This window comes from Helianthus annuus, chromosome 4 (assembly GCF_002127325.2).
Source record: "Helianthus annuus cultivar XRQ/B chromosome 4, HanXRQr2.0-SUNRISE, whole genome shotgun sequence".
In the NCBI taxonomy this organism is placed as follows: Eukaryota; Viridiplantae; Streptophyta; class Magnoliopsida; order Asterales; family Asteraceae; genus Helianthus; species Helianthus annuus.
Genome location: NC_035436.2, coordinates 174437138 through 174509226, shown reverse-complemented (window position 1 = coordinate 174509226; position 72089 = coordinate 174437138). Strand labels below are relative to the sequence as shown.

Here is a 72089-nt window from a genome sequence, read left to right as displayed (position 1 = left end):
AATACCAATAGGGTCATGCTATTCACACACGGAGAAATTATTTTCACACCCCAAAGCGCCCCGCTATGGCCAAAATGGGGCGCTTTGGTGTAAAGTCAACAGACAAGGACTGAACCGGTCAGACCTTGTCTGTTGCTTTACATCAAAGCGCCCCGCTATGGCCAAAGCTCGGCGCTTTGTTTTTTTTTTGTTTTTTTTTTTTTACATTTTGGGGCAAAGCGCCCCTCTTAGGTCAAAGCGCAACGCTTAGGGCCTTTTATAAATTTTTTAAAATTGTTTTTAATTCACAAATGTGTCGATAATAGTCTAAATTTTACGTTTTTTCCATTATACATCATTTTTTTAATATATATGGACTATACTGCAAGTTCCGGATCAAATCGGTTACGTGTGATGTCGTATTCCATTATATCGTATCATTTTGGTTTGAAAGCACAAGTACTCCTATGAGTACTTTTATGTGTATCAACCGCCTACCGTACATAGGGGTGTTCAAAAGTATCCGTATCCGAAAATCCGATCCGAAATATCCGATATCCGAATCCGAAATATCCGAAAAATCGGATATCCGAAATTTCGGATATCCGAATTTTTCGGATTCGGATTCGGATAGCGATTTTCAAAATTTTCGGATATTTCGGATATCCGAAATATCCGAAAAATTTATTTTTCATTTTTTTCGGATATCCGAATATCTGAAGTATCCGAAAATATCCGAAAATATCCGAAATATATCCGAAATATCCGAAAAATATCCGAAGTATCCGAAAAATATCCGAAATATCCGAAAAATATCCGAAAATTTATATTCGGATATCCGAAACTATCCAGAATATCCGTTTCCGAATATGAAAAAATAATAAAAAAATAAAAATTAAATAAAAAGTTGAGTTTTCGGATATCCGATTCACTATCCGAATCCGTATCCGAAATTTCGGATATCCGAATTCGGATAGTGAAATCTAGTATCCGAAAATTTCGGATATCCGAAATACGGATATCCGAATTTTCGGATATCCGGTTTTGAACACCCCTAACCGTACATGTACATGACGTATTTTTCATTAATTGTAGTATTATGATGTATATTGTCATTTTGGGTCGTACAAGTGCGTATTGAATCTGATTGGGTCGTGTCGGTGACATTCGGTTTTTAACGTGATGTAACGCATATATTGAACAAACACAAACGTACTCTTGGATTGTAAAAGAATTAACGTGATTATTATTAAACACATTTAACATACACCTTGAACATATGGGGTTACATTAAAAGTAATAAAATCAATACTGTCATTTTATCACATGGGTTGATGTATTGAGTTTGAAATTAATACTTTTGTAATTTTTTTTTTATTTTTTTATTTTTTTTATTTTTTATATTTGAACTATTTTTTTCAAGAATCTCATACAACAAGCCTTGTAAATTCATATAAAATCAAGATTCAAGAAAAGATTTCAAATGGGTGTGATAAAGAAGATTAATTAGAACAAAACATGTTAATTGTTAGTGCACGGTAGAACACGACACAGGATAAAATCATGAAAAAGAACAGTGAGTTTTGTTCCGTCGGTAGTGGGGTCCATGCCATCTTTAACCAATCACACCTTTTTTTTTTAAAGTTTACCACTTCACCAAGTGTCTAACCATTGCCAATGCTTTTCAACATAGTTTAAACACTTATGACTGAATGACGTGGCACACTCTCATTGGTTAATTTTGAAGTTTACCACTTTCAAGTGTCTAACCACTCTCTACACCCTAATGTATACTATATTTCATTGTGGCAAGTGGCATTGTGGAGCCCACAAGAACTGCTAAATGTATACTATAGCACGGATGGGACTAGTCAAAGAGTTGGAAAGGGTTGTACGCGACAGTGAGATGCCTCAAGAAATTAAATATTGAGATGGGACTTCACCTTTAGATATATGTGCACAAACAAATTAAATATTGTAAAATTTGGACCAAAAATGTAAAATTTGAACTTAAACGTAGACCAGTCACCAGTCAAAAATACGCCCAAAATGTAAAAAAAAAAAACCAAAGCGCCGAGCTTAGGCCAAAGCGGGGCGCTTTGGAAAAAAAAAAAAACCAAAGCGCCAAGCTTAGGCCAAAGCGGGGCGCTTTGATGTAAAGTCAACAGACAAGGACTGAACCTGTCAGACCTTGTCTATTGACTTTACACCAAAGCGCCCCACCTTGGCCATAGCGGGGCGCTTTGAGTGTTTAAATAGACTAAGGACGTGTGCGAATAGACCAGGCCATACTAATATTGGAGGTTTGTATAATGCTGACGGGTGTGGAGGTGGTCCATAACTTTGTGATGGAATGCCACGTAAGCGGTAACGTCACTGAGGGACCATCATCTCACCTAAGTGATGGGCCTAGGGTGTTGGTGATAAGCCTTCATTTTCTTAATTTTTTTGTTAAATATTATTCAATATATATAAAAGTAAAATTAAATTAAATACTGAAATTAATAATGCAACTTACATTACAATAAAAAATTATCTAAACTTATAAACATAAACACCAGTCGTCATTGGGGTCGTTGTGTGCGAAGTTCCAAATGTATTTTACCAAGTCCGCTTGAAGGTTTTGATGTATGTACTCGTTATATAACGAGAACACGTTTAAATCTTTTTGTTCTTCGCTTACCGGAACATAATTCTTGTTAATTGCATTTTCTTCGTACTCACAAATCATTCTACCTTCGTCTTCGAGGATCATGTTATGCAACAAGATACAAGCATACATACAGTATCACAACTTTTTAGGTTCAAATGCACGTGCTGGGTTTCCAATGATGTGCTATATTGTTGTAGAACCCCAAAACACTGTTCAATGTCCTTGTGCTGGGTTTTCAATGATGTGTTATCTTGTTGTAGAACCCCAAAACATTGTTCAATGTCCTTTCTCGCCAACTCTTGTTACTTGAAAATTTTCTTTCTTTTTTTGTCTGACAGGTGCGAAATAGTTTTAACAATTGTACAGTAAGATGGATATATTTGATCAGCAAGATAATACCGCGCATGTATTCCACCCATAAAACCGTAAACCTAGTATCTGGACCGGTTCCTTTTATGACAACGTTGAAGACCTCTTGTCACACCCCGACCGCGTAAAACAACAAACCGCGGCGGAAACGTCGGGGAGTGGAGTGGCAGAATTATTGTTTCACAACCATAGTATTTAAAGTTTTGTTTTATTTATTAACAAAGTGGTTACATTGTCTTAAAACAAAGAAAAACAAAGAGTACATAACATAATTAAACTATTCTTGCTTTATTTTATGTCACTAAGACCCAAGTCCGCCTAAGTGTATCTTGACCAATCCTATGCATCAGCTCCTGAAAACACATGTGAAAATAGGTACGTCAGCATAAAAATGCATGTGAGATACATAGGTTTATTGATTTAGGATTCATGACTTGTAGTTGAAAGAAACGTTTAACAAAAAGTTAGTCATGAATCTTATTAAAAGTGTTTTCTTTTATAAATCATATGAAATTTGATAAGGAAATCAGATGTTATAAAAGAAAGGTGTGAGGTTAAATGAATAACCAAGTAAAAAGGATTTGCATAAATTATGTCATTTATGTGAGACGTATCATGTTTTTTGTATAACTTGAAGTGGTTTAAATAACGATACGATATGTAATATCATAAAAACACTTATATATAGGAAGTACCAGCGGTGTATCCACCATGCTTTTATCATATTATACATCGCCTCGTTATTTAAGTCACTTACCAAAATAGGGGATGGATCATGAAAAAACTAGTTTAAATGAGAAAACCAAAAAACTAACTAAAAAAACCTAAAAAAATACCATTTTTTTTTACAATTTTTTAAAGAAAAATCGCTACTTTTTATGTATGGAAAAAAATTTTCAAAAAAAAAAAAAAAAAACTGTTGTACTGCACATGTGCACTAATACGGAAAGTCTAAACCACTTAACCCACCCCCCACCGACACCCCCCAAAAACCTGAACCCCCCCCCCCCCACCCCCACCCCCCAAAAACCTAAACCCCCACCCCCAAAAAACCTAAAACTAAACCATAAACATAAACCCGAAAAAAACCTAGACCCCCCACCCCACCCCCCCCCCACAAAAAAAAAAACCTAAACCCCCCCCCCCCCACCCAAAAACATAATCCTAATCCTAAACCTCCAAAAAAACTAACCCTAAAAGCTAAACTAGACTCAAAAAGCTAATTTTAAGCATGTAATGCAATTGTATTACATGTTATATTGCACATGTGCACTACTATTAATAGTGTTGAAAACAAGACGACACCATAAATCGTTTTTTATGTCATAAAAAATATGCTCGAATATACTTGAATGAAAGATAAGAAAATTTGTGATCTTATGGTGCCATTTTTGTTTTAAAATGATAACGTATGGAGAAATGGGAAATGTTTGAAAAGTTATATATATTTTTTTCCAATTTTACCCCTCCTTCATTAAAAGTCCCCCTCCTTCATTAAAAGTCTCCCTCCCCCTTCTTTTTAGTGGATTTTAGTTAGTTTTTTAGTTTTCTCATTTATATCTAGTTTTCTCATGATCCTCTCCCTACCAAAATAAACCACCAAAATGTATTGTTTAAACCAATGTAAAAATGTTCATGTATAATCAAATGTTATGTATGGCAAATAAAAAGTATCTACTCAAACCATATGTAAAGTGTACAAAACAATGTATTTATATAAATCATAGTTTAAATCAAAAGTTATGTTTTGTAAAATCAATGTTTTATTGATACAAACATCTATGCGGTAATGTTAAAACGCATACATTCAAGCCTTGCGACTGTGGAGACAAACCCTTAAACAAATTAAAGGTTTATCAAAATTATGTATATCGGATTCAGTCATTCCTTACGTCCAAACAAACCTATGATTTCAGGAATGGGAGTTGTCAATTCCTATGGTATCACTACTTACTACCGAGCGACGTGATCAATGTTAGTGAACATATTTTTGAGCCGTTAAACAAACCAAATGTCAAACCAAATGTAAGCATGTTATGTGAAAAACAATGTACTAAGTATGCTAAATGAACATACATAGCAAAAATGTGATGTAAATCAATGTGTACATATGCTAAAATAAACATATGAAACAAATGTGTTTATGAAATCAATGTACTAGCATGTTAATTAAACATACATAGCATAAACATAGATGAAATCATGTACTATACGTGTACTATATGAACATAGCAAGTATATGTTATAAAAGCATGAAAAGCACGAAAGTAAACAAGTAGGCAATGTGTTTCACTCCAAAATGTTTGAAAACAGTAAAAGAGTGGACTATGTACTCACTTGAGAATGCTTAGAAGTCTTGTAATAACAAGCAAACAATGCTAGAGAGATCACGGAAACAATCGGCACCTAATACAGGTAACTATGTTAATAAACCGGACCTAAATCGGAGGATCAGATAGAATGAGGTTTCGTAAACCAAATGAGTATGGGAACTCATGTAATATGGTTTAACAAAGCCTACATTCTAAATCGGAACCTATCCTAAGTGCTTATGACCCGTTACGACCCGTTTAGGTAGCTTACGCTACTTTAACGCGTCGTTCGCGTAAAACGCGTTCGGACCGCCTAACTAGTCATATGATAAGTATTATATGCCTTAACATGTCTAATATTATTGCCTAATCAGTTTAGATGCTACAATTTAGGTTACATATGCTTAAAATGAAATTATACGTAAAAAGGGCATTTTGGTCATTTTCCTAAGGCATATAAACTACCTATCATACAACTAACTAAACGAAGTGACCATAAGGTATAACCTCGGAAGGTTATTCCCTATACAACTATGGTCACAAAATGTATTTGGTCGGATCCTAATGATCGACCAAACGGGTCGGGTTCGAAAATCTAAGCGGTGGTTTAGACCGCTTATCTTACGACCCTATATAAGCACTACACTAAAAGTGACGAGTTAAACATGATAAAACATGTTTAACTAAGTTAGAAAACAAGTTTGATATCAAAACAAAGTGTTTTGATACCCAAAGATAGTTTCGTGGCAAAATACGCATAAACACGTATTTTGACCGAAACTATGACTCGTCACTATGCCTAATCAACGTGGTAATCAGTAGGTATAGTCACAAGGGACTATAACCATCGTGATTACGCTCACGTTGCAAAGTTCAAACGAACTTTGTGCTGACCAAAGACTGGTCAAAGCAGAAAGTCAAACACTGTTTGACTTTCATGCTTAAAAACGCATAAAAGCATGAAAGAAGCTTACAAGAGGTCCAAGCCTTGAAGATAGAAGAAGAAAACTTGAAGATTAGGACCTTCAACCAGAAGGGATAGTCCTAATTGTCCAGAAAATGAGAGAAGACATATTTGAGCAAGTTGTTGGAATGAAAATCATGGGGTATTTATAGATTTCGGACAACCGTTAGGATCGTTTCTTAGATTTCGAGCTTCGATCTGGACCTTACAAGTATTACCCACTGTTTTAGCATTCTATGGGTGCCCAAAACCAGCTCATTGATTGATTATACCATGTACAAAACCCAGAAACCAGCTGCTAATTGCAGAAAGCTGATTTTTGCTGATCTGGGGAGCTCTCGTGCCCCGCGTACGAGCCAGGTCCAGCCTACGCGGCCCGCGACCTATGGCAGTTCAGCAATAAGTTTTGAAATTTGCAGTTTCAGTCCCTGCAAGTGTATAATGCCATTTTTGACACGTTTAAGGCCTGTTAAGCCATTTTCAAGGCTCTGCAATGATGCCTAAGTGTAGAGGACATGAAATATGCTTGAAAATGTGTCGGATGTCGGTTTGTTTGGTTGTACGATCACGTTATTCGGTTAATTACGACGAAACACGAACGGACGCGAAAAACGATCCAAATTACACGACGAATGGAATTTTATCATGCCAATCACTAAAATAAAATATTTTAATGATTACAAAAATTTTTGGATGTCCGGATATGTTCAGAACGTAAGATATGCGCGTAAATGCAAACTTATGCACTTCTTGACGCTTTTAGTCCCTGGTTGACCAAAATGTTTATTTTTGCACACCGAACCCCTCAAAGCATATTTCTAAGCTATGCAAAGGATATTTATGGTATGTTTAACTTATGGTCATGTTCCGGAATGTTCGTTACGGTACGAATCGGCATACTTTTGCAGTTTGTCGAAAATAGTCCATGCGATTGAATAAACTTGTTTTTGCCATACCAAACCCGTCAAAACTTATTTCTAAGTTATGTAAAGGTTATTTAAGGTATGTTAAGCATATGTTGATGTTCCGAAGTGTTTGTCGCATTAAACTGATTACGTTTACGCATCAGTTTGCGTATAACTTTCCAGAAAACGATGCAGAGTTTGAAATTGAACAAAAATCAAAACGTGCAAAATGTCAAACATAAATAAACAAACATTGGGGTCAAATAACATTGTTTTATTGATAATTGAACTGATTAGAGTTTATACAATGATTACAAGCACAGATGTCACACCTCTGATTGATTGATGGCGTTGATGTCGTTATTCGAACTAGGGACACCAAAGAAAGCATTCCAAATCCACATATCTTGTGACACAACAACCTCTAGCATTATTGTCGGATGTCCATGATCACCTGGCGTAAATTGACCTCGCCATGCGTTAGGGCAATTCCACCACGGCCAATGCATGCAATCAATGCTTTTGAGTATTCCCCTTGGCGGTTCAAAGATCAACTGACATACCCCTTGGCAGAGACGGTGGTGTAACAGTCGTTCTTGGATGGCGTTAGTGTCGAATCTAGGGTTCCGACCAGGAACCAACTTTCCGGGGCTAGAGTGGGGTGGCAGTGGTGGTGGTCGATTGTCGTGTGGAGTGGGTGGGGGTGGTGATGTCGGCTAGTGGTAAGGTGGTGGTTGTTGAGAAGAGAGAGGATATATAGAGAGAAGGGAGAGGGTACAAAGAGGGAAGAGAAAGTCAGAGAATGGTTTATGTGTTTTTGCTATATGTAATATAATCTTTACTTGTAATTTTACCAAACTACCTTTGTTTCATACTTAAGTTATCAAAATGCCCTTACAGTTAATAGACATTTTAACTGTGTTAGAGTCGTGAAGCAAACTGGTGACAAAATCAAAACATCACAGAGAAAAATAACCGTTTTAAAAGAATTAGGGTAAAATCGTTAAAACGATACGATCAAACTGGAGCTTGCATAAAACCCTTGAAATTCATCACTTAAACCCATATCACGCCCTAGTGAGTAGTGGCCACACTGCACGCCGTCGACGATCCCATCTTTCCGGTATCCAAACAGGTACTCAATCCTCCTTATTTCCGTCGTTCAATCTCTGTTTCCGTCGGAATTCACTTCCGTTCCGATCTATCTTAACTCCGCACATTCGTATCCACCCATTTGCATTAGGGTTTTATTATCCTTAACCCTAACACTACGTTCCTCCTTTCAGATCATACTTTTCGCTCTCTGCGGTTTCACTCTATTCTTCCATCCAACATGAGGTGAGTTAATTCATTATATTACGCACATAATTTCGTTTTAGCAAACCCTAGTTTTCAAATCTTTTTTTTTTTGGATAAATGACTACTATATTTTCTTTTTGTTTTTGCAGTCGACCAATGGAGGAAGATGCACCAGTAAGTACTTTTCGTTTGAATTCATAGCTTTATTTTAGTTAGAATTCATTTTTTTTTTAAATTGTGCTTCTGATTTTGAATGGTTGAATTGTATGGTAATAATTGGTGCAGACCAAGAATGAGGAGGAGGAGTTCAACACTGGGCCTCTCTCTGTATTGATGATGAGTGTCAAAAATAATACACAGGTAACACATACTTTCGTATAACTTGATGTTCGGTTTGAAGGTTTCGTAGTTAGCATACATGTTCTAGGTAGTTAAACTTAAACCCTCAAGGCACATAGGGTGACCCTTTTTTGTCCGGTTCAGTGCGCCTTACTGCAGTCAAGGTGGTTTGGCTAAGCCCTCACCTCGCATAGGCACATGCGCCTTTGGCACTTATAACTACATAGGATGTGTTAATTATTTTAGTACGGGATTAACAGTCGTAATCAATTTGTAAAGTTGCCGTTATTATTTCGTACGTAAAATGGGTTTGAAGAGGCTGCTGCTGTTGACATTGTTTCTTTGATTATAAATAACGTTTTTGCTGTCGTTTTGTTGCACATCCAGGTTCTTATTAACTGCAGGAATAATAAGAAGCTTCTAGGCCGTGTTAGGGCGTTTGACCGACACTGCAATATGGTGCTGGAAAATGTTAGAGAGATGTGGACTGAGGTTGGTTTTGTTATGAAAATAACTTATGTGTCGGTTCTTCGGTTACATTTCTTGACAAATTGTGCACTTATTTATCTTCGGATTTTTGTTTGTCAGGTGCCCAAGACAGGAAAAGGCAAGAAAAAGGCTCTTCCGGTTAACAAAGATAGATTTATCAGCAAGATGTTTCTTCGAGGCGATTCAGTCATCATTGTGCTTAGAAACCCCAAGTGAAAGGTATTAGTTTTCACTTTTTTGTTCTTTTTTTTTGGAACTGTTTGGGCTTTTCGTTTTCGTGCCATTGTACGTTCTTTTTTAAAAAGCATATCGCCATGTCATGTGAATTTACTATTTAGTAGTAGTTGTGTTCCGGCTAATTAACTGATACAAACATCTGCTTATTATTGGTCCCGTTTTCTTATGCCTGTTTAGTAAGCCCAACTCCTCTGTTATTCACTCAGTAATATTAGAAAATATAAAATGATTGTGTGGTAAAAAAACAGACCATCAAAAACCCAAATGAGCATAACAAGACTGTTTGGGATTTGCTTATAAACAGAAGCAAATAATCGGCTTGCAAAAATCCCAAACACCCCAAAGATGATTTGTGGAATTTTCATCTGGTATATAATTTGCAGATTGGTAGGGCATTGCTTGTAGTATTTCGGACCAATGATACTTTTAGAGTCTACACAACCTGACACCTTTTTACAATTTTTTATGGTTTTTAACAAACGCGTGAGATGTTGTAGTGAATAGAGCATATAGTTGAGACCCCACAATCATAAACATGGCATATGATATTCATTTTACATCTCTGTTATGATTTTCATTTGTGATATCCACGTGCTTAACCAACTGCTCGTCTTAATTTTCGTCTTTTCTGTTGCAGGATTTGGTCCGTCTTTTATCGGCTTGTCTTGCAAGAAAAATGTCATTGGTAGTACTTATAATGGTAGCCATTGTATGTTAGTTGGAAAAAAACCTGGTTTGTATGCCTTCTGTAGTATGAGGACCCGTAACTTCTCTTTGCTTTCGTTCTGAGTTTGGTTAAGAAAAAGTTATCTATCAACTGAAACATCCCTTTTTAATCGAGCATTTCAAATGTCGTTTGTTTATATTGTTTAGAGTTAATTGCCATTTTAGTCCCTGTGGTTTGGGCCATTTTGCCACTTTAGTCCAAAGGTTTGATTTTTAATCTGTGGGTCCAAAAAGGTTTTACCATTGCCGTTTTGGTCTAACTGACTTAACCTCATCCATTCACCTCTGTTAAATCAAGGGTATTTTTGTCATTTCTCTTATTATTTTAATGAAACATTTTTATTTAAAGATACCTTGCATTCTTGGTTTGTTTAGCATGATGATGCCACCTAGACTACACTAAGGCGATCAAATGTCTGGTAAATATTTATTAGATTCATTTAAATAGATACAATCAATCTTTTCATAATCAGATTGGCCGCTCAACCGGGAACTGGATACATATCGAGTCTAAATGGACCAATTGGTTGAACTAGCAAACTAGACCGGGTGGGTGGTCGGACCACCAAGCTCCACCGATAACCACCATCTCCGGAACCCTGTAGGCCACCAAACTCCACCGATAACCACCATCTCCAGATGGTTCCTCAGATCTGTCGGCCACCAAACTCCACCAATAACCACCATTGCCGGACATATCTGAATCATAACAGATCTGAATCATCTCCCTCTCTAACCCCGCCCCCCTCACCATCATAGATCTGAGTCACCTTTGTCTCCCTGTCTCTAAACTTCGTGGGTAGCCGAAAGCCCTAACGAAATTTGGAGAGGTAAATTAAGCCACTTGAGTTTTGCCGGAGCTCACAGGATGACGGTGGGTCACCGGATCTAACCACCATCGTCGCAGGTATGGTCACGAGCCACCACAGTCCCTGACAGGCGTTTGTCGTCGTGGTAACTAGAATGGTGGTGGTTGTGGTGTGGTGGTGGTGAATGGTTGTGGCTGGAGGTGAGAGAGAGAGGAAGAGAAAGAGAAATGAGGTTGTATGTTTATCTTTTTTTTTTTTTATGAAAATAACATAATATATAACTGATTAAATGGGTTTAGTAAATGATCTATTATAAAATTAGGAAAGACCAAATTGTCCCTGACTTAACAGAGGTGAATGGATGGGGTTAAGTCAATTGGACTAAAACGACAATGGTGAAACCTTTTTGGACCCACAGGTTAAAAATCAAACCTTTGGACTAAAGTGGCAAAATGATCCAAACCACAGGGACTAAAATGGCAAATCAACTCTATTGTTTAAAATTATGTGATCCAAGTAACAAGCGAGTAAATACGCATCAAACAGTTAATAAAGTTCTGGGATTTTAAATATTAAATTCACAAAAATATGTTCCATTACATTCCACTACAGACAATTCACTTTAGCTGTAGTGTTGACTACATGGCGGAGTGGTGGAGCATCCGCCGTCCCTTCCACCCACAAAGATAGCTGCCATGAGTTTTACTCCGTCGTGGTTTGCGCTCACTCATCTTCACTACAGGAGAAACCACCTCTATGCCACCAACATTGTCGGAAAATTGCTTTTCAGGAATATAATCATCTTCTGATCGCTTGTCGAGCCACGAAATGATGTCACCAAAGACGATATCAATGTTGTGATCAGGCTCGCCTGATGTTAACCCATGCCACATTCCCGGATATAGTTTCATGGTTTTGTCTTCGCTACTGGCTTGTTCATATAAAGCCCGGCTCACTTCTGGATCAGTCACCGTATCTGCCTCTCCATGTAGCACAAAAAATGGCAAGGTCACCTGCGCACAAAATTACTATATGAATTATGTAAAGCCGAAACTTTGTTTTAACAATCACAAGTCAAAACCTGACTCCGTTTTTGAAGAGATTCAGGCTAGGGTAATAATGTAAAATGACCTTGCTTAAGCTGTCTTCAAGACCCATGCTGGCCCGAAGCATTTCTAGAGCGGTTTTCAGCCTTGGCTTTTCTTGATATATCAACGTGTTTGCACGTATCTGCACAAGTCAAGTATTCAAATCGTCTTGAATTTACATCTTACTTATTCTTGTCGATAACAAATTCCGAAAAAACCCCTCACCTCTTCTCTCTTAACAGGATCCTTAAAAGCCGCATCAATAACATCTTTTGTAGGCACAATCTTCCATCGTGGTATCACATCTTCCACTCTTGTCAGCATGCTTATCACCAATGGGTGTGGCTTCACCTTCTCAGATATCTATCAACACATCAAAAACGCTTCAAAATCACCAGTGAACATGCTTCAAGAACTTGTACCGTACAACACTCATAAGCTATTTTCTAGCAAGCTTCGAGTGAAAATGGTTAGATTCACCTATAAACTGTTACCTTACACATGGGCGCGACAAGAATGGCCCCATGCCAAAAAGTAGGGTCCTTTCTGTGTATAAGAAGGGAGACCGCACCACCCATGGACTCACCATACAAGAACCGTCTCTTGTTCCTGTAGCCCACTTGTCCTATGTGGTTCGAGCCAGAAAAAAAGTTGGTGGTTAGATGTAGCACGTTTTGGTGCATTAAATATGGCGATTGAAAGATGTGTGTACCAGAAATGTACTTAAAGTAATTTGAGCAGTCATTGACAATATGGTCAAATTTTTTAATGTAACAACGAGCACCCATGGACCGCCCATGTCCTTCGTAGTCTATTCCAAAGACCGCATACCCGTAACTAGCAAGCTTGGTTCCACATCCTATAAAGCATAAAAAAACAAAAAAAAAATCTTCAAATAAATCCTCCAAGTTTTAAGAAAAAGTAAATTTACATAAAAACATGTGACGATTATATATCGTAACATCATCTAAACAGATTGTGATATACACATAAAATTTTCGAACGAGTCAAAACAGATAAAAAAAACTAACTAAATATTTATATATGAATATGATCAACGGTAAAAATTGCATATACTTAGGACACTCTTGTTGACTTTTACAATGTTAAACTTGTTTATTTTAGGACACTCTTGTTGACTTTTACAATGTTAAACTTGTTTATTTACATATGAGAAAAATGCCCGGATAGTCTCTGTGGTTTGTCCAATTTTCATTTTTAGTCCTTATCTTTCTAAAATTACAGCTATAGTCCCCAACTTTTGCAATTTTGTTCCCGGATAGTCCCTGAAGCGGAGGAAAGTTAGTTTTGGTGTTAAGTGTGTGTAAAATGACAAATTCCCTTATCATTAACAAAATACAATTGTTAATGATAAGGGCATTTTAGCCATTTCACACCCACTTAACACCAAAAACTAACCTCCATCCGCTTCAGGGACTATCCGGGAACGAAATTGCAAAAGTTGATGACTATAGCTGTAATTTTAGAAAGATAGGGACTAAAGGTGAAAAATGGACAAATCACATGAACTATTGGGCATTTTTCTCTTTACATATTTTAACTTTTAAGTTAATCGATTGCTCAATGAAGATAAAATTAAAATATAACTCAAAAGTCATAACCAACATTTATTTTTATTCACAAACAACAATATTTATTAGTCAAACAGAAAATATAATAGCTAATTTAAAAGAAAAATCCGATAACAAGGTGGTGGGTGAAAAGTGAACCATAATTTACATAGTATTTGGTAACCAAACTTGAAGGTGTAATAATATAGTAGGTCCCATGTCACTTATTTTCTACCTCTAGCAATTACTCTCATATCACTTGTTTGATCACCTACTTCAACTACCAATATTGACCCCATTCACTCCCCTTTCATAAGCATACACTTAAATGACAATAATCAAATGTGGGCAGGTTAGGTTTCATACGCATACTTTGAAAATCACGAAAATAAAATGCATATATAAAATTGTTTTTGTATCGTAGTGGCAGATCCAGAAACTTTTACTAGGTCAGATAAAAAAAACAACAAATGATGATAAAAGAGTCCATCTTTTTATACGAAACAAATTACAAAACACGTTGAAATAAAAATAAAAGCAAAAGTCTTAATAGTTGTAACTTATGAGGTTCTAAACTCTTGATGTCATGGTTCAAGTTTGAAGAACTCCAAATAAATTGAAGAGGAAAGAGTCGAACTTTTTTTGTCGGTGTTTACTGCAAGTGGGTCCAAAAATCACACCATCGTGTCCCCACTTAGGCTCTAAAATCCCCAAAAAATAGTAGATCAGGGTCCGCACTTGGGCTAGACTTTATGGAAGCATAACTAAAGAGTCTAAACATACGGGGTGTCTAGCCCTGGTTCCATTGGTGGGACGGGTATTGTACATTTAAAGATAATTATGATGATTCTTAAAGGCCGGTCTTTTTTTTTTGTTTTTTACTTTTAGGATAGAAAAACGTAAACACCAAATATTAAAATTTAATGATGTCTTACTTATTTAGAATTAATTAGGTATGCATTGAATATAATAAAATGGACGAGGTAAAGAATATTGTAAATTTTTAAGAGTATTCATATCCCATTCCTTATCTTTATCTTTGTAATTTAACTAAAAATCACCGCTTCTTAAAATTATCTCATTTTCTAAAAACTTTCCACATTTCATTCCTCATCCCTAAAAATGGGTTTCATTTTAGTTTTCCCCATATATGGGATTCACTTTAGCTTTCTCTAAAAATATGAGTATGGGGGTATGGGGATGGGGAATGGGTTTGGAATACTTCGACGCGCTACAGTAGTCAAGAGATAAAGATTAGGAATCGTGGTGGACGACTGTTGTTGTATCTCCGGCGGGTGTTCCACCATATCCTACCCCTACAACAAACTAAACAGAAAGAACGCCGCACTATGACCATATACAAGGGCGTAGGATAGTGGGAGCGGGAGGGGGTGGCCGACCCCCCGAACTTTTCGCTCAGTAGTGGAGAGTATGTAGTTTTCATATAGAAAATTTTGGTATATACGTTTTCGACCCCCCATTTTATAGAAATTTTTGGGTGTGTACGTTTTCGACCCCCGGTTCGGAAATCTCAAGCTTCGCTACTGACCATATACACATAACACATCGAAACGTCTAGAGAAGATAGTAGTGTTTTTAAGAAGAAATCAAGATAGTGTCATGAGATGTCATAAACAATGATAATAGAAGAGTAAGGGTGTGTTTGGTTTGGGGAATTCAGTAGAATGAGAATCTGAAGTACATTCGACATTCGACATTCGACATTCGACATTCGTAACGTGTTGTGTTTGTAGAATATGTTTAGATTGGAATCTGAATTTCAAGAATAATAAGTTTTTATTTGAGAATAGAATTGAAAAGAATTCATACAAATTCCTTCACATAATGGAAGTAAGCATTCATTCCCACAAAGAATAACATGTTTTTCCGGTGAAGGGGGGCCATCTAGCAAAATTCGTTATTTGTGTGATGTGTGTGTATTGTCAGGGTCGTCTTCAAGATTTCAGATGCCATGTGCGACTAGTAAAAATGGATCCTTAAAATAGAAACTTATAACCTAAAAGCCGAAATTAATATAGATATATGTATACAAAAAGTTCGGTAGCTCGGGCTCGGCTCGAAGTCTAACCGAGTCAAACCTCAAACCGACCAGATTACTTAAAACCTAAAAGCCAAAATTAATATCTATAGGTATACAAAAAGTAAAAAAAAGGGGCCCTGCAAAGAGGGAGGAGAAGTGAGCAAAAAAATGATGGAGCTGCCATGTCTTAAACTCGCAACCTAACCTATAGCACGGAGAGAGATTTACCGGCTCTTCCTTTGCTACATTTGTTTTTAAATCTTGATATAATAACCAATTGATAATTTAAAAAGTTATATATACATAAAACAAGCAAAAATAATATTACTTTGGCCCCTAAAAATTTCGGGCCCTAAGTTGTCGCCCACCACCCCACACAGTCCCTATAGGTCGGCCTTGTATATTGTGTTAGTCTTATTACTTTACTAGTTTATGGCCTCTTGATGATGATGGTTGTGGCTCTAGTGAGGCGACAAAGGTGGATGTGACGCCGATAAGATGTTAGGTAACAAATGGCATTACTAGTTCATCTACATCCGTATAAAAAATAACAACATATTAAATATCGCCACAACGCCATTTAAAAAGGTTTTATATGTTATATGGTAATGTTTTAAAAAAAGTTAACACTAGCAAAAGAATAGTCACAGCTAACGTGCATATCTAAATGTGTTTGCGTGTGTGATTGCCTAAAGAAAGTCAAAATAGAAAAAAAGAAAGAAAGTCAAACAAGATGTTTGGACACATGGAGAGGGGCAGGTGAGGTGAGGTGAGGTGACGGTGATGTGTTTAGAATTGTGATTTCTTGGAGATTCTAGAAAGTAGAAAGCAATTCTATGTAAAATTAATCCGCATGTTCACGTGTTATGTTCAACATGAAATTTAATTAAAACAACAACAACCAACCTGCAGAAACTACTGTCTTCAAGTTTATGAAAATATTTAGTACCTTTCATGAAGTCGCTGCATTCCATTCCATAACCTACAAAAAAAATTAAAATAATTAATATCACTGTAATCTGATTATATAAGATTATATATATTATATATATATATAGAGAGAGAGAGAGAGGACCATGGCAAAGGAAAACAAGGGCCTTTGGTGAAGAGAGAGGAAGCCATCTGCATGTAAAGAGCTGCACTCCTCTTGAATTCCTTATGTATTCCTGAAATTCCACTCATTAAAGAGGATTATTCAATCTTTGTTGAAATTTGTAAAACCCATTTATTTATTTATTTGTTTTATTGAAACTTGAAACACCCCTCAGTTTTTTTGGCCAAATTCATTGAACCCATGATCAAATTCTAATAACTCACAAATCCACGACCTGATTTTTATTTATTTATTTATTTTTCTTGTGAGGAACCTTTTCACTATCTGAGTTTTCTGCGATAACCCACAAGGCCCTTCATCAAGCTTAGATACCCATTACAAATTAACATTTATTTTTTTATTGGAAAATTTTGAAAACAAAATGAGAAACCAAGAGGGATGTGTCTGTATATATATATATATATATATATATATATATATAGAGAGAGAGAGAGAGAGAGAGAGTAGTGAGAGAGAGCACCTCTTGGTATTCGACCTCCATTGATGGTTCTTGAGTCAGGAATGTAGGAATTTAGAAAGAAGAAGATAGTAAGTAGCTTTGAGAAAGTATGGAGGAGAAATAAAAAGGTATTTTGAGGGGGACATGATTCGGTGGTTCTTTTATAGATCGAATTATAATAAACTTTAATGATCAAATCCCACGTAGAGAGAGAAATATACACACGCATTGAATTTTATCATATTATTATTATTATTATATATTTAAATAGAGTAAAGAGGGTGGATGTATCGTGTACGAGAGACCCATGTCCTGCGAAAGAAAAATTATGATTCGAGTAAGTTTAGTCCTTGAGGTGAATATTAAGTGACGCTTTCACTTTTTTACCTTCTACTAAAACGCATTGAAGATAAAAGTAACTAAAATAGTAAAATACTAGGTTATAGCCCCGTGTGTTACACGGGTTGATTAATGAAAACGATATAATTTATTATTTGTAAATACTTATTATTTTTAATCTACTCTTAATAATTTTGATTGAACTTACATAATAAATTCTTAATTAGTTGTCATTAATAATATTGAATTTCATGGGACAAACCTCCAATAACAATGAATTTTATGGGATAAACATCCTAAAATTATAAAATAAAAAACAAAGTAATCAAAATTCACACCAACAAAACTTGGGAAAAGTTGAATTAAAGAAAAGAATATTTGATTTAATAATCACCACTATTCGTCGTTGGCCGCCAAAAGTCCCAACTTAAAAAATAACCACCGACAGTCACAACTATTAACATATTGGCCTCCAATGGACCCTTACTAACAGAACACTAACGTCGTTAGTCTCCAGTCGCTGGAAAAGCGTTTTTGGTCGACAAACTTTTTTTTGGCCGGAAAACTCAGTTTTTTTGTCCCAAACCTCTTTGTGACATTATTATAATAAAAAAGCTATATCTTTAAGAAACACGTGTATTGTACGGGTTGAATAAATGAAATTTTATATATCAAAAAATAAAAAAGTTACACTGTCTTGCACGGTTTGAATAAATGTAATTCCATATACTAAATAATAATAAAATTATATTTAAAAAAACCTCGTGTATTGCACGGGTTAAATAAATTTAATTTTATATACCAAATAATAAAATGGATAAATATAAATGAAAAACAAAACAGTAAAAGATAAAAAGATAAAATTATTACTTATATTTTCATTTATATTTTTACATTAAAAATCTAAAACATTATTATAATTCAATTTTATTAATCCTTGTTATAAAGTAAAGAAAAGATAAATATAAATGGAAAAAATAGTAAAAAATAAAATTCATAGATTAAAATAGTATACTCTTTATTTGAATCTTATAACAAATATTATCTATATCTATTTGTTTAGGATATATTATTTATTTGAATCTTATTAACAAATATTATCTATAAAGTAAATTACAAGTTTTGTCCTTTATGTTTGTATCAAATTGCAGGTGTTGTCATTTGCCTTTAAATTTGACGAGTTTTGTCCTTAACGTTTCAAAATCTTGTACGTTATGTCCTTTAGCCTTAACTCAGTTAGATTTTTTGGTTAAATCTGGTCATATGTATTGCATATGAGGGCATTCTTGTCATTTTACCTTCCCAGAGGCTATTTTGTAAAAAAACTTTTATTAAGGGTCTATTTGTAAATAAATTGAAATAAAAAAACAATTATAATCTCTTTTGCACACACTCTCTCTCTAATCTAAAACAAAACTGAAAATAAACTTGTTGTGGGTTAAATCTAAAAAATAGTAGTTTGACTAAAATCAATTTTGCAAATACAAATCTACCATCATTCCTCTCGGTTCCATCAAACTTTGTGAAAAAAAAAATTTGGAAGCCAAAAGTTAAAAAGTAAATTCCAAAAACTTTAGACCCATTATCAATCCATGACCCAGTTTATTAAAAACTTTGATTTTCTAAATCATCATAGTCAATAGGTGTTGTCAGAAAAATCCAAATCTAGCGAGAAACATAACAAATCCAGCCAACCTATTTTGCATCCCTGTCATGGTTGTATGTCCAGATCCATAAGAGATCTGGTTTTTGTTGAAGTTCTGGTCATGTGCCTTGCTACTTTGTAAATTTGGTCGAATCTCTGAAGTTTGACACCCAAGAAAAACACTTAATATAATCCGAAGACTCGTCTAGTACAGTTTCAGTTTGCCGGAATTCAAGACCTCGCCGGAGAACATCATACATCATTGATATAACACGAAATGTAAGCTCTAATCTATGTCTTTCTCTTCGTCTTTCTCATAGAATCAAAACTCCTATCTTTATTTCTGTGAACGACCTTTATGAGGAATGAATTGGAAGGTTAAAGGGGGTTAGGGTTCGTATTGTATTGTTTGAAGAAGAGGTATGACAGTGGAGGTGGTCGGCATTAGGTGGGAGTGGGAAGGGACTAAATACCTTATACCAAAAGGTAGCAAGCATTCATATATGTTAACAGATAAACTGAATGAACAGTGTTAAACACTGCTCATTGGAGGATCTAGGCGGTGACGAGTCATCACCACATAAACACCTGCCCTAATTTACCACCATCGAGTCATCCATGAAACCCAAGTCATACATATCTTGATTGGTTCACAAGGGCGGTGCCTTCACCCCTCCAGTCCATATTTAAGGTGGTGAGAAAGAGGTGTCGATTGATGATGGTGGAACGGTTAACGGAGGAGCACCGCCGCCCCTTCTGTCCATCTTGTCTGATCGACGCCTATCCTGTCTTCAATCTCCTCGGCTGAGCGCCTGTTTAGTGAATACCTGTCGTTGCCGGCGGCCATTTGAGTCTGATTCTGGCAGCAACGGCTATTCCGATGGAGACCTATTGTTGCCGGCGGCCATTTGAGTCTGTTTCTAGCGGCGACGGCCTTCAGATTTCTCCATGGTAACCTCTTTTTATCTCCATTCTTGAGTTTTATACTTTTAAAGCTTTTGGTATAATGCATGACTTCTCTAATTTCAGAACTCTTTGGATCTGTAAAGCCTAAAGAATTTCTGGTGTAAAACCCTAAGTCTACTATGAATTTCTAGGGGTGGAGTTTAATTGTTGATATCCAGTAATCTTGATTATTGGGTTCTGAAATATGAAATCCGGTGATCATGAAGTTGTAAAGGTGGAATCTTTGCATGTTAGGAGGTCTTTGTTCCTGAATGGGGTCTTTGATTTGTGTTGTTGTAGTCTTTGTATCTAAATGGGGAATTTGATTGTACCACCGTTTCGAGACCGTAAGTTAGTCTTTGTTTTTGCAACCTCCGTTGCAGCCATTATCAACCAGTTGAACTTCACCCGACCTGTTGGAATTAAGGGTATATGGAACTGAAAGTTATATTTGGTCGTTGCGTACCGAGTTCGTTTGCTGGCTATGATGACTTTGGTAAAAAAAAAGTTGAGGTTTGATGTTGCATAGCAAGGATGGCGAGTGCAGTTTTTGCTATTAGCAACCTGTTATGCAGCTATGACAACCTCAATACCTATCCTGAGCCGTCTATTACAAGTCATTAAAAAACCAAAAGGAGTTCCAATTCCATAAACGACCTCATTAAAATGAGTGAATCATTTCCGTTTGAATGGATCAGTAAAAATGGAAAGAAGGGTTTCATGTAACTTCAATGACTACAGCTAGCAGTCGTTGGGGTGTTGTGATGTCAACAAACGCAAGATTTTTTTACCAGGTATTGTTATGTGCTTTTATCGAGCATATAAAAGTTATAGCAGAATGTTAAATTTGCAAATTTGAATGCATATTGTTAATATTTTGGTAAGTAACAACAGTGCATTTGAGTGCAAAGTAAATTATGACGAAGAAGATTATTAAGGAAGGTGATGGGTATGAAGCACCTGTTAATGGTAATCAAGTTGAAGGTAATTCTATATTTTTTAACTCGGACTCTTCATGAGTTGAGCTCGAGTCAGGTGAGCTCAAGCGTGGTTCGAATTTTCAACCAAGCTGGCTTGATTCAGCCTGGCTTGAATTTTAAACTGAATTAACTATTTGAACTGGCCTCGGCTACTTGCAGACCGGTCACGTGGTCGTGCGGTGACAGGTGACAGAATCAACCATCATTATCACTGTTCTTATACTTCTTTGGTATGGATCTTTATTGTTGTACATGGATTATAATGTGGAGAATGAAATACGACAAGGAGTGGAGAAGTATTTCATTGTGAATTACATCACACTTGACATCTTGCGTGCTTTTTTTCACTATGTTTTTTAATTAAAAATGGATAATGAATTGTGATCCCTATGGGTCGAGTGGAAAATATGAGAACATAGTCTTGCGTTGACAACAATTTCATTGTTCTTGTAAACCACCAGGGACACGTCTTGCATCGCCTAAAAAAATTTACTACTAGACACGAGTAGTTGTTGACCCGTGATTTTTCTGCCGCAACGCGCGACGGTATAACACTAATCTAATCTAAATCTATCAAATCTATTAATAGAGGATTTGAATGAATAGTGATACTGAAAATCACAACCGTCCGTTTTGATCCCACGGTTTAGATAAGTGAAGGTTCCACGCGTCTCCTCCAAAGCCTTTCAGATTTCATTAGTGAATTAAATCTGAAAACAAAATGTTCAATTAAAAAACATGAGTAGTTAATTAGTGCGTAAAAAGAAGTGATAACGGATTTGATTTTTACAGGTCCTGGTTGTTCGTCAGTTGTAGAAAGGGCATAGCTGGAAAACGGGTTGGATCCGCAATTTAGTTTTGGGATTACTTCGAGAAGATATGCAAGTTTGTGTTTATTCATTAATTTAATTGTTAAGTGTAGCATAATTGTTATTTCATGAAACTTTGCAATTTCAAGAGAATGACACTGCTTGGACGCGCTTTTAGTGTTACCTGAGGCATGTGACTTTCATTTCTATAGCTATTGACACAGGTCACAACTTATGCTGGTATTGCATGGCTTTTTTTTTTAATCAATGACAGCCTGTAATTGTCAGGAAATCGTTTTAGTGTGATTCACGTGTATGACCCGTTGGCCGTTACCATCCCGTCCATCAGTATGTCATATAAGATTACCAAAAATGTTTATCTTTTCATTTATAAACAAACGATTCTGGAGATCTTATGCCTTCAAAATGGACTTTTGGGCGAATTTCAACCTATTTTATTCATAACTAACTATTGCCATAATTTACCAGTAATCTAAGGTGAATAATTTAATTTAATTGTCTATTATATATAATTTACATGTTTATTCCTTCTGAGTACGACTCCCATACAATTCTTCGGAGAGCTGGAGTAGCGTATAAAAAGGGGTGATGGAAAGCAAACCTAAACGATGCTTAATATGTCTGCAAAAAATATGCTTTCACAATCGAACATAATAGAAAAAATGTTGAGGCAACCTGCTGTTTAAAACCATCATAGAAATGAATGATGGAATCAAGAGAATTGGAGGACATTAAAGGCGAAGCGTACAGGTGCTAGAGGAGATTAAAAGCGAAGCGTACTGGTGCTATAGGAGATTAAAGGCGAAGCGTACGAGTGCTAGAAGAGAAGATGAAAGGTGAAGAGTACGGATGGGCAAATAGTAGAAGTCAAGTTTGGGGACTGAATCAAGAGAACTGAAGCAATTTCACTCACAGGCCTGGACTTTGGCTAATGCACCTGGGTTTCTTTTTATTCTGCTATATGGTATATTTTTTTTGTTTGGTTTCATCCTTTAAACCTTTCACCTTTTTGCAGCACTTCGAAAGAAAATAAAAAGACTTGATAAGGATTGTTTTGCTCATTTTTGAACTTATTTCGTTTTTTCATTGGGGAACTTCATAAGTTAGAGAATTTGATTAAAATGATGGTTAGTTTACTATGTGTTCTAAGCGTTTTGCACTTCCAGATGAGGTTGTTGGGTCGAAGATCGCACGTAATGGTTAGAAGATATAATGTGAGTTTGTTTGTTATAATTTATAATCTTTATACTTCTAGACTGAAGATTGCACGTTTGATTCGAAGATACACACACGATGAGTTTGTTTTTATATAGTATAAGTTTTATATTGATATAGCTACAAAATGGGTTGACATTTGATCATTTGATGTGTTTATAGATGTGGCGGCAGCGGTCAGGTTATGAGATCTAAGAGGCAAAGATCAAGTTATAAGATCCTAGATCTGTCTCTCTATTCACAGTTTTGAAGTTATTGGAGTTAAAAGTAAACATATATCAACTATAACATGAATTACCCTCTTACAACAACCTATGTCATGCTAACAAGGCAAAAAAACATATTGCAATCGCGCAACGTGTGACAATGGATAACACTAGTTAACATTCATTCACAAGATCCATTTTTGCATAAAGATACAACGATTTGAGAAAGTACACATTAAAAATTCAAGATTTTGGATTGATAAATGATAAAGATTTCAAGAAACTAAAGAAACCCTTTTGAGGATCTTTAGATTTTGAAGGAAATTTAACTAATATCAAACGGCATGGATGAAATAAGTGCGGAAATTGAATCTTTTTCACTACCCAACTTTTAATTTGCTTGAAATTTTTAAAGAAAACAAAAAAGATTTAAACTTTATGCATGTTGAGACAACAAAATATAGACCGAAGATAGTAGCAAGGGTGGTTAGGCAGAAGGGTTAAAGGGTTTAACCTTGCCTAACGCAGGTCGTGGGTCCCCCCACATTTGCAAGACGTGGAAGGAGGTTTACTAGTTTATGTTTCTTGTTTGAAGATCCAATTCTAAAGCGTTGTTCAGAGAAGGATTGAGGAACAGAAAGAATAAGTGTAATGTGAATGTGAGTGAGGGACACTTGAGTGAAGTAAGTGTATGATGTGAAGGACCAGAGTTTGAGAGAACAAATCTGATCTGAGATGTCTTTGTTTAATGAATGAAGTGTCATTATATAGGAGAAGACATCTCCCAAAGAAGTATTCATTTGACTAGTGAACCAGCTTGCAGTGAGGAGCTTGCCCTTTCGGGGGTTGAAGCCTTTTGACCCCTGGATAATAGCATGTACTCTGTGGACCTGCATTGCTTTTACGGCTGTGGTTGGTGAGACTGTTTGGGGATGTGACTTGTTCACTGTTCCCGTGTTACTTTACTCCATCTCCTCAGCTTTTTCAACCATTGAACCTTTTAACCTTTTTGAGTGTTTACATACTTGGTCATTTTATTTGGTCTCGGGCTACCCCCGTCATCAGCCCCCCAAGTCAGAGGTTTTTGGGAGTAGCTCAAAGACTTCTGACTTTTTAAGCATCTATTTTGTTCCCTGAAGGTTTCAATGGTTCAACGCTTGAAGGCTTGGAAGGTTGTCGGCAGTTAATTTTTGAATTTGAATTTCTGACAACTGATTTGATTGATGTGCAGCAGTTCGTAGGGTGGCGGTTTTGCAGGGTGCACTGTTTTACATTATTGCCCCTATATTAACTTATTACCTTATGTTTTCTCATTTTCCTTTTCATTATTCCCTCAAGTTTTCTCTGCAACTCTTCCCCTTTTCTTCAAGGTTAGTACCGGTTTCCTTTGTTTTAATTTTTCATAGTTTTTTTTTGCAAAAAATGGGTGCCCTTAAGGATTTAGCAAAATCCTTTTCCCGATTAACCCAAGAGGAAGTAGAGTTGTTTTGTAAGGAATACGGTATTGGGACTGAGTTTAAACCTACTGCCCCTGCGTGTGATGCTTCGATTGACAAATGTCCGACTGGTTTTGTCGCTCTTTATTGTCGTCATTTCGAGTTTTCAAACCTTCGTTATCCATTTTCTCTGTTTGTTTTGAACTTGTTGGAATATTACCGGGTTTCTTTCGGTCAGATTCATCCGAAGGGCATGGCTAGGGTTTTACATTTTGAGGTTTTGTGCCGTGCCCTTGGATATGATCCTTCATGATTGCTTTTTCGCCGTTTTTCCGTTTGGCCAAAAATGGCGATTGGTTTACTTTTGAAGCATCCAAGGTTGATTCCGGCCTTATTTCATCTATGGTTACCACACTTGGGACTTGGAAGAATCGTTTTTTCTGGGTTTCCGATACTAATGTTCCATTTAAAATGGTGTGGCGACTCCCGGATGCTGTTCTCAATGAACCGGAACCCCTTGCATCTGACTTGAATGATGCTTTTCTGAAAGCCATTCGTGAATGCCCTTCAAGGGTTCGTCCCTTTCCTGAGCATTTGCTAGTTTTATTAGGGGCTAGTAAGTTATGGGAAAAAGCTAATCGGGATCCGGTTCTGATGAGAGATGGCACGGGTATGCATTTTCTTTTCCACCTTTCTTGTATTTTTCTTAATTTGTGTCTCATGTTCTGTCTGCTTGTTGTTTGCAGTTATGTCTGCCTTGGATTTCATTAAGAGTGATGATACTTCGGATGTGGTTTTTGGGGATGTTTCTGTTATCCCTGATGAGAATGTTGTGGTTAAAGGTGCTGAGCAAAGGTTTGAAGGTGCTGGGTATGTTAGTGTTTCGAGTGTTAAGGGTTTTTCTAAACCTCTTGTCCCCAAGGCTTCAACCCGGCGATCTGCTCGTCGTTTGAAAGCTGCTCCTCAATCCACTTCTACTGAACCGGTGGAGTTGAGTGATGATGTCGAAGAGTCTGGGGATCAGGGTGTTGAAGCGGGTTCTGAGAGGGAGAAGAAGTTAGTTGTTCATGGCAAAAAGGGTTCGGCCAAGAAGGTTGCTGCTACACCTGTTCAGGGTTCTTCGAGTATGGACGTTGAAGGGTTGGATCCGGATGCGGTTTATGTGCCCTGTTGGTCGGTGAAAGTTGATGATAGTTTTAAAGATGCTGCTGTTTGTGAAGAGGCCTTGAGTCATATTGCTCCCCCTTTGGTTCACAAGACTATCTCCGAAATGGATGATGATGTGATGTTGTCTCATATGATTCTCAGTACTTGCAACCTTGCTGCTATGCTTCCTCAGGGCGTTGCCCGTTTTCGTCAGAGGATGCAAGAGTATGAAGAGTTTTCCAAGAAGAAAGATAAGATGAAGTCCTCGATGGCAGCAATGAAGAAGGAGATAAGCAGCTTTGCTGAGAAGGAGGAAGCTTGGTCGAAGAAGGTTGAAGGCTTGTCAAGGCAGCATGAGATTGAGATGATCGACTTTAAGAAGAGTTTTGAGGCTGATCGGTTGAGGCTAAAGGCAGACAGGGAGGCTTTATCTGTTGCTCAGAAAGCCTTTGATGAAGAGAAAGAGAGCCTCAAGGCTTCGGTTTCTCGTGCAACTAGTGATAACCAGTGGTTGATTGAGCAGGGCTTTCAACAGGTTGTCACCTACCTGCTTCATTCTGCCGAGTTTAACTCCGCTCTTGGTGATGTTTATACAAAGTTGCTTAATTTGGGAAAACACCAAGGTCTCGTTGCTGGTTACAAGTTGCATGAAGCTGGGCATTCTTTGGAAAAGTCCCCCTTATTTCGTCCCGACGCTTCTGATGTTTTCAAGGGCTCAGTTGAACAGATGGAGAGGCTACCTATCCTTATGTTCACCAGGTTTCCTCTTGCTTTGGTAAGCCTTTGTCTGTTTTACAGGATTTGAAACCGGAGGGTCTAAATGAGAAAGTTTGCACTGAGGTCTTGGGCTCACTTTCGAAGAAAAGATCTTATTCTGGAGATAGTGATGATACCCTCTCGAGTATGCCGGATACTTCGACGGATGTTGGTTTGGAGACCTCAGCGGTTGGTGGTGATGGTGGTGCAAAGGTTAAGAAGCCCAAGAAAGCTAAGAAGGCCAAAGCTGATGGTTCTGGTGTCTCCAAGCCTTCTGCCATCTAATGATTATTCGTAGCTTTCTTAGCAAAACAATTTATGGTTTGTAATGTTATTTTGAACAATATTAGGCTTCCAGGAACCCTTAAGGTTCCTGTTGGTGGTGTGTTGGGCCTGTATGGCCATTTGAACAATAGTTTAACTTGCAAGTTACTAGAACTTGCTGTAACTTTTATTTGAAAGTCTTTTTATGACTTTCTTTACTATGGTATGACGGTTAGTTATATTATTTGTGTTGTGTTTTTATGCCTGTTTTGTTGAGTTTGTTTGGTAGGCTTTAACCCTTCAAGCATTTGGCTAATCGTAGGTGGGTTGGAGCCTTCAATTTTTCAAGCTTGTCACGTGGTTAGCTTGGAGCCTTGATAGCTTTTGATTTGGTTTGTATATTTTGCCGACGGATTTTTGCTTGTATTTTTCCTTGGATAATTTTCTCTCTTTTAACATTGTCTTTGTTGAATTTGCGTTGTCTTTATGTTTTTTATACCTTAAAGGGGTCAGTGCTGCAGACACTTAGCCTTGGTATTTTTTAACAAAAAGACATAGCACCTATCCTTTTTATCATTTCTTTGTGATTCATTCGACTTCGTAGGCCTGTTTGTTGATTGTATTTCTAAGGCCTAAGGAACGATTGGTGTAGGTTGTTCAAACCTGTCTATGAGACAATTTTGCGTTGGCTTAATATGTCTCATGGAGTTGTATTGATTTAGGAACTCACCCCTTATATAGGTTCATTCAACCCTTGAACCTATTGAGCGATGTGGCCTGGGAGCTCATCCCCTTACATGGCCCTTGCCATGGAGTTTTTTGCTAGGTTCTCAACCTGATATTAGGATAGAAAGACAAGTTTGATAAAACAACTTCATTCATTCAAGCAGTACTTGCTTTTTTACAAAAGGTTTTCATGGTGTTGTTCGAGGTACATTTTGATACAAACCAAACTTTTCTGTCTAAACATGGAATCTTCTCAGGGTTTTGCTGTTCCAATGCCTTGGAAGCCTTTTGCCTTCTAAATCTGCTAGCTTGTAGGATCCACCCTTGTGTGCTTCGAGGATAGTGTATGGACCTTCCCATTTTGGGCCCAGCTTTCCTTGATTTTCCTTTTTGCCAGCTTCATTGTTTCTGAGGACTAGGTCCCCTGGCTTGAATCGTTCATTCTTAACCTTCTTGTTGTAGTAGGCTTCCATTTTCTGCTTATATTTGGCTTCTTGGATTGCGGCTTGATCTCGGACTTCCTCTAGGAGTTGTAAATTCAACATGGTCTCTTGTTGGTTTGTTTCGGGATCCATGTTGACGATTCGTTGGGTTACAACTCCTATTTCAGCAGGGATTACAGCCTCGGATCCAAATACCAAGCTATAAGGTGTTTTCTTGTGGCTTGTTTTTTCGGTTGTTCTAATTGCCCATAGAACACTAGGCAATTCTTCGAGCCAGTTGCTTTCATATCTTCCTAATCTTGTCTTGATACCTTCCACTATGCTTCGGTTTGCCCTTTTAACCTGGCCATTTGATTGTGGGTAAGCCACTGAGCTGAAGATCTGGTTGATCTTGTACTCTTTACACCAAAGGCTGAAAGGCTTTTCAGCAAATTGCTTTCCATTGTCGGTGACAATTACTCCCGGCAACCCATAGCGGCAGATGATGTTTTCCCAAACGAAGTCGATGACCTGTTTCCCTGTGATCTTTGCGAGGGGTTTAACCTCGGGCCATTTGGTAAAATAGTCTATTGCTACTAGCAAGAATTTTACTCCTTCTTTGCTTGGAGGGAATGGTCCAACAATGTCCATTCCCCACTTATGGAATGGCCATGCCGAGGTTATTGGGACAAGATCATGTTTAGGGCTTTTTGGGATTGGAGCATGAATCTGACAAGCATCACATTTCTTCAGTTGCTCGGTGGTGTCACGATGCATCGAGGGCCAGAAATATCCAAGGTTCATGAGTTTTGCAACCACCGACCTAGCTCCAAAATGGGCTCCACATACACCTTCGTGAATTTCTTTGATCAGATACTTACTTTGCTCGGGACCAACACATCTTAGCAAGGGGGCAAGGTAACCCTTTTTGTAGAGGGTTTCTCCTTGCAACACATATCGCCTTGCTTTGATTTTAACCCTTTTGGCTTCTACTTGATCATCGGGTAGTTCACTATTTCGAAGGAATTTTTTGATGGGAGTCATCCAGTTTGGATCTTCCTCGGTGACCACATCTTGGACTTCTACTTCATCGATCGATGGAGCCTTCAACACTTCAACCAACACCTTCTTGGTGAGGTGGGCAAAGGTGAGGGATGCTAGCTTACTTAAGGCATCAACCTTTTTGTTTTGGGACCTTGGAATTTGTTTGATACTGCATGCTCGGAAGGTGTTCATCAATTCCTTGGATTTTTCTTTATATCTTCTCATATTGGGTTCTTTAGCAACGTAGCTATCGTTGACTTGGCTTGAGACTAGTAACGAATCTGTGAACACTTCAAGCTTTTAGACTTTCATTTCTTTGGCCAGCCTTAAGCCGGCGATCAGTGCCTCGTATTCAGCTTCATTATTAGTGGTCTGAAAATCAAAACGAAGAGCATATGTGAATTCTAACCCTTCAGGGTTGATTAGAACTAACCCAGCCCCTGACCCTTCAACGCTTGAAGCTCCATCGATATATAGCTTCCAGGCCTCAAGGTTGGAGGGTTCAGTGGTTGTAGTGTTTACTTCGTCAATTGTTTGGTTTGGGACTTCCACAAGGAAGTCGGCCAGAACTTGGGCTTTAATGGCTTTTCTTGGGACATAGGTGATGTTGTGCTCACCTAGTTCCACTGCCCATTTTGCTAACCTTCCTGAGTTCTCAGGCTTTTCGAGCACATTTTTAACAGGTTGGTCAGTGACCACTTGTATAGGATGTGCTTGGAAATACCTCCTAAGCCTTCTAGCTGTTTGAACTAGGGCTAGGGCGAGTTTTTCAAGGGGAGGATATTTGGTCTCAGCTAATTTTAAAGTTTTGCTGAAGAAGTAAACGGGTACCTGAGCCGCGTTTCGTTCGATTGTGAGGACTGCACTTATGGCCTCTTCAGCAACTGATAGATAGACTGAGATCAATTCTCCTGTTTCTGGGGCTGCAATGTCTGGCAAGGAGGCCAGGTGTTGTTTCATCTGGTTGAATGCTTCCTCGGCCTCATCGGTCCATTTGAAATTCTTTTTATCAGAACAATTTTTAAGTGTTTTGTAGAAGGGTAGGGACCTTTCAGCCAGTTGGAAGTGAAACGCTTCAGGGCAGCAAGTTTCCCGTTTAAGCTTTCAACCTCTTTTTTGGTTTTTGGTGGCTTGGCTTCGAGGACAGCTTTTACTTTATTTGGGTTGGCCTTGATGCTTTGTTTTCCGACAATGTGGCCTAGGAATTTTCCTTCTTCGAATCCAAACGAGCACTTCTCAGGGTTAAGTTTCATGTTAACCTTTCTGAGATTTTTAAAAGTTTCTTGGATGTCGTCAAGCATTTGATGCTCCGTCTTGCTTTTGATTACCAAGTCATCGACATAGGCTTCCATGTTTTTGCCAATTTGGCTTGCAAAAGCTTTATCCACTAGACGTTGGTAGGTTGCTCCGGCATTCTTTAGCCCAAAAGGCATCTTCTTGTAACAGAAGATTCCTTTATCAGTGTGGAACGCCGTCTTTTCTTCATCTTCCTCTTTCATGAGTATTTGGTGATACCATTTGTAAGCATCAAGAAAGCATTTGAAAGGGTAACCGGTGAGCGAGTCAACCTTAAGGTCAATTTCCGGTAGTGGATAGCAGTCCTTAGGACAAGCTTTGTTGAGGTCTTTGAAGTCTATGCACATTCTCCAGGAGTTATCTGGTTTCTTGACCATAACCGGGTTTGCAACCCATGATTGGTACTTGACTTCCCGGAGAATACCAGCAGATACGAGCTTCTCAACCTCCTGACAAGCAGCCATGCTTCTTTCTGGTGCTAAGCTTCTTTTCTTTTGGACCACGGGTTTGACATCAGGAGGTATCCTCAACTCATGTTCAGCAATGCTTCGGGGGATTCCTGTCATATCTTCCGGACACCAAGCGAAGACATCGCTGTAATGTGTCAACAACTTTTCCAAATAAGAGAGAGTTTCTTGTGAAAGGTTTGGGTTGACCCTTATTCTTTGTTCAGGGTACTTAGGATTTATGATAAGCCATTGCTTGTCTTCTTCACTTCTGGGACTTTCACCTTCGACCATGTAGGCCTCTTGGGAGGGTTGAAGGGTTGCTACCCCCCTTTCGGTTGGGAATTTTGCCGTGCCATGCCCAACGGACACTACCATAAAGAAGGCACGTTGCCCCGGCCTTCCTATGATTACATCATAGTTTGAAGGTATGTTGAGAACCACGAAGGTAAGTGGCTGAATTCTTTTCTTCTGACCTTCACTGAAGCAAACATCTAGTGTCAGTTGCCCTAAAGGCTTGAGGGGTATATCAGCAATGCCTTTTATAGAGGTTCCAGAGGGTTGAAGCCCTGAGCGTTCTTCATTGCTTAAGCGGTTGAAAAATTTTTCGAACATGATTTCAGTGGCTGCCCCAGTGTCTATGTATGCCCTATGTGTTTCCAATGTTCCAATGGTAGCTTCCACGACGAGAGGGCTTGAAAGAGGGCCTTTTTCTATTAGGGGAAAGCAAACACATTGAAGCTCCCAAGCTTCCAACCGCTGCCTTTTATGAGGAACCTTTTCATCAGAGTTCACCATATTGACTTCCTTTCCCTTTCCTTCAGCCATTTTATCTCGAACCCCTTTCACCAAATGGGCGAGTTCACCTGACTTAACAGCCTCTTCAATTCTTTTCTTGAGTTGGAAGCAATCGTTGGTGTGGTGACCCTTTTCTTCATGAAACTCGCAGAATTGTGTGGAGTTCTATTTTCTACTTTTGGGGAGAGGCCTAGGGGGCCTAAAGTTCTGCTTGACTTCTTCTGTTGCAAGGATTTCTTGAGGAGTCTTTGTGAGGGGTGTGAAACTCATGCCTTTTTCCCGGGTTGGAGGGTTCCGGCCTTCAGACCTTCGATGGTCTGAACCCTTTTGCCGTCTGTTATAGGAGTTGTAATTCCCTCTTTTTCTGACTGGGCTATTACTTCGCCAGCTAGACCCTCTTTTCCTTTGCTCTTTGATGTCGACTGCTTCCTCTCCCCGGATGTGGGCTTCTGCCCTTTCGAGGGCTTCTTCCAAGGTCTTGGGCAGGGACTTGTTGAAATCTCTTGTGAGGTATTTCGAGGTGATAGCGTTCATGAAACCGGCCACCCTCATTTTTTCATCCGCCCCTACATAGGTTAGACCTTCCTTTTTGTATCGTTCAATAAACTCACGGAGACTTTCATTGTCTCGTTGTTTTATTTGAAAAATGACGGTTGCATCTTTGACATATCGTCTCTGCTGGGAGAAGTTGGCCAAAAAACCCTTGCTAAGGTCGTCAAAGCTTCGAATGCTTCGAGCAGGTAAATCGTTGAACCAGATTCTGGCAGATCCGATAAGGGTTTGCATGAACATTAAACAACATTCAGCGTTTGACCATTTTTCTATCCTTGCTGCACCGGTAAAGATCTGAAGATAGTCTTCTGGGTCTTCGGACCCATCGTACGTTCTGATGTGGGACGGCATCTTGATCTTTGTTTGAAAATCGTAATCGGCTATTTGCTGTGAGAAGCATGAAAGGTTACTCGGCTTGTAGGGTTTAGCCAAGTCTTTTTCGACCCTTGTACCCATATTATTATTACCATTGTTGTTCCCTTGAGTGGCTAGCACTTGATTGATGAAGTGTTGCCAAGGGAAACTGACCATCATCTGGGTCATCATCTGGGACATAGGGTTGAAACCTTGGAGGCTTCCGGATGTGGTCGGGCAGCTAACTCCAAGGGGGGGTGCTCATTACCGCACTCCATGCCAGTGGAAGCACTGACAAGGCTTGCTCCCACGAAGTGGAGGTAGAGGCTGGAAATCTTGATACTGGGGAATGTAGGAGCTGATCCAAAGTCAGCTGATGGCCAAAGAGGAGCACCACTTGTAACTGGTTGGGATGTAAAGAGGGGATATGCTGTAGGATTTGTCATGGTGGACAAATATGGAACGGGGTTTGAAGGATTGCTGGGGCCAGCCTCATTCCTGGTTGTAAAAGGTGGAATGGGAGGTCCGGGAGATAGTGTTGGTTCAGGTTCATCGTAGTCCAGACGAATCCTTACTCCCTTGTCTTTTTCTTTGTTCACATACTGGTTGAGGAAGGTCCTCAACTCAAGAAAATTATTAGCAACACCCTCGGGGGTGAGTTCAATACGTGTGGGAGTGTCCGTGACACCGACGTTAGGGGAAGGAACTCCAGATCTAGAAGGAGTTGGAGTGTTAAAAGTGAGAAACTCGGGTGTGCTCCCCGGAGTTGAAAAAGAAGTTGGGATAGCCACATGGGCTTGACTACTACCCGGAGTTGAAGTGTTTGGTACCTGGTTCACTTCACCTGGGGATCCACTTTCAGACATGACAACTTTGAGAGAGAAGAGCTACACTACTAGGTCTTTTTGAGGAGAAATAACGGCGTAGCCCCACGGTGGGCGCCAACTTGTTGAGACAACAAAATATAGACCGAAGATAGTAGCAAGGGTGGTTAGGCAGAAGGGTTAAAGGGTTTAACCTTGCCTAACGCAGGTCATGGGGTCCCCCCACGTTTGCAAGACGTGGAAGGAGGTTCACTAGTTTATGTTTCTTGTTTGAAGATCCAATTCTGAAGCGTTGTTCAGAGAAGGATTGAGGAACAGAAAGAATAAGTGTAATGTGAATGTGAGTGAGGGACACTTGAGTGAAGTAAGTGTACGATGTGAAGGACCAGAGTTTGAGAGAACAAATCTGATCTGAGATGTCTTTGTTTAATGAATGAAGTGTCATTATATAGGAGAAGACATCTCCCAAAGAAGTATTCATTTGACTAGTGAACCAGCTTGCAGTGAGGAGCTTACCCTTTCGGGGGTTGAAGCCTTTTGACCCCTGGATAATAGCATGTACTCTGTGGACCTGCATTGCTTTTACGGCTGTGGTTGGTGAGACTGTTTGGGGATGTGACTTGTTCACTGTTCCCGTGTTACTTTACTCCATCTCCTCAGCTTTTTCAACCATTGAACCTTTTAACCTTTTTGGGCGTTTACATACTTGGTCATTTTATTTGGTCTCGGGCTACCCCTGTCATCAATGCAAGAAATGACTGATCCGTGTGGTGGGGAGTTTCAAATCAGTTTATAAACAGAGTTGTAGCACGCTGGGTGGTGCGTGAAGGGTTGTTGAGGTGGTGGGTTGATGGTAGCAGTGGGTGAAGTGTGGTTGTGGGAGGTGGGTTAAAGGCGGCGATGGGTGAAGGGTGGTTGTGGGAGGTGGGTGGGTGATGAGTTGCTTCTGGTGATGGAGGTGGTGGGTTAAGCCGATGATGGTTGTGGGTTGTAGAGAGAGGGGGGGGGTAGAGAGAGAGAGAGATTGAAGTTTCAGTGAGATAAGACTTAAGAGAGAGTTTATATTATTTTTTTGAAGTTTGTTACAAAATGGTCCTTGAATAAAATTCTTTTACAAAATATCCCCTGAAAGGTGAAATGACAAGAATGCTCTCATGTGCAAGGCACATGATACTATTTAACCAAAAAATCTAACTGAGTTTGGCTTAAAGGATATAACATTCAAGATTTTGAAACATTAAGTACAAAACTTGTCAACTTTTACGCTAAAGGATAACGCCTGCAAAAGGGTGTAAACATAAAGGACAAAACGTGTAATTTACTCTTATCTATATCTATTTGTTTAAGGTAAAAGATTATCTATATCAATTATTTTGGCGGGAAAAAATAGTTGAGATCACCTCATAGAGCGTCATGTATCCCATATATGATTTACTTTATTATATGTATAGATTAATTCAAAATTTTATTTTGATAAAAGTGCCCGGATAACCCATGCGGTTTGCCCATTTTTCACATTTAGTCCATAACTTTCTAAAATTATAGCTATAGTCCCCAACTTTTGCAATTTCATTCCTGGATAGTCCCTGAAGCGGATGAAGGTTCGTTTTTGGTGTTAAGTGGGTGTGAAATGACCAAAATGGCCTTACTAATACATAATGAATAAAAATATAATTAAATATCTATTTAATCATTTAATAAAGTGGGGGCTCACCTTTCACCCACATACCCACCCCCACCCCTCTCCCCTGCCGTGTTTTTTCTTTATCATTTTGGGTGTACCACCATCGTAACACCACCACCCCCAAATACCAACCACCACGACCACCACCGTAACAATACTGAAAGCAATATGAATATTATCAGAGATTACAGTAGAAATAATAACGGGCCACATTGTCTTATAAAAAAACCCTTCATCGAAGCATCTTAGAATCATCTAGACACCAAACTTCAATTTCATCTTCTTCAATCAAACTAGCAATCACTGAAATCATCAAACAAACGCCAATACTACTAAATACCACTCACTGTAAAACGCCAAAAAATAAAAAAAAATCAAAGATGGCTAATATGCTTTCTTGGATATTCAGTATTGTTCTTCGTGAAGTTTCACTGAGCGGATTGTTAGGTGAGGGGAGTAACTCAGTAAGATTTTGCTGTATGAGATAGACAAATCTTAAAGAAAAAGATACTGATGACAGTCATATGTCATTTTGTGTTCTTTGTCCTTGAAGAAGGCTTGGATGAGGAAAAGAGATCAATGACACTAAAGAGTGGAATGATTATCTTATGAAGATCAAGTTGAAGAACAAAAGCGAAAAACCCACCCACACGTCATAGATCTATGTCCCCAAACATCCACAAAATGCCACTTCAACAGACGAGCAGGCAAAATAATCAAACCGATGGGTTTGTTAAGTTTTACATGAAACACCATATATTTGGTGACAGTTCTTGTAGTATTAAAGAAGAGAGAGACTGATGACAGTGAAGATTGTGAAGAGAGATCCGATTAGGATTTTTAATTTATCTTCTTTGCTTCTATTTTTTTTTTCCTGTGGTTGTAATATGATTTTACAATTGTAAAATGCCAAGATGCCACAAACGCCAAAATGTATATAAAAATAATAGAACAATTGGCCATCTTGTCTAAAACGCCTTGAAAAACGCCATTCAGAGAGATATTCTGACCCCTTAGGGGTTCCAATGGCATATCCATAAACGCCAAAATGTTAATACAATGAAACCATTAAAACGCCATTAATTATTGAATTCGGTTAACGACAAAAATCTTAAACCCAAAAAATAAAACAATATTGTGAAAAGCGAAACTGGAAAAGCGGAAGATAAAATGACAAAAAAGCCCATACACCCTAATTATATCGCGCGCCACGTGTTGGGCCAGGATGAGTTCTCACCGTTCTCACACGTTTGGGCATTTTCTCCTGATCTCGTTCCTATATATATATATATATATATATATATATATATATATATATATATATATATAGAGAGAGAGAGAGAGAGAGAGAGAGAAAGTATAATGTACAAAAGCCCTAATCCTACTTCACGTACGCGACAATCCTAATCGTCAGATCAGGGTTATTATCACGCATGGAACAGATTATCACGCATGGATTAGTGTTTTTGTGATTATCACGCATGGAGCAATAATCACGCATGTGTATAATGAAGCAAATAATCACGCTTCTAACCCTGATCTGACGTTTACGATTGTCACGTACATGAAGTAGGATTACGCCTAATGTGTGTTAACTGCTATATATATATATATATATATATATATATATATATATAGGATAGGCGTTGGCCAGAAAGTCCAAATTTCCTAAAAAGTGTAAAAAGTCATAAAACACCATAATATCAACCATAAAACACACCAAAAACCCACAAATAATATGATGAAGATTACTAAAACATCATGTATGTGGGTTTTGTGTTGTGTTTTAGATGTTAAGGCTCTGATTGTGGAATGACAAATATTATTGTGTTTTATGTTGTTTAACATTGTGTGTTTTATATTCATAGTTCTACGATGGTGTGTTTGAAGTTTTTATGGGCTATTAGAGTTTGAATATGGTGTTTTAGTAATATTCATTCTATTATTTGTGAGTTTTAGGTGTGTTTTATGCCTGAAATTATTGTGTTTTATGACTTTTTACACTTTTTAGGAAAAACACACTTTCCGTAGGATCCCCACTATATATATATATATATATATATATATATATATATATATAGGATAATGTTATATGAAAAACCCTTGAATTTGAGAAAACTTTGCAAACCCAATGCATGGTCCACATTTATCCACGTGTACATAAAAAATCATCTTTCATTTGTAGAGAAGGGCATAATTATATGTTTACTTCTAACTTACTTTACCCAAGAAGATTACTTGCTACCTTTGATTTGACCACCATAATTATACAACTCACTTCCCAGTGTACTTTCAAAACCTCCATCTTTATCTTTTACCTTATCACAAAGACATTTGAGTAGAGTCCATGAACTTCATCTCCGGAACATATATTCCTTCCACCATTAGTGTCCATGGAGACTCCACCAACAACACATGAGTTAATGTCACCAGATCGTCTGATCCCAAACATGATGAAGCTTGTTCTTGGTGTTATAGAGAGAGAAAGCTAATGTTTTGGAGAGAGAAACAACAATTTTCATCTTGTTCATCTCGGGTGTGTTCATGCTTATTTCGAAGCTGATTTTCGGGTGTGTTCATGCTTCATCTCACGTCGTCATCTTCATCTCGGTTGTGCTCATGCTTGTTGAAAGCTGATTTCTAGAGTAAGAAACAACAATCTTCATCATGTTTATCAAGAACACCAAGAACACACAGAGAGAAGCAAGTTTGAAGATCTTCATCGTGTTTATCGTATGGTTCTAGATCCGGTAAGTGTTTTAGAGAGAGAAAGTTGCTGTTTTAGAGAGAGAAACAACAATCTCTTGAGTATTTTATTTTAAAAAATCATTTTACACTTGATGTTTTTGTTAAAATGGTTGTTAATAGGTTTTTGTGTAATGGCTGTTTTAGAGATGAAACATGATTTTTTTTTTTTTTTGTTAAAATGGTTCTTAAAAGGGGTAAATGTTTATTAATTTGCAGGTTTTTATTTTTGTGTTAAAAAGTTGTGCTTGGTTTGGTTGCTTGTTTTGGCTTTTGATCTGAATAGTAACTATTTTTTGTTGGTTTGGTTGCTTTGCTTAGGGCTTTTGATCTGAATAGTAACTGTTTTTTATGTTATTTGAGAAAAAAAGATTTTCTGGCTATGAATGTGTTAATATTTATGTCTGGTTAACGACTTAACGGTTATCTTATCTTTTTGTTATTAGGACGGTGATGGATACAAGGGAAATAAGATCCAATTCTCAGGACTGTTGGTTTCGTCAAACGTGGATCAGATGCTCAAGGATCATGACCATGTTTATGTTACAGCACAACACAACTAACACGTGTTATAGTTTGAACTTATCGGACATGCATGTGTTACATGTGACATGAAACCCATGTACAATGTAACACGTGTTACGTGTGAAATGAAAACACATTTTTATAACTTCCCTGGCATACGCACACCCACATGTTTACAAACCATTTCAAGACCGACCCAAACAATAAAGCAAGGGTAGCCGCTGAAAAGCTAAGGCAGCAAAGGTAGCCGCTGAAAAGCTAAGGCAGACTGTCAAAGGAAGCTCCACCATTTTCTTAGTGCTATGTATTTTCGTTTACTAGTAATATGTAATGTGTGACTCTTATTGTTTTGTCTAGTACATGATGTTAAAACGGTATGGACTTAAAACATTTTGTGTTGGAGTCGCCCGTGTTTGTCCTTCTACTGTTACTAAGTTACTATTGGAGTTTATGCATCCATTCTGAAGTCTTAACACACGTTATAATTTTCACACCCCAACCGATGGCGGAAACATCGGGATGAGACGAACAAATCGTTCAAAAGCATCATAACACTAATTGTGACAATATAGATTAAATCAAGTTTCATAAATGACTAAAACCAAATACATTGTTTCAAATAGGGACAAATTGTAGCATCATAACATGATAATGTTTATTATTCAAATGAGTTTCTAAGTCCATCCTAACTTGATTCCTTCATCACTTCGTCTATCAACCTGCAACATGTATTAAAATAACATCAACAAAAATGCTGGCGAGTATACAAGTTTGATACATAGTATAAAGTAGAATAAAAAGTCTAAATGTACTCGTATCCAACATGAATAAGATGATACAAGTTACTACTTTGCCATTCAATATCGTTCAACATCGTTCAATATTGTTCAACATCATTCAAATATCGTTCAAATATCGTTCAACTTCACAATACCCCAAGACTCAAGGGCATTGAGATTAACACGTTCAACTTGCATAGCATAAGAGATTAACAAGCATCAAATTGTTTCATGTTTAAATGTGGATAGAGTGTGATTAAAACAAGACTCAAGTGTTGTGTAATTTGAATATGAAATACATGTTGCACCCAAATGTGTTTAAAACGAAAATGGGATCGAGTATACTCACATTGATTGCGTTGCAATTTTTTGTAAGTAACGCACGAGTAAGATTGGAACAACCCAAGAGAAACGAGCAAACGCGACTAACCTAGATATTTAGAATAACACAATCAAATTGATATTTAATATTTAGGGTTCGCGAATCGATTAATTAAATATCATTACTAAATTTATTTGATTAGTAAAAATGTCTTTAATGTATTTGATTAGTAAAATGTCTTTAACAGTAAATTAACTTTTATTAAACTCTTTTAGATAAATAATAAATTGTTTTAATGAATTGTCTTTAACTAATAATAAAAATAAATAATAATAATAATAATAAAAAAGAAAAAGAAAAATCTTGCCAAATGCGTGAGATGCACTGATCGAACCCAAATCCTTTGGGTATCCAATTTTAATAACTAAATCACTTTCATCCCAAAATAAAATTGTGGCCAAGAATTGTAGTGGATACACACACTAATAAAATCAGAAAATAATAAGGATAAATAATATATAAATAAATAAATACATACTGATTATAATATATATTCTTTTAGTTTCCAAACCCACCATTGAAGCTTATCTCTTGAAGTTGGTAACCTTTACAGTTAGTTAAGTAATCAGATGAAACAAACAGAAAAAGAATAGGAAATTAAACAAAAGAACGAATGGTGGGCGAGATATACCGAAGCGAAGAAAGTGGTTCCCGTTGTGGACTTCTGTATGTCTCCAATGAGCTCGGATTCTCCGGCGAAGCTCCGGCGTCCTTCAGTTTTTCCGGCGAAGGTGTAGTGGTTAATCGAACAGAGAGGGTATTTATGATGGTTTTTCACGAATTCGCAACAAATGTAATACTATTGTCAAAAGTTTCAAAAACCAAACACAAATTGTCACTAAGTTGAAACAAGAACAATTCGAAACCCTAAAATTAACAACTACCTACACCGGGGTGAAACCGAGATGATTAGCCACTCATGGTTGAAGAAGCTTGATCACCGGATGATTGGAACGCGGATGAATTCATCTTGAAGCTTGATGGGTGAAGGAATGATGGATGATTAGGGTTTGTGGATGAGGATGGTGAGTGTGAATGAAGGATGAATGATCAGGGTTTGAATGGTGAATGTGAATGATTGATGGTGATGATCTTGATTAGGATGATGTAGTGATGAAGGAGATGGAATGGTAGGTGATGCCTCCTCAATTGTGGCTCCAAGAGATCAAGTTCAAACTCAATTAGAGTGTAACTTACGAAATTAATGCCAAAAGACCAATGAAACTCGAGCTTAACCAAGAAAACCTCAAAATTTGCGTTCTGAAAAACCCTTACCCGTCGCCGACGGGTCTGACCCCGTCGTTGACGGGCTCCCAAAAATGCATAACCGGCCGACGGCCTAATTGACTAGATACGGAACTTCCTAGCCGACGGGCATATTCAGGGGGCGTCGCCGACGGCCTTGGACCCGTCGGCGACGGGCTCTCCATTGTGAGATCTCTGTTTTTTCGCGTCTTATACTCCCGATTGACCCGTAACGCATCCCGGTGCTCCGGTTTTTGACCCGGTGACTCGTAAAGCTCCCGAAAAGCTCCTTAAACTTCGTTAAACCTGCATAACACAAATCTTATTAAAAGTAGGCCATTCAAGTCTAACACCTCGGAATTTTTGCGTCCAATAAAGTATTGACACGTGTCTTAAGTTTACACGTGGTGGTAAATACTAAATAAAGGACTAAAGTTGACAAACATTGAAAGTATGTAAATTCGAGGGTTAAAAATGTCAACGAGGGATAAATATACTGTACAGTAACCCTAAAAGATGCTCGTACCTTCAAACGAATGAATCATGGATCGTACGAAACGAATTATGGGAGAAAGTGAGGAATTACAAACTACAGGGGCCAAATGTGTCAACATGTTTAAGTTATACCTCTGAGTGACCTTTGGGCATACCCAAGGCTTTGTAATGGTAAATTATACTCACTAGAATGCGCGATATAAATTTCGCGAAGTTCCGGTTCAAAACGAAAAAGTTATGATCGAATTCGTTAAAAAGGGTTAAAAGCGTCAAACATTGAAAGATAAGACTTTTCGGGTAATAATAAATTAACCAAGGGTTAATAAGTTGGGTAAAAGTTCCGAGGCCCTTATTCGTAAATAAACGAGGCCCAAAGCGCAAAGTTACCCCTTCGAAACCGAAAGGCCAGGGCAATAATTACAAAAGATTTGAAAATCTTGAAAATAAGGCTTCAGGCGGGCCGCGTTAAGGTATTGAGGGATCTTACGCGGGCCGCGAGCCATGTATAGATCCGGGCTCTGACAATAGGATTCAGGCGACCCGCGTAAAGGTAGGCTGACCTCTTACGCGGGCCGCGTCAGCCCTCCAGATACAGAAAACGTGGACAGAAGCACTGTTGAGTGTTTTAACCGACCTTAGAGGCAATAATGAGAGCATGGGCGCCCCCTAAACGTCCCCTAGCACTCAGGGACACATGTTGATGATCTAGAAACATTTGTAGGCATGTGTGGCAATGATCTAAGGTGCCTAAACTAGTATAAAAGGGCCTTAAGTTACAACATTGTTCTTCACATCTTCATCTGCCTTCTTGATCACTTCTGGAGCTCAAGAACTCTCTCTTAGCATCCCTGGTCGTGCATAGGACTCTTGTAAGTATGCTCCACCCTTTCTTAGTTAAGTTTTGCTTAGTTATAGCCCAAAAGTCAATCCGTCGTAATTAACGATTGACTTAACGATAAATCACAAATGGTCCAGTGGTTTGTCGAATCAAAGGTAGTTATATGTTGGTAATTATGTGGGCATTAAACCCCTAAAAGGGCACCCTCTGATTCCCACTCTAACTAGTCCGAATGTCGAGTCAAACTTACTTAGAAAAAGTCAACAGAATGCTAATTTGCGATTTTATGCATAATCAGTAATGTAGATGGCGTGTAACCTGTTTTAACACTCATATAACATGATAATAAGTATATTAACTAGTCTAAGCTTGTTTGATCCGACCATTTACTGTTTTGACCCGGTTCGGAACCGAAAGTCGCAAAACTTTGAATTTTGCTTTGACTTCAGTTCTGACCCGTTATGGTATGATTTAGATATGCCTTAGGACTCTCTTAGGACCAGGTTACATGATGGTATACCCCTCTGTGACCGGTTCGTTGTTTGTCCGAGTCTTTAGCACATTTCCGTTAAAAGCTTAAAAGTTGACCATAACGCCCTTTTCACTTTAAAACGAGAATTTTGGAAATGTGAAAGAACAATAACCTTAGTTACTGATTTCTAAGCATGTCCCTAAAATTTCACGTCGATCCGAGGTCTAGAATAGGAGTTATGCTAAATAGCGCAATTACGGAAACTTTAGTAATTAAACGGCGCAATTAGCATAAAGCCTATCTAAACCCGAATTTCGACACCAAACCTTTTACACACTGATGTAAAATAATATTTGGAGATTTTTAAAGATTTTTAATTGTTTTTAACCTGCACATAACCTGCGGTTATGGCGTCGATTCGGTAAATACCGAATATACCCTTTTCGGACATAACTTGAGTTCTACATGGTATTTTGACCCGATTCCAGTTGCTACTGATTTTAAATAATAAATAGAGTATTTTGGACTTTATAAACTGTTCGGAAAACTCAGATTTCCTGTAGAACTCAGAAACCTCTCTTATGATCTTTAAAATGACCAAAATGCCCCTACGGGGCGTATATTGGATTTAAACTCGTTACGGACATTATGGAAGGTATCCTACTGATACCACAACCTCTTAAGAGCATGTTAACTTAGGAAACATGTGTAGGACTCATACGGTTCCCCGTTACGCCTTTTGCGCGCACGGTTCGGTTTATGTAACTAGTTTACATAAACTAGCCGAAACGGGTCAAACCTTATCGTTTTTACTTCAAACTCCAGAGTGTGGTTATTATACTCGTATAAAACAAGTCTTCAAACTTGTTGGGCCCAAACCACATTCCATTCCCGGTTTTCGCCTTTCACGCGATTAAACCGTAATTATCTTTTGAAACTGACCGGTCTAAGCTAAGGCTAAATTAAAGACCCGTTAGGATTCTAATAGGTTGTTTAAACCTTCGTTCCAGAGTAGGAGACCAGTAAAAGAAACTTGCATTTGTTTATTAAGGATTATTACTTGCTCAGGTAAATACTTTTAACTTATTTTCCGTTATACGGGCTTGGGTTACGGTATTTAAAATACCGCTTGGTCGGGCAATTGACCCCAACTCATTAGTAGTCGGGTGATTTCAATGTGACCCGTTTCAAAATTGGTTTTGTTGGCTTTACGCCTTTGGGAGCTTAATGACCATGTCCCGGATATCCTTGGCAGCATTTTACGAAATGGCCACGACCTAGACACGCGGGTGTAGGCGTACACCCGTCAATGTGTCCTTAATTATAAAGGTATAGCCGTTGGTTTTCCCGACGCGGTTTTATGCTATGTGGTGTGTCTATTAACCTTAAATCCGGCACGGCCGCGACCGAACGCATAGTGAACATGTAATTCTTTTACAAGATTTAATTATAAATTATCCCAAGTTATAAAGAGTTTGTGCCTTGTGCATTCAAATCAATTTTTATTAAACATTTTACAAAAGTGTTGGTTGAATGTATTTACCAGTGTAAACTGATGTATTTTTCCCCAAAAAGATTAATGCAGGTTCTACTCGTAATAGGCTGGCCACTCCTTAGCATCGTTAGAGTCTCGCAAGCTTGGGATGCCAATATCTGTTGAACAATATTTTATCTTTTATTTTGATCCCCTGTGGATTTGTTTCGACTACTCGTGATACTTGGATATTACAATCAGTGGTTGAAATATAATTTATCTTTATGCTTCCGCTGTGCATTTATATATTGTGTGGTTTGACTATATTGTTGCCAACTACGTCACGGTAATCCCCCACCGGTGAAACACGTGGAAATCGGGGTGTGACAGGTTGGTATCAGAGCCAACGTTGAGTGAATTAAACACTATCCTTATGTGTTTAATCTCAATGACACAATTGCACATACTCGAGTCTAGACAAGAACATAGGACAAATTCGAATTTGTTATTCCAGTTTGTCTTTATTGTTTATTGTGATTTAAAAGTTTGTTAAGCAGGAAATATGCCACCAGCAATTAGAAGAGGAGGAAGAGGCAAAGGGCCGATCACTACTCACAATGATCACGAGGCCGGACCTTCACATATGCGAGCTCCTTCCAGCACAAGGAGTGAAGAACCTCAGAGGTGTAGGAGAGACCTCTTTGGGCCTGCAAGGCGGTCCACCTCACACAGTTCGACACCTTCATACCGTCACTCTTTTGGACCAGATTCGGAGAACAATCCCAGCAACCCTCAACCTTCGTTTATACCTCTCCAGCGATCTGCTTCACACCGTTCCTATGGCGATCCTACTCCTTTCTTTCAAGGCCGATTTAACCCAGCTGATTATGTCCAAGAACCAATAGGTTATAACCCTTTAGGACCTGAAGACCATTTCTCCGAAGATAATACGGTAGATATGGATGAAGACATGGATCCCATAGAACCTGCAAGAGGTACTCCCAACCACCCTATCGAGATCTCTGATGGGTCATCCTTTCATGGAACACCCTATCAAGGTCTCGACAGTTTCCAGACGAGGATTAACCAGTGTGATTGGTACTTCACACCTTCTCATCACTTCTCGCCTCATGAGCAGTAGCAGCAACAGGATCCTTCTGAGGATTCGCGTTTCGTGGCAGTTACGCCACCGCCTCCACCGCCACCAGTTCAACAAGCACCTCTAGATCCGCCAAGGCGTAGGAGATCAGGCGCGCGGATGTCTTCCCGAGGAGGGGAATTCCACTTTAGCACCCCTCGCCACTCGAGTGCAAGTCATTTTCCGCCAGTACCTGAAGAACCACAGTTAGGGGAACCTTCTGGTCACCCTGCAGAGGTGAATTCTGCACCGGTTGCACCACCTCCGCCACCATTTGGGTATGATAACCCTATACCAGCGTACGCCGGTTCCACTGCGTACAACCCGTTTGAGCAGCCGACTCACACGCACTACAACTATAATTATGATGCCGACCCATACGTGGTAGCGGCTAATTACAATGCCCTCCATCCCGACAGACCTTATGGAAACCTTTGGGGACCAGATTACTCAGCTCATGGGTATCCAGCACCTCCTAGACCTCCGATTCAGCAGCCGTCGCAGCAGCCACGTTTTTCTCCACCGGAGCAAGAAGAAATCCTCCACCGTCTAAACCGAGTGGAACGAGACTTTGAGCAAGAACGTAAAAGTAATCGTGGATTCCTCAAAGGCCTAGCAAACCTACTAAAAGGGAGGAAGAAACGAGATCATTAGTCTCTTCATGTACTATAGTATCTACTATTACAATCAAGTCCCTGCGAGGACATTTGTCTTAAGTATTTTAGTCCCTGCGAGGACATTTATCGTGTTTAGTCCCTGCGTGGACAATTGCATTTCAGTCCCTGCGTGGACTTATCTTTTAGTCCCTGTGCGGACATCTATCTATGTATTTGGTCCCTGCGTGGACTTGTTTTCTGTAAACCTCTGCGTAGGTTTTTATTTATTTAAAAGTCCCGTTTAGGGCAGTGTGTAATCATTATTATGATTAATGGAATGTTAAGTTATAAATTTCATTTTTGTGATTATATACATTATTATATGAAATGAATCAAAGATCATTCCTTTTAAAATTAATCTGCCTAAATAAAAGAATCTAAATGGTGAAACCTAGCCTGGTGTCATTATAAGACCCGGCCGAGATGGTAAGACTTAATTAAAAGATTCAGATTCCAGTTAACCTCTGTAAACATGTTAACATCCTTGGCAGATGTGATTCATTAAAATCACACGCGTCATTCTTATATAAGAATCCTTCAAAGGATTCCAAGACCCAAATTAATGATTTATAAATCATGGGCTAAATCGTCAATAAAGATGATCATTTATCAACCATCCATTAGTGATGTAGTGCCCACGGGCCATACTTATTGTCATATAAGACAAAAGACAGATGTAGTCTATGACTCCCTGTCAGCAAAGGGTAAAAGGACTACGGTTCAAACCTTCCTGCCTTGATTCTCTGAAATCCCGGCTTATATTATAAAACGTCCTTGTGACTAGGCTTTGTGCCACTAACTATATTGTTAGTAAGTAGGAAAAGTTATATTCAAATCCTAAATAAAAGTGAGTAACAAATTAACCAAATATGGTCTATGTTTACCATGGTTAATGAATTGCCATAACAGACAATTCCATAATAAACTCCTAAATAAAACTTTGTCATTATCTTCTGTAGCAGATTCGAGTTACAATGGCTGAACCAAGTGGAGTTAATAGTCATTCGAAGGAGGATGACAATGATAACGCTCAGATTCATTTAACGGGCGCTGAATTGAAAGCTCTAGTAGACGGCGCTGTTAAGGCAGCCTTGGATCGGCAGTACGAAGAATACACCGAGTCCCGAAGCAGAACCTTATCTACCCCACACTCAAAGCCAAAAACCCACTCTAAATCTCACAGCAAACCACCCTCAACTCCGTCTAAGCCTAAGAAGGACGACGATAGGCACTCATCCAATGAGAATAGTGTCCACCCTAAGAAGAAAGTGGTCGATGACGCACCTCGCGCCAGGGGTTGCACGTATAAGTATTTCGTATCTTGCAAACCCCGACATTTCACTGGGGAAAAGGGCGCTGTGGATTGTATGACCTGGTTAGACGAGATGGACACTGTTGTGGACATCAGTGGTTGTGCTGATAGAGACTTGGTGAAGTTTGTTTTACAGTCGTTCAAGGGTGAAGCCCTAGCATGGTGGAGATCTCTGGTTCAAGCCTCTGGGAAGGCTGTTTTGTATAGCATGACATGGGAGGAATTTCTGGCTCTCATCAAGGAAAATTACTGCCCTCAGCACGAGGTTGAGAAGATAGAGTCTGACTTCTTATCGTTGGTCATGAAGAACCTGGATTGCCAGGCATATCTCACGACTTTCAACACTTTGTCGAGATTGGTTCCGTATCTTGTGACACCGGAACCCAAACGGATTGCGCGCTTCATTGGGGGTTTGGCCCCAGAAATAAAAGCTAGCGTAAAGGCTTCTAGGCCTGCTACCTTCAGATCCATGGTAGATATATCTCTGTCTCTCACGCTTGATGCAGTGAGACAGAGATCGTTGAGAAAAGCCGATGGCGAAAAGAGAAAACGTGAGGATGATGATTCACATAGATCTAGCAAGAAGCACCGGGGAAATCGTGACCACAAGAAGGGGTCAGAGAACAAGAAGAATGATCGACAGTCGGGCGATAAGCCCTTGTGCAAGATCTGTCAGAAGCACCATTTTGGAAGGTGCAGGTTTGAGAAGAAATCCCCACCGAAGGCATGTGGGATATGCAAGTACTCTGAGCATAGGACTCTTGAGTGCAAGAAACTCAAGGATGCAACTTGTTACAGTTGCAATGAGAAGGGACATCGAGACTAACTGCCCGAAGATAGTGAGAAAGGCTGAAGAAGGTAAAAAGACCAATGCGAGGGTCTTTCAGATGGATGTTAAGGAGGCTATCCAGAACGACAACGTTATAACCGGTACGTTTCTTATCAATAATGTATTCGCAAGAGTATTGTTTGATTCTGGAGCAGATAAATCCTTTGTGGATGATAAGTTCTGCGAGTTGTTAAAATTGCTTGTTAAAACCTTGAATGTAAAATATGAAGTAGAACTAGCTGATGGGACTATGGGGACAGTTTCAACGTTTTAGATGGATGTGTTATATCCATTAGGAATCACTCATTTCCTTTATCCCTGTTGCCCTTTAAATTAGCTGGTTTCGATGTAGTATTGGGTATGGATTGGTTATCGCATAACCAAGCCCAAACCCTGTGCAACCAGAAACAAGTGGTGATTAAAACTCGGTCTGGAGAACCACTTACCATCCAGGGAGATACTCGACATGGATTGCCTGCACAAGTATCTATGCTAAAGGCATCCAGATGTTTGAAGAAAGGATGTGTCATTTATATGGCACAGGTGACTATCGGTGAGGAGAAACCCAGAATTAAAGACATTCCAGTCATCTCTGAATATCCTGAGGTTTTCCCGGAAGAACTGCCTGGTTTGCCACCAGACAGGTAAGTGGAATTCAGTATCGACATCATTCCAGGAGCCGCGCCTATTGCGAGAGCACCCTATAGATTGGCACCCATGGAAATGAAAGAATTGAGGACACAGCTAGATGATCTGCTAGCCAAGGGTTTTGTTAGACCAAGTTCATCTCCTTGGGGAGAACCAATCCTGTTCGTCAAGAAGAAAGATGGTTCGATGCGTCTATGCATCGATTACCGTGAGCTGAATAAAGTTACGATCAAGAATAGGTATCCTTTGCCCAGGATTGACGATCTGTTCGATCAGTTGCAAGGAGCGAGCTACTTTTCCAAGATTGACCTAAGGTTAGGGTACCATCAATTGAAAGTCAAGGACAAAGACGTGCATAAAACTGCATTTAGGACTCGATATGGTCATTTCGAGTTCCTAGTGATGCCTTTTGGGCTCACAAATGCACCTGCCGCATTCATGGATCTCATGAATCGCGTATGTAAACCTTACTTAGATAAATTTGTCATTGTCTTCATCGATGACATCCTTATCTATTCAAAGAGTCAAGCTGACCACGAAAAGCATCTTTGATGTATTCTTAAACTGCTTCATCAAGAAAAGCTTTATGCCAAGTTCTCTAAATGTGACTTTTGGCTACGAGAAGTCCAGTTCCTTGGGCATGTAGTCAGCGAGCGTGGTATCCAGGTGGATCCCGCTAAGGTTGAAGCCGTCATTAATTGGCAGGAGCCGAAGACACCTACGAAGATTCGCAGTTTCCAAGGTCTAGCAGGATACTACAGACACTTCATCGAAAATTTCTCAAGAATTGCTGCACCCCTAACTTCTTTAACTAGAAAGAAAATAAAGTTCAATCGGGGCCCTAAGCAGCAAGAAGCTTTTGATATCCTCAAACAAAAGCTGAGCAATGCTCTAGTGTTGACATTGCCAGACGGAATGGAAGAATTTGTCGTATATTGTGATGCATCGCACATCGGGGGTTGTGTGCTTATGCAGAGAGGCAAGGTGATTGCTTATGCTTCGCGACAATTGAAAGTGCATGAAAAGAACTACACCACCCATGACTTGGAGTTGGGTGCCGTTTTATTTGCACTAAAGCTTTGGAGACATTACCTTTATGGCATTAAATTTGTGATCTATTCTGACCACAAAAGCCTTCAGCATCTGTTCAATCAGAAAGATCTGAATATGAGGCAGCGACGTTGGATGGAAACTCTGAACGACTATGACTGTGAAATAAGATACCATCCAGGCAAGGCCAACGTAGTCGCAGATGCCTTGAGCAGGAAAGAAAGAGTGAAACCAATAAGGATTAATGCCAAGAGCATTGAAATCAAGAACAGTCTAAATGAGAGATTGTTAGCTGCACAGAAGGAAGCTGTGTCAGAAGCTAACTATCCTCACGAGAAGCTAGGAGTAACTGAAGAACAGTTATCCTATGGCAAAGATGGAATTCTGAGATTGAATGGAAGGATATGGGTTCCTATTTATGGAGGTCTTCGTGACGTTATCCTTCAGGAAGCCCACAGTTCCCGATATTCCGTTCATCCTGGAGCGGATAAAATGTACCAGGACTTAAAGGCAAATTTCTGGAGGATAGGCTTGAAGAAGTCTATAGCCACCTATGTAGCAAAATGTTTGACTTGTGCGCAAGTAAAGGCAGAACATCAAAAGCCGTCAGGCTTGCTACAACAGCTTGAACTCCCCGAGTGGAAATGGGAAATGGTGACGATGGATTTCATCACCAAGTTGCCAAAGACAAAGAAGGGAAACGATACAATATGGGTAATAGTTGATAGACTGACCAAGTCAGCACATTTCCTACCCATAAAGGAGACTCATAGCTCCGATATACTAGCCCAGTTGTTTGTAGATAAGATTGTAGCCCTTCATGGCGTGCCTGTGTCTATCATCTCTGATAGAGATACCAGATACACGTCACACTTTTGGAAAAGTTTCCAACCATCTTTGGGCACACGTTTGAATTTCAGTACGGCTTACCACCCTCGGACAGATGGACAGAGTGAGCGTATAATCCAAACGTTAGAAGACAAGCTTCGTGCATGTGCGATCGACTTAGGTGGCAGTTGGGATAACCACCTACCATTGGTCGAATTCTCCTATAACAACAGCTACCATACCAGCATTAAGGCTGCACCTTTTGAAGCTCTATATGGTAGAAAGTGTAGAACGCCCGTTTGTTGGGCAGAAGTTGGAGATGTCCAGATGACAGGACCTGACATAATATCCGAAACAACGGACAAGATTGTTCAAATTCGCGATCGATTGAAAGCTGCCCGAGACAGGCAGAAAAGCTACGCAGATTTGAAGCGTAAGCCTTTCAATTTCGAAGTAGGCGACAAGGTTTTGCTTAAGGTATCACCCTGGAAGGGGGTGGTGCGATTCGGTAAGAAAGGCAAGTTAAGCCCGAGATATATTGGACCTTTCGAGGTAATCGAACGTGTCAGATCGGTTGCCTACAAATTAAACTTACCGAAAGAGCTTAGTGGTATCCACAATGTGTTCCACATCTGTAACCTGAAGAAGTGTTTCGCTGACAAATCACTGGTTGTACCGCATACAGATGTACACATCGACGAGAGCTTAAAGTTCGTTGAGAAACCTGTGTCGATCGAGGATCGACAGGTTAAGAAACTTCGCAGGAAGTATATACCGATTGTGAAGGTGAAATGGGATGCCCGTAGATGTCCCGAGTACACGTGGGAGGTAGAGTCCACGATGAAGGAGAAGTACCCTCATCTATTCCAATAAATCTCGAGGTCGAGATTTCTTTTAAGGGGGTGAGGATGTAAAACCTCGAAATTTTTGCGTCCAATAAAGTATTGACACGTGTCTTAAGTTTACACGTGGTGTTAAATACTAAATAAAGGACTAAAGTTGACAAACATTGAAAGTATGTAAATTCGAGGGTTAAAAATGTCAACGAGGGATAAATATACTGTACAGTAACCCTAAAAGATGCTCGTACCTTCAAACGAATGAATCATGGATCGTACGGAACGAATTATGGGAGAAAGTGAGGAATTACAAACTACTGGGGCCAAATGTGTCAACATGTTTAAGTTATACCTCTGAGTGACCTTTGGGCATACCCAAGGCTTTGTAATGGTAAATTATACTCACTAGAATGCGCGATATAAATTTTGCGAAGTTCCGATTCAAAACGAAAAAGTTATGATCGAATTCGTTAAAAAGGGTTAAAAGCGTCAAACATTGAAAGATAAGACTTTTCGGGTAATAATAAATTAACCAAGGGTTAATAAGTTGGGTAAAAGTTCCGAGGCCCTTATTCGTAAATAAACGAGGCCCAAAGCGCAAAGTTACCCCTTCGAAACCGAAAGGCCAGGGCAATAATTACAAAAGATTTGAAAATCTTGAAAATAAGGCTTCAGTCGGGCCGCGTTAAGGTATTGAGGGATCTTACGCGGGCCGCGAGCCATGTATAGATCCGGGCTCTGACAATAGGATTCAGGCGACCCGCGTAAAGGTAGGCTGACCTCTTACGCGGGCCGCGTCAGCCATCCGGATACAGAAAACGTGGACAGAAGCACTGTTGAGTGTTTTAACCAACCTTAGAGGCAATAATGAGAGCATGGGCGCCCCCTAAACATCCCCTAGCACTCAGGGACACATGTTGATGATCTAGAAACACTTGTAGGCATGTGTGGCAATGATCTAAGGTGCCTAAACTAGTATAAAAGGGCCTTAAGTTACAACATTGTTCTTCACATCTTCATCTGCCTTCTTGATCACTTCTGGAGCTCAAGAACTCTCTCTTAGCATCCCTGGTCGTGCATAGGACTCTTGTAAGTATGCTCCACCCTTTCTTAGTTAAGTTTTGCTTAGTTATAGCCCAAAAGTCAATCCGTCGTAATTAACGATTGACTTAACGATAAATCACAAATGGTCCAGTGGTTTGTCGAATCAAAGGTAGTTATATGTTTGTAATTATGTGGGCATTAAACCCCTAAAAGGGCACCCTCTGATTCCCACTCTAACTAGTCCGAATGTCGAGTCAAACTTGCTTAGAAAAAGTCAACAGAATGCTAATTTGCGATTTTATGCATAATCAGTAATGTAGATGGCGTGTAACCTGTTTTAACACTCATATAACATGATAATAAGTATATTAACTAGTCTAAGCTTGTTTGATCTGACCATTTACTGTTTTGACCCGGTTCGGAACCGAAAGTCGCAAAACTTTGAATTTTGCTTTGACTTCAGTTCTGACCCGTTATGGTATGATTTAGATATGCCTTAGGACTCTCTTAGGACCAGGTTACATGATGGTATACCCCTCTGTGACCGGTTCGTTGTTTGTCCGAGTGTTTAGCACATTTCCGTTAAAAGCTTAAAAGTTGACCATAACGCCCTTTTCACTTTAAAACGAGAATTTTGGACATGTGAAAGGACAATAACCTTAGTTACTGATTTCTAAGTAGGGCTGTAAACGAGCCGAGTCGAGCCGAGCTACACCCAGCTCGAGCTCGGCTCGAACTCGATTCGAGCTGGCTCGGCTCGAGCTCGAATTCCAAATCGAGCTGAGATTTGAGGCTCGAGCTCGACTCGATTAGATTCGAGCTAGCTCGGCTCGGCTCGACCTAGCTCGAACTAACAAAGAACCGCAAGATTTATTACTTAAAAAGCCCTTAAAAAAGAATTTCTTCATAGACTAAGGGCCATATTTGCCATTTAATTTAACCATATGGCTAAATATGCAAGTATAAATAGTTAATTTATTTTGTACATTGTCTTTACTTTCTTTTATAGGGGAGTTACTCTCTTAGTTTTTGTTCTCTAAGCGATGTGGGACAAAAAAAATGAAGGATCTAAACCTTATCGAGCCAGCTCACTAGCTCACGAGCCGAGCCAGGCCAAGCTCGAGCTCGGCTCGTTTACAAACCGAGCCGAGCCGAGCTGGCTCGTTTACAACCGAGCCAATTTCGAGCCGAGCTTTCTTCGAGCTTTTTTCGAGCGAGTTTCGAGCGAGCTGCGAGCCACGAGTTTTTTGAACACCCCTATTTCTAAGCATGTCCCTAAAATTTCACGTCGATCTGAGGTCTAGAATAGGAGTTATGCTAAATAGCGCAATTACGAAAACTTTAGTAATTAAACGGCGCAATTAGCATAAAGCCTATCTAAACCCGAATTTCGACACCAAACGTTTTACACACTGATGTAAAATAATATTTGGAGATTTTTAAAGATTTTTAATTGTTTTTAACCTGCACATAACCTGCGGTTATGGCGTCGATTCGGTAAATACCGAATATACCCTTTTCGGACATAACCTGAGTTCTACATGGTATTTTGACCCGATTCCAGTTGCTACTGATTTTAAATAATAAATAGAGTATTTTGGACTTTATAAACTGTTCGGAAAACTCAGATTTCCTGTAGAACTCAGAAACCTCTCTTATGATCTTTAAAATGACCAAAATGCCCCTACGGGGCGTATATTGGATTTAAACTCGTTACGGACATTATGGAAGGTATCCTACTGATACCACAACCTCTTAACAGCATTTTAACTTAGGAAACATGTGTAGGACTCATACGGTTCCCCGTTACGCCTTTTGCGCGCACGGTTCGGTTTATGTAACTAGTTTACATAAACTAGCCGAAACGGGTCAAACCTTATCGTTTTTACTTCAAACTCCAGAGTGTGGTTATTATACCCGTATAAAACAAGTCTTCAAACTTGTTGGGCCCAAACCACATTCCATTCCCGGTTTTCGCCTTTCACGCGATTAAACCGTAATTATCTTTTGAAACTGACCGGTCTAAGCTAAGGCTAAATTAAAGACCCGTTAGGATTCTAATAGGTTGTTTAAACCTTCGTTCCAGAGTAGGAGACCAGTAAAAGAAACTTGCATTTGTTTATTAAGGATTATTACTTGCTCAGGTAAATACTTTTAACTTATTTTCCGTTATACGGGCTTGGGTTACGGTATTTAAAATACCGCTTGGTCGGGCAATTGACCCCAACTCATTAGTAGTCGGGTGATTTCAATGTGACCCGTTTCAAAATTGGTTTTGTTGGCTTTACGCCTTTGGGAGCTTAATCACCATGTCCCGGATATCCTTGGCAGCATTTTACGAAATGGCCACGACCTAGACACGCGGGTGTAGGCGTACACCCGTCTATGTGTCGTTGGTTTTCCCGCCGCGGTTTTATGCTATGTGGTGTGTCTATTAACCTTAAACCCGGCACGGCCCGGGCGACCGAACGCATAGTGAACATGTAATTCTTTTACAAGATTTAATTATAAATTATCCCAAGTTATAAAGAGTTTGTGCCTTGTGCATTCAAATCAATTTTTATTAAACATTTTACAAAAGTGTCGGTTGAATGTATTTACCAGTGTAAACTGACGTATTTTTCCCCAAAAAGATTAATGCGGGTTCTACTCGCAATAGGCTGGCCACTCCTTAGCATCGTTAGAGTCTCGCAAGCTTGGGATGCCAATATCTGTTGAACAATATTTTATCTTTTATTTTGATCCCCTGTGGATTTGTTTCGACTACTCGTAATACTTGGATATTACAATCAGTGGTTGAAATATAATTTATCTTTATGCTTCCGCTGTGCATTTATATATTGTGTGGTTTGACTATATTGTTGCCAACTACGTCACGGTAATCCCCCACCGGGCCCACCGGTGAAACACGTGGAAATCGGGGTGTGACATCAAGATTGAAACTTATGTAAAAACACAAAGTTACGCAATAACGAACACCGGTTTTCAACCACGTATCACATCCCCACACTTGTCTTTTGCTTGCCCTCGAGCAAATCTGTTTTTCACTTTCACGTGGGTCGAACAACGAATACACATCCCGTTCCCGAGACAAAGGTTAAGGTCTATTGTCATACAAAAGTTCACATTCTTTACAATCTCCACATATTTACCTGTAAAGTGAATAATCACATATAATAATGGTTATCAAAGATTAACCCGCCCGTAAAACTAACAAGTCATGCATATCCCTCACAATGTTCTCTCCACTCGACTTATAATTCGGCTAATGTGTATAATGTATTAGCACTTCAATCAATTAATCGCTCAAAACCGGTTAGAACACGTACCCGCATAGGCTTGCAACTCAATCATTCTCCACCACCGATCACGAATACTAAGCACAAGTCAAAAGGTCTTTGAAGGGTTGTAACGAGGCTAGGCTAAGGGTAGGGAATAGGATATTTTAAAGTGGCTAAGGTAATGAAAATTCAATTCTTATTACAACGCAACTATTCTAAACTCAAATAAACTACAAACATCAACTATAAGGCAATGATTTTCGCCTTTTATTCAACAACTAGAAACACATATTTTTGTATTTTCTCAATGATTTTTCATTCTTTTTCGCAACACTTATATATATATATATATAAATCACAACTATACAACTTAAACTCCTATAATCTAATTTTCATCACACGGGTTTAAAAAGAAAAGGCTTATGGTTGTGGGCTAGATGGGTTGTCAAACGAAAGGTTTAGGCTCAAAGTTGGCTACTAGGGGATAATTTTTGGGTAAGGATATAAAAATGGTGTAAAAAGAAAAGGTTTGCCTAATGCCTTAATCATTCTTGTGCTTGTATTCGGTCTATGGTCTCGAACGTATCAAAAGTTGCAAGTTCTACAATACGCGACTAATGGTCCACTCAAACAAAGAAACATATGAATGCAAATCTATGATATAAAAGTGGCTCAAACCTCACGTATAAAGGTATGATATGTGATATGCATGATATACTAGTTTCTTAGGCGGATTATTCCCAAATAACCACCCGCTAAATACCCGTCATGCTATTAATTTGAACTTAACCATGACAAAAGACCAAATGGGTTGTGCCATCCCTCGTTGACTTGGTTACTTGTGCTTTTAAGATCGCTTTTGAAACAAGAAATTTTCGAAAAATTTTTGAAATTTTTCCCCCATCCCCACACTTGAGGTAAACATTGTCCTCAGTGTGTAGTGTTTAAATGAACGGGTCAAAATCGAAAATTTTTACTACTCCCTCATCCCCACACTTAAGGTAAACATTGTCCTCAATTTGTAGGAACTAGAGTTTTAAAAATGCACAAGGGATGTGACACGACTAACCTTCCCAACATTTCACCCCGGAAATAAAATACAAAATACAATCCACTTATTCCTAACTAAGAATCAAAGTAAAAAGGAAACACATGCACCTGATTTTTGTCGCTTGATACTCATATCTCCTTCGTCTCTTCATAAAAACGGTTGTCCCGCGAACATGTTGTACCTACAAATTCTAATCCTTGTGTAGAAGCATGCTTCTCACAACCATCAAAATTTGTTAGTTACCTAGTCCTACCCTTTTTATGAAACACATTACCAAGCCATGCGTTATTTCACTTTGATTTATGTGGAAAATAATTTACAACAACAACAAACCTAACTCACTTTCGTAGGAATCACGGTTGCATTTAGCTTATGCAACAAGCCCTTTTAAACCCCCCAATAGCTTGGGAGGACGAGACGTCTCGTGGAGGTTATATAGGGAACACACCCACAACGTTCATTTAACTAGGCATAAATTAAATAAAAACGACAAAGAAATAAAAAAAATCAAAGTATACAACAACAACAACACAAAACATACCATACCTCTACCGCTGATATCGCTCGTTTGGATCAACTGGCGGGTTCGGCTGGTATTGATAACCGGTGAGGGCCTTGAACATCTCCCTATAGTTATCGAGGGGACTCTGCTCCCCTTGAGGCGGCGGTTGGTACGGAATCGGGATAAAACTAGAGCCTACCGCTTCGGGCCAATGAGGAGTCGGGTCGGATGGGCCTTGTGGGTGGGGAAGGTCGGGGTAATTTGTCCATCCCGAGTGCTCGGCATATGGGAGGCCGGGTTGATAGTCCCTTTGGTGTCCCTCCTGATCGTGAAGCACCTTGGCATTATTAACAACCATTTGTTGAGAGACAAACAAGGCACTCCAATGGCGTCGGTTCAATTCTCTTTCTTCATTTTAACGCGTTGCCTCTGCTTCTTCCCACGCCCGTCTTCGGGCTGCCTCATCCTCTTGCATCTTCGCCAACTGTTCCATGTGTGATCTCTGCATTGCTTGGAACAGTTGTTGCTGGGCTTCTTGAGCTACCCAATACTCCTGCATTGAGGGTCCCTGGGACTCCTCCCAAGCTTCCCTCCTTCGGTTATACTCCCGGCCTTCACCTATACACACAGAGACATTTTCATATATCTCTTGCTGTCCCCGATCAAAATTTTTGTAGGAGGGCACCCGTCTCATGGTCACAAACCCCGCCACATCTGCATTAATTTCTCTATACGGCCTCATGTATCTTTTTCTGGATCTTTGTGGACCAGAGGGTGCAGCTTCCTCCTCTTCATCGCCCATTTCTTCATCTTCTTCCGATTCTGGTGGTGCCCCTGAAGTAAGAAACTCATACTTGTTACCCAACCTATCAGTCACAACATACTTGTTCCCCGAGAGTTTAATCTCTATCTTCCAGTTCTTCTGCATGGAGGCCTTGTTAATTTCCTCCAACGGTTTAGACACCCATAGTGATTCCGGGGGTAAGCAATTTTGTTAAACAATCATGGCACTAATGAGGCGTGCGTATGGAATAAAACGCCTCTGGGACGACTCCCTAGTAGCCCACGTATTCATCATCACTATGTGTCTCCACGACAATGTTGGGGTCCCATAAATCTAAGAGTGCACCACCCTACAGTCACTCGCTCTAACACCTCCACGATCACCAAACCTCACCAAAATGTTCTCAACCGAAATCCCTTGGAGAATGTTTCCCTCGATCGTCATTTGAGTTCTCTTTGCTTCTCCTCCTTTGTTGTAAGGTAAGATAACTTCTATCAGCTGCTCGGGATCATCAGTGTTCATGTGATTATCCAAGAAACGCTCAATAGGTGGGTAATCGTATGCTTGCACTCCTAAGGAATCGAAACGCGCAATACAATTCATAGTTTCGAAGGACACTGTCATGTTCCCTCGGCTACTCTTCCCCACCAACTTCCACTGCGATGGAGGTTCATTTTTGTTCACGAGCTTCAAAGTGGATAACCATTCACACACCTCCGCTAAATACACCCTGGAGGTATTATCTTCACACCAGTCAAGGACTCTTTCCCAACCTTGACGTTCGAACATCTGTATAATCCCAATCTGACGCAACTCTTCCACGTTTACAAACCGTTCACATATCACCCTTACCGGAACTAAGGTGTTCACATTGTTTACCATCTTCCACTTCCATAACTTAGCCTCCAACTTCCGATCCTGATAGCCTGATAATGGTTTGTTTTTCTCTTCATCCCAGACTTTGGCGCTTTTGCTATCCCTAAACTTTGCCCACTCCCAATCCTGCCTATACAATCTCGCATCATTCTCTTCTATAGAGCTTAGCTGCTCCCACTTCTTCGGTATTAAACCGGAAGAAGAACCCACACCCGATAATGAAGCTTGCCCTGTAGTCTTTTGTCTCTTACCACCAGCCATAACTACAATCACAAACAAGCAAAACATCAATATAAACCCAAACCATTATTAAACTCTCAAACTTTGAACATGATATGTGATGTTGACATTTTTATTAACAAGTGAAAGTAAAATCGCATTTTTAAACTTCCAAAGTCGCCAATTTTATCATATACTTATCAATTTTCTTGTTAATCTTACAATTTGTTATAATTTCAACAATATATTCAACATCACTTTCATGTTCAATCATGTACATAACAAGTGTAATTACTTCACTATAGTTATGACATGCTCAAATTCCATCCATAACAACTAATCTTACTCAAAATCATGCTAGAGCAACATACATTGTCTAAACAACCTACTCTTAAACTAAAAAGTTTAAAATTTCGGAAGAAGAACACTAAATATAGGATAATCAAGCATAAAATTAAGGAGAATCCATACCTTTGTGTTGTTGGAACAAGGAAAACAATGAAAAGATGTAAAGCAAAGAGATTGATAAACACCCCTTCAAAAACCCTAAGTTACACGTCCAGAGATCTTGCAAACTAGCAAGAATTGATGCAAACCGTGTTAGGGGTTTTGTTCTTCTTGAAAAATCACGCAAGATAGACCCAAAAGTCAGTCGATTTGGTGGAGATTTGAGAAAGTTATGAGAGGTTGAAGGTTTCTAGGGTTCTTGGCAAGGAAGTGAAGAAGAAGAAGACAGAGAGAAGTACTAAACGATTAGAGGGAAGTGGAAACAGGAAAGTTGAAGTTGAGGGTGAATGTGTGGCTGTAGGTGATTGTAATATTGATTTTTTTGCGTTTTTAGTTGAGTTAAAAAGGGTAAAAACTCGAAAATACGCAAAACAAAAACAATTCAGCGTGGCCGGTAAATGAGTACCCGTCGCCAACGGGTCCCACCCCGTCGCCGACGGGCAAGGGATTTGAGGCGTGGCTCCGACGGGTTAACTGTCTGGATACGGAAAAAATGGGCCGACGGGTGTTTCTGCTACCCGTCCCGGACGGGTCTACCCCCGTCGCCGACGGGTTCTCCATTTTCAATTTTTTTTTTTTTGAAAAATATAAGGAATTTTGTGCACTTTTTCTAAAGGGACTATGTATATACAAAAATCCTAAAATTTATTAAAAACTTTTTGTGAATTTTTATAAGTTAAAATTTTTAAACGCAATAACCGTCAACGGCCCTACCACCCCCCAAAAAGTCGTGTATTGTCCTCAATGCACATAACAAAGCCTAAACACATACCTTGTGTCTTCATGACCCGTTCGGAATGTCCGGACTTCACACAATCAAGAGAGATTAGTATCAAACGAAAACGATTATATCTAAAACACACAAACAATTAAATAATTATACATAACTTTACACAAAATGTTACCGGTCCTTATCACTCGACCTCATAAACCGGTATGCTTACCACGAAGCTCACCGATTCTTTGTTTTCATCTACCTTTTCGTTATCGTTGAGAAACGGTTTTAGCCGATGACCATTTACCGTTTGCCGTACCCCATCCTTCAGGTCCTCGATAGTAACATCACCCAATTGTCCGACCCGGGTGATAACATAGGGTCCCATCCATTTGCTCCGGAGCTTTCCGGGAAAGAACTTGAGTTTCGAATTGTAAAGCCACACCTTTTGGCCCACCTCGAACTCTTTCTTTCTCAACTTGGCATCATGCGCCTTCTTCATCCCATCCTTGTACTTAGACGCGCATTCATATGCCATTTCCCTTAGCTCCTCCAATTCACACAACTTGAGCTTCCGTTCCTTACCTGCATCATCATATTGAACATTAACTTCCTTAATGGCCCATAATGATTTGTGCACAAGTTCAACCGGTAAATGACAATTTTTACCGTAAACCAACCGGTAAGGTGTGGTGCCTATGGGTGTCTTATGTGCCGTACGGTAGGCCCATAAAGCATCGTTCAACTTAATTGACCAATCCTTACGGTCCGCCCGCACGGTCTTTTGCAAAATCTCTTTGATTTGCCTATTTGACATCTCAACTTGCCCGCTTGTTTGCGGGTGATAGGGGGTAGCAATCCTATGGTCAACACCAAACCGTTTTAAAAGTTTTCCAAACCGAAAATTTTTACAATGAGATCCCCCATCACTTATGATGACACGAGGAATCCCAAACCTTGAGGAAATATTGGTTTGGACAAAGTTACACACTACAGAATGGTCGTTTGTTTTGGTGGCTATTGCTTCGACCCATTTTGACACATAGTCAACGGCCACCAAGATGTACAAGTTGCCCTAAGAATTGGGGAATGGGCCCATGAAATCAATACCCCATACATCGAAAACATCGACTACAAGGATTGGTTGCATGGGCATTTCGTCCCTTTTTGAAATGCCCCCTAATTTTTGAAACTCTATACAATTTTTGGCAAACTCATTTGCATCTTTAAAAATAGTAGGCCAATAAAGACGACTATTTAACACTTTATGACCCGTTTTACGACCACTAAAATGGCCACCACAAGCAAATGAGTGTAGATGCTGCAACACGCTTGGAATCTCTTCATCGTCTATGCATCTTCGTATCACTTGATCCGCACATTCCTTCCACAAGTGAGGTTCTTCCAACCGGTAATACTTGATTTGAGACATGAAGTGTTGCCTCTTCCGTCTATCCCAATGTGCTGGCATATAACCTGTAACAAGATAATTGACAATGTTAGCATACCAGGGCAATTTATCTAAATTCATTATGTGCTCATCTGGGAAAGACTCATTGATCTCTAAGGACTTCGGGTCCTCTTCAACCGTCAACCGGGACAAATGGTCCGCTACCACATTCTCGATACCCTTTTTGTCCCGTATCTCCAAATCGAACTCTTAGAGCAACAACACCCACCGGATTAACCTCGGCTTTGCATCCTTCTTCTCCATGAGGTACCTAACTGCAGTGTGATCAGAATAAATAATCACTTTACTACCCCATATATAAGACCGAAATTTATCCAATGCATATACCACCGCAAGTAGCTCTTTTTCGGTGGCGGTGTAATTCAATTGTGCATCCGAAAGAGTCTTACTTGCGTAGTATATGGCAACGGGTTTCTTATCTACCCGTTGTCCCAACACGGCCCCCACCGCATAATCACTCGCATCGCACATTATTTCAAAAGGTAAAGACCAGTTTGGCGATTGCAAGATTGGGGCCTCAACTAACTTCTCTTTCAAATTGTTAAAAGCATTTTGGCAATTTTCATTAAAATCAAACGGTTGGTCTTTTAACAACAAATTACATAAAGGCTTGGTTATATCACTAAAACCCTTAATAAATCGCCGATAAAACCCCGCGTGACCTAGAAAAGACCTAACACCTTTAACAGTCATGGGATACGGTAAAGTAGATATAACTTGTACTTTAGCACGATCAACCTCTATCCCACGACTTGACACCACGTGTCCCAACACTATTACCTCTTGAACCATAAAATGGCTCTTTTCCCAACTTAAGACCAAACTAGTTTCGACACACCTTTTTAACACTTTATCTAGTTGGTCCAAACAAGCCTCAAAAGATGACCCAAAAATTGAGAAATCGTCCATGAAGATTTCCAAAGACTTCCCCATCATATCTGAAAAGATACTCATCATACACCTTTGGAAGGTGGCGGGGGCGTTATGTAACGCCCGGCTCTTTTGTACTTTCCATTTATAGAAAGCTTTGTTCGTATTTCTATCTATGGAAACTTTGTAGTCTTGTAATCGTTCCTTCTTTGTAATCATTATCAAACCGAGACTTGGATCATTAATGAAGCTTGTATTTTGTTACATTTATGTTATACACACTCTATGTATACTCGTATGTTCGACTTCGTGAATCAATCAATGTCTAATTGTTATTCTTGGAAACTATGTGTGAAACTTATAATTAAACTAAACTTATGCATTGAACATGTTTTGAACGAGAACGATACTTAATTTCGACATTCATGCACTCAATTATACTTGGTTTATGATAATCATACTTGTCTTGCCCTTAAACAATGCTTATATGACAAGAACGTCCCCTAAAACTCTTAAAAACCCTAAACTATGAACTACAGGGACCAAATTGTCATTTTTCAAACTTAATCCAGAAAATTGGACCCCGTCGCGTAGCGCGACGGGTATGGGGCTTGATGCTCGCGCTACGCGAGCCCCTGTTTTCGGCAGATTGTGTTTCTTGAGCTGATTATGCACGAAATCCAACTCTCCAACCTCACCCAATCACCTTTAATCCACCTCTAATCACCTCCAATCACCTTCTAACTCATTCATTATAAATACCCACCTTCTCCAACCCATTTGACACTTTCACAACTCTCTAATCTTCACAAATTCACTCTCAATCTGCAACAAATCTGAGTTTTGGACAGATTCTTGTAACTTCACTAAAGTGAGTGTAACTTGCTTATTTCTTAGCCAAATCACTTGGTTCTTCTTCCTATTGCTTTGTTATGTCCTTGGGTTTGAATCCTTGGTTTTTCCTTGGAAGAATCAGGCTTGGATTTGCCCTAAAATGGACTAAAACTTTCTGTTTTGTTTACTATTAATCAACAACATGTTATTTCTTATCCAACTTGTGTGAAACACATCTCAAACCAATGTCCTAATGCTTACAACCCCTCTTATGGTTGGTTAAGCTTAAAAACATGGTTGAGACATCTAAATCAGAGGCTAAAACCTCATAAACTTTCTGTTTTTAATTAGGGTTTTACCCACAAGTAATGTTCAAGTGTGAAACTTGTTGAATGTGTGATGGTTGGATTAGCTTGGGCTATCCTTCATAAGAATCCACTCATTACTTGATGTTTTGCTATAGATTAGTTGTTGTTAATACCTTGATACTTGTATGTTCATGACCCTCCTTGTTGTTTATAACAACAAGTGTAGTGGTGAACAATAGAGGTGCCTAAATGAAAGCTTGTTCTTCCTACCTCATGTATGTATTCTATGACACAAAGAGGTACCTAAATGGAGACATTAATCTCCTACCTCATGCTTGAATCATAAGACTTGTAAACTATATAATATCTAAGTTATTCTATATGTATACATCTAAGTAACTAAGACTTGATGATGACTTAATAGTTATTTGTTAAGTGGACGTTACATCATCTATGACCATGCCCTTGTTACGACTCTAATGGATCTTAGAATCCATGAAATCATACCAACTCTTTTGAGTTTAATAGTGTCAAGAACAAGAGTTATGTGTACGAGATGATTATTTTCACCTATAATACTTTCTATATATTTTAAAAACTCCGAATCTATAATCTTCCGTTATACGCCAAACTCACACACCTATGTTTCCTTGTGTAGAAGGACAAGGTGCTCCGAACTAATTCATCTACAAACTTGCTCTCGGAACTTCAAGTCACCACTTGTAAACCGTGAGTATACTCGTATTTCCCCCTTTTATTTTTACCACTTTTGGGGTGTAACATGTTTACCTATTGAAACTTACACATGAAATTTTGTCTAAACACATGAACATTCCTATAACATGCTTGTATATGTGATGACTTGATACTTTAAATTTGGGTGATTCTTATGTGTTGAACTTATCATTAACTTCGTACGAGCCAAACCTTGACATATGTAGCGCTATAGGATTAACGACCCGCCTCTACTGAAACTTTGGTTATGTCATGAGCAAGTTGCGTTTTCTTGGTTTGATATGTTATACACATGCCATATTTAATGTTTATCTTGAATCGCATGCTTGCTATGAGGAATTGTTCACACTTTTATCTTTTGCTATGTATGTACCAAACTTGTATACTCGCCTTTGCTTTTGCATTGAATTGTATTTTAAACATGTTACAGGTTGATGATGATGAAATGAAAGAGGTAGCACGATGCCTAGATACACACTTTAGACGTTAGGTTTAATATGTTGTATCGAATTTTGGTTATGTTGATTTGTTATCCTGATTAAACTTGTTGTTTGGATCTTGTATTAATGACTACTTGAAGTTTGGAAATGAAATTTGGAAATGAAATTTGGATTATTAAATTATTGTCACAAATAGCGTTATGATGTCTCGAGCAATCTTCACACTTCGTCTCATCCCGATGTTTCCGCCATTGGTTGGGGTGTGACACGTTACATAATCCAAATGGCATTTACCTAAATGCGAAGGTGCCGTAGGGACAAGTAAACGTGGTCTTTGCTTGGTCTTCCGGATGGATGGCAATTTGGTTATAACCAGAATAGCCATCTAAGAAGCAATAAAATTTTTGCCCCGGTAATTTCTCAACTATTTGGTCGATGAATGGTAAAGGAAAATGATCTTTGTAAGTTGCGGTATTCAACTTCCTATAATCAATGCAAATTCGCCACCCGGTTACCGGCCGAGTGGCTACCTCTTCACCTACGTCATTTTTGACGACTTGTATACCCGCTTTCTTGGGAACCGTCTGTGTTGGGCTCACCCATTGGCTATCCGAGATCGGGTAAATGATACCCGCATCGAGCCATTTCAGCACTTCTTTCTTCACCACCTCCCGCATATTCGGATTTAATCTCCGTTGTGCATCTCGAACGGGAGTCACATTCTCTTCCGTGATGATTTTGTGCATCACCACCGAGGGACTAATACCCTTCAAATCCGCAATGGTCCATCCAATCGCCGCCCGATTGGTGACCAACACCTCCATCAACTTTTCCTCTTGCTCCACGGTTAAATTTGATGCAACAATCACCGGGAGTGTATTGCCTTCACCAAGATAAGCATACTTAAGATGCTTCGGCAATGCCTTCAACTCAACCTCCGGAGGCTCTACTAGAGACGGCTTCAATTTAGTGTCAATACTCTCCGGTAAACTTTCAACTTGGTGCGTCCATGTCGGTTTTCCTTCTCGAACCGCAAGCACCTCCAAACTCTTCACTTCCTCGTCTATGCTTCTCTCCACCTCCACCTCCACCTGTGACCTGTCAAACATATAACAATCCTCCATTGTGTTTCCCCATACACGACTGTGTTGCAAAGAGGTATACACGTGTCAACAATGTCTCCCATATAGCATTCATCATCAACTGGAGGGTTCATAAGTCCGGAAAAACATGCAACCGCAACCTTCGGTTTCCAAATGTCATGTCAACCGTTCCTGTTCTGCAGTCAATTTGAGCATTTGCAGTTGCTAAGAACGGTCGACCCAAAATCACCGTAGGTTGTTTGGTTGGGTCCTTGGCCACGTAATCAAGTACTAGAAAGTCCACCGGATAGTAAAAATCCTCAATTTTCACTATCACATCCGAAACAACTCCACGGGGTAGTTTGGGAGTCAAATCGGCTAACACCACCGTGGTGTTTGATGACTGAAGTGGACCAAACTCATATTGGTCATATAAACTACCCGGTAGAATGCTTACACTAGCACCAAGATCTAGAAGTGCCCGGTTGATTTTAAAATCGCCTACTTGAATTGAAATGATAGGCGCACCCAGATCTTGGAGCTTAGGTGGAAGTGCACCCGAAAGAATCGTACTCACGTTTTCAGTTAAATCTAATTTCTTTGAAAATTTGTGAGTTCGTTTATGAGTGCACAAGTCTTTCAAATACTTCGCATAAGACGGTACTTGTTTAATTGCATCCAAAAGAGGTAAATTTATTTTTACTTGTTTAAAAATTTCCAACAACTCTTCTTGTTGTGGACCTCTTTTGTTTACAATTTTCTTTATGGGTCCCTTCAATGCTTCGGGATAAGGGGCGGTATTAGCCTCCACACCCTTTTCCTTAGCCTTGGGGACGGGAATGGTCACAACGGGAGGGTTATTTTTCTTTTTTGAATCATTTTTATTTTGACCCGTTTGACCATTCTCATGCTCATCTTCACTAGCATCTTCCACCACCCCTTCAACAAACTGGGGTGATGGTGGTTTGACACCATTATCTATAACTCGACCACTACGTAAAGAAATTTCATTTAAATGTACCTCACGTGTGTTCCTTGAGCTTGACCCTTGATGCTTAGGGTTTACCGTGGTGTCACTTGAAAGCTTCCCCATGCTTCCCCTTATCTGAGCCATTTCTTCCGTGAGTTGGCCCACTTGCTTTGCCAATGCCTCATGTACTTTATCCCGAATCTCATTTGTCTTCTTTATCTCCTTAATATCATTGTGGGATTCTTTTATATTGTTTTGAGATTCTTTTTGCATATTCAGCAAGGCATCCATCTTGGCACTCAAGTCATCGCCACCGGTTTGATTATTCGACCCGCTTCCATTACCGCCTTGATTGCTGTAATTTCTTTGGTATCCACCTTGGTAATTATAGTCCCTACCTTGGTACCCTTGGTTGTAATTTCGTTGATAACCTCCTTGGTTACCACCTTGGCGGTTTTGATATGATGACCCGCTTTGACCTCCTTGATTACCCGATTGGAAATTCAGGTTCATTTGATTTGAAGCATTACCATATCGGAAGTTAGGGTGATTTCTCAAACCCGGATGGTAAGTGTTGGAGTTCATGTCATATTGCTTCCTATCTCCATACACTTGGTTGACTTCCTCCGTGTAGTCACTCGGCCCCGTTGGACCGCATTTACTTCCTTTTTCTTTATTCGAGCCATTTCGCGTTCTAGGGTGGAAATCCGATCTTTAGAGTCGAGATCGGGAAGTGACCAGGAAATAGGATGCTTCTTGGCTCGATCGGCCGATTCTTTCTCTTTTGAACGCTTACTCATCCGTTCCAAGAACTCCCAATCATCATCTTCATGGTTGCTTAGAAGGGTCCCATTGCTTGTTGATTCAAGTCAGTTCCATGTGTTGTCATCTAGACCCCGTACAAAACATTTGACCAACTCCCACTTCTCTATTTGATGATGTGGGCACTTTCGCATCAACTCCCTAAATCTCGTAAAGGCTTCATGCAACGGCTCGCCCGATAATTGGCGAAAAGACCGAATTTCATCACGAGCATCATCGGTCTTTGCCATAGAAAAGTATTCATCCAGAAAAGCTTGTTGCATTTCACCCTATGTGCGAATGCTATTGGCCGGGAGTTTAAGGAACCATTGCTTCGCTTTGTCTTTCAATGAGAATTGGAACAAGCGAAGTTTAACCTCCTCTAATGCAAAGTTGTGCCCCCCGATAGTGTTGCAAACCGAAGAAAATTCCGCCAAATGTGTATATGGCTCATCGTTGGACCTTCCATTGAAATGAGGAAGTATGTTGATGTAATGTGGTTTACAATCAAACATCCTTCGCTCACAAACGATTGGTGAATCGTTTTCGGTGACAATCGGCCTGAAACGGTCATTCACTCCCCATGGAGGTTGTTGACGACGATAAGGACCGTTAACTTCTTGATTATCCATTCTCCGATTATCCCTTCTATCATCTCTTCTCCCATTCCTTCTTTCATCTCGTCTCTCATCCCTTCTCTCACCCCTTACTTGATTCCTACCTTGGTTACCTCGTTGATTTCCCCCTCCCACGAAACGAGGAATCCGATTAGGGTTGCCATTATTATTGTTATTGTAATACCCGTCATCTCGATTCCTTTGGTTGTTATTTCGTGGTTGGCGGTTATTCTCGTAACCACCATTCCTTCTATTCCCATGACCATAATCGTCATCCCCAACGTAGTTGGCATTTTGATAGCCAAACTCTTCATCTTCGTACCCTCTTGCATTGTAGCCATTACCCCAATTGATGTATCCCCAATCTTCATCATCGTCCACTCCATCATCATAATAACCCCCATCATCCGAGTTTTCTGTATGAATGCTTACATGTTCCGGCGATTGATAACCGGGAACACTATAAGGTTCATCATCGGGGATTGCATTCCTCAAGTCGTCGATATTGAAAAATGGGTCTTCATCCGCGGGATTGCCGCGATCACGATTACCTCTACGATCGGAGTTGACATTCCGATCATCAAGGTTGATGGGTAAAGAAGCTTGTCGATGAAGGGTTTGTTGTTGGGGTGTTCGTTGGGTGTTATTGGGATTTTGGTTTCTGAAAGGTGGTGTGGGTGGTCTAGCGTTGACGTTACCACCCGGTTGCTCTTGAGGTATAGGTTGGACATTTTGGGCGGGATGAAAGTTTCCTCGGGATTGGAATTGATTTGGATTGAGGTTTTGGTTTGAGTTGAAGTTTTGATTGGAGTTGTGGTTCGCCATTGAATCCGTTTCAATGGTCGGTGTGAGTGGTGGTGTTTGGTTGGTTTGATTAGAAGCAAGTGTTGCTTCCAATCGGCTTGCTAAATTCCTTCTTGCTACCCTTTCAATTTCCGGTTCGTAGACTAAAGGTGAAGTCCTCCCGGAGTTCCGCGTATGCATGCACTACCTGTAACCTGCACAAGTAACACACCCCGCGTAACAAGGAAAAAGACAAAGTACAAGAAAAGAATTTATGCAACTTAAACAGTTAATCACACGAATTCAAACAATATCCAAACACAAAGCGCACGCACTCCCCGGCAACGGCGCCAAAATTTGATCGCAGTGTCGCGCTCCGGTCAAAGATAAGATTTATAAGCCCTATTTACCCTTAACAAATAGCTAGTGGTAGCAAGGGGTCGAACCACGAAGAGTATGTGGTTTGTGTGTGGATTCGATTGAATTATCAAAAGTTTCACAATATATGAAGCTTGCTAGAATAATTTTGTGTTTTCGTTTAATTGAGAGATATGATTTTTAACTAAATGAATTGATGAGAATGATTAACAACTACTAATTAACGATTGCAAGAAAAATGGTTACTAGAACAATAATAATAAAAAGGAATCACGCCCGGTTTCGGTAATTGTTAACCTAGGATTTCTACAAGTTTTAGTTTCAACTCAAATGCATTCGATTAACGGATTTAGTGTACCGTGACTTAGGTGCTACTAGCTATCAACGTCCCGAAGAACGGACAAAAAGACACTTTGTAATGAACACAAGTAAATCCTAACAACGACAATGTACAATTACATATCACCATTTCGCAAAGTCATAACTTTTAACATCGTTCGACAATTCACGAATTCGCAACAAATGTAATACTATTGTCAAAAGTTTCAAAAACCAAACACAAATTGTCACTAAGTTGAAACAAGAACAATTCGAAACCCTAAAATTAACAACTACCTACACCGGGGTGAAACCGAGATGATTAGCCACTCATGGTTGAAGAAGCTTGATCACCGGATGATTAGAACGCGGATGAATTCATCTTGAAGCTTGATGGGTGAAGGAATGATGGATGATTAGGGTTTGTGGATGAGGATGGTGAGTGTGAATGAAGGATGAATGATTAGGGTTTGAATGGTGAATGTGAATGATTGATGGTGATGATCTTGATTAGGATGATGTAGTGATGAAGGAGATGGAATGGTAGGTGATGCCTCCTCAATTGTGGCTCCAAGAGATCAAGTTCAAACTCAATTAGAGTGTAACTTACGAAATTAATGCCAAAAGACCAATGAAACTCGAGCCTAACCAAGAAAACCTCAAAATTCGCGTTCTGAGAAACCCTTACCCGTCGCCGACGGGTCTGACCCCGTCACCGACGGGCTCCTAAAAATGCATAACCGGCCGACCGCCTAATTGACTGGATACGGAACTTCCTGGCCGACGGGCATATTCAGGGGGCGTCTTCGACGGCCTTGGACCCGTCGCCGATGGGCTCTCTATTGTGAGATCTCCGTTTTTTCGCGTCTTATACTCCCGATTGACCCGTAACGCATCCCGGTGCTCCGGTTTTCGACCCGGTGACTCGTAAAGCTCCCGAAAAGCTCCTTAAACTTCGTTAAACCTGCATAACACAAATCTTATTAAAAGTAGGCCATTCAAGATTGAAACTTATGTAAAAACACAAAGTTACGCAATAACGAACACCGGTTTTCAACCACGTATCACAGGTATACTTTGTTGTTATTAAGTTACTATTGGAGTTTATGCATCCATTCTGAAAGTCTTAACACACGTTATAATAGAGGCTTAACACACGTTATAATAAAGGCTTGACACACATTACATCTATCCAGCTTGTCAATTGAATATCTTTATGGGTTTGTTTCTGTAAATCAACACACGTTATATAACATTCTAACAGGGGGGCTTAACACATGTTATGGGCCTGAGTCTGTGAATCAAGCAACCAAACAGCTACTGTTCAGATCAAAAGCCCAAACAAGCAACCCAAACTAACAAAAAAACAGGTACTGTTAAGATCGAAAGCCCCTAACAAGCAACCAAACCAACAAAAAAAACCCGTTCAAGCAATCAAACCAAACCAACAAAAAAACAGCTACTGTTAAGATCAAAAGTCTTAACACACGTTATAATAGAGGCTTGACACACGTTATATCAGTTATACGGTTATGGGTATAGTAAACGGCCCCCCATTTTTCTTAGTGCTACGTATTTTCGTTTACTAGTAATATGTAATGTGAGACTCTTATTGTTTTGTCTAGTACATGATGTTAAAACGGTATGGACTTAACACATTCTGGAAACACACGTTATATACACATCATGGTGTTTTGTAAACCACTAGCTTATACATGAATACATGTCAGGTTACAAAAAAATTATAACAGAGGCTTAACACATGTTACACATTCCAAAATGTGCAAAACAAATGACCCGTTTCATATTATATATTCCAAAATTACCGCTACACGTGTTACCATAAATGGCTCGTTTCATATTACACGTTACATACTAACTTGTACATTTATTACTTGTACAAGTTTTACGCTCAGTGTCCACATTATCATATATTTTAAACATCAACAAAAATAAAATAGATATTACTTGTTTTTTTTAATTAACAAAAGGTTAACACACGTTAT

The 72089-nt window shown here is 39.3% G+C and overlaps 3 protein-coding genes and 1 long non-coding RNA gene across 5 annotated transcripts; 3 read left to right on the top strand and 1 right to left on the bottom strand.

The window, feature by feature from the left end:
- Positions 1 to 8190: 8190 nt before the first annotated feature.
- Positions 8191 to 10409, top strand: LOC110937046 (small nuclear ribonucleoprotein Sm D2). Its single transcript, XM_022179454.2, has 7 exons — positions 8191 to 8317; positions 8469 to 8520; positions 8631 to 8655; positions 8767 to 8841; positions 9208 to 9312; positions 9409 to 9528; positions 10184 to 10409. Exons 2-6 carry the CDS (start codon positions 8516 to 8518, stop codon positions 9523 to 9525), a joined length of 327 nt encoding a protein of 108 aa, XP_022035146.1. The 5' UTR covers positions 8191 to 8317; positions 8469 to 8515; the 3' UTR covers positions 9526 to 9528; positions 10184 to 10409.
- Positions 10410 to 11558: 1149 nt separating this feature from the next.
- LOC110937044 (caffeoylshikimate esterase) lies at positions 11559 to 17510 on the bottom strand. The gene is made up of 8 exons (XM_022179453.2): positions 17356 to 17510; positions 16857 to 16947; positions 16731 to 16763; positions 12882 to 13028; positions 12664 to 12794; positions 12395 to 12532; positions 12213 to 12311; positions 11559 to 12094 (listed from the first exon to the last, which is right to left on the bottom strand). Exons 1-8 carry the CDS (start codon positions 17374 to 17376, stop codon positions 11720 to 11722), a joined length of 1035 nt encoding a protein of 344 aa, XP_022035145.1. The 5' UTR covers positions 17377 to 17510; the 3' UTR covers positions 11559 to 11719.
- Positions 17511 to 19190: 1680 nt separating this feature from the next.
- LOC110937043 lies at positions 19191 to 24005 on the top strand. Of its 2 annotated transcripts, XR_002590507.2 has the most exons (4): positions 19191 to 20269; positions 20348 to 23037; positions 23240 to 23287; positions 23451 to 23692. It is a non-coding gene; the product is annotated as an uncharacterized LOC110937043 (long non-coding RNA). The 2 variants fall into 2 exon arrangements; XR_004890565.1 differs by having other exon boundaries at positions 19191 to 23037; positions 23451 to 24005.
- A 1261-nt stretch (positions 24006 to 25266) lies between these two features.
- On the top strand, positions 25267 to 27168 carry LOC118491144. Its single transcript, XM_035988625.1, has 2 exons — positions 25267 to 25600; positions 25677 to 27168. The coding sequence occupies exons 1-2, from the start codon at positions 25333 to 25335 to the stop codon at positions 26879 to 26881; spliced, it is 1473 nt and encodes a 490-aa protein (XP_035844518.1). The 5' UTR covers positions 25267 to 25332; the 3' UTR covers positions 26882 to 27168.
- The last annotated feature ends 44921 nt before the right edge of the window (positions 27169 to 72089 follow it).

Coding starts and splice junctions, on each gene's coding strand:
- LOC110937044 (XM_022179453.2), bottom strand. CDS start 17,376: ATGGAGGTCGAATACCAAGAG. Junction 13,029..16,730: donor ATGCAGCGACTTCATGAAAG/GTACTAAATATT, acceptor TATGCTTTATAG/GATGTGGAACCAAGCTTGCT. Junction 12,095..12,212: donor TTGAAGACAGCTTAAGCAAG/GTCATTTTACAT, acceptor TTTTGTGCGCAG/GTGACCTTGCCATTTTTTGT.
- LOC110937046 (XM_022179454.2), top strand. Junction 8,842..9,207: donor GTGTCAAAAATAATACACAG/GTAACACATACT, acceptor TTGCACATCCAG/GTTCTTATTAACTGCAGGAA. Junction 9,313..9,408: donor TTAGAGAGATGTGGACTGAG/GTTGGTTTTGTT, acceptor TTTGTTTGTCAG/GTGCCCAAGACAGGAAAAGG.
- LOC118491144 (XM_035988625.1), top strand. CDS start 25,333: ATGGTTACCACACTTGGGACTTGGAAGAATCGTTTTTTCTGGGTTTCC. Junction 25,601..25,676: donor TCTGATGAGAGATGGCACGG/GTATGCATTTTC, acceptor TGTTGTTTGCAG/TTATGTCTGCCTTGGATTTC.